The sequence below is a fragment of the Diadema setosum genome, chromosome 15, assembly GCF_964275005.1.
Source record: "Diadema setosum chromosome 15, eeDiaSeto1, whole genome shotgun sequence".
NCBI lineage: Eukaryota > Metazoa > Echinodermata > Echinoidea > Diadematoida > Diadematidae > Diadema > Diadema setosum.
The window spans coordinates 10,247,031-10,319,119 of record NC_092699.1 but is presented as its reverse complement, the minus strand read 5'-3'; the positions used below and the strand labels follow the sequence as shown (position 1 = coordinate 10,319,119).

At 37.3% G+C, this 72,089-nt stretch overlaps 1 protein-coding gene and 1 long non-coding RNA gene across 2 annotated transcripts; one reads left to right on the top strand and one right to left on the bottom strand.

The window, feature by feature from the left end:
- Positions 1 to 34,041: 34,041 nt before the first annotated feature.
- LOC140238501 (alpha-2,8-sialyltransferase 8B-like) lies at positions 34,042 to 44,894 on the top strand. The gene is made up of 3 exons (XM_072318407.1): positions 34,042 to 34,110; positions 36,372 to 36,917; positions 44,525 to 44,894. Exons 1-3 carry the CDS (start codon positions 34,106 to 34,108, stop codon positions 44,892 to 44,894), a joined length of 921 nt encoding a protein of 306 aa, XP_072174508.1. The 5' UTR covers positions 34,042 to 34,105.
- A 2,881-nt stretch (positions 44,895 to 47,775) lies between these two features.
- LOC140238902 (uncharacterized) lies at positions 47,776 to 51,829 on the bottom strand. The gene is made up of 3 exons (XR_011901931.1): positions 51,484 to 51,829; positions 49,067 to 49,291; positions 47,776 to 48,066 (listed from the first exon to the last, which is right to left on the bottom strand). It is a non-coding gene; the product is annotated as an uncharacterized lncRNA (long non-coding RNA).
- Between the last annotated feature and the right edge of the window lie 20,260 nt (positions 51,830 to 72,089).

The following is a 72,089-nucleotide window of genomic DNA, read 5'->3' as shown; positions in this document are numbered from 1 at the left end:
GAGGTCGACAAACGAATCTACACGGTTCGATTTATACCTACCTACAATGAATAATGAGAGTTTAAAGAAACAAGAACAACAACAAAAAAAAACAAACAAACAAAAACAAACTGATGTAATTAGAAGGAAATAAAAACAAGAAATAGTAAACATATCGAAAACCATTACGAGGTTTGCCGGGTATTGAATCGATGAAATCTTTATGCCGTTCTCCGAAGAAACAGTGCAGATTATGAGTTACGTAATTCCCAGGCGAACCCCCCCCCCCATCCAAATCAAATTTGTGAAGCAATCCTACGGACAATGAAATTGACCAGTTTCCACTGATGATGCGAACTATGCGTTCCTAATTAATGGCCAATAGTATCAGGGTAAACAGAAATATTCGGCCAATGGAATTGTCAGGACATGATTTATAACTTACATTGTTACGCTCTCAAAATGACACATGGGGTGTTGATTTTGTTGTTGTTGAAGGTGAATAATTGTCAGAAGAAATTCTAGAAGAGTAACATGTTTGTTGTGTGTGTGTGTGTGTGTGTGTGTGTGTGATGTAGCAGTTACAAAGATTAATAAAGGCAAAATATTTCAGGTATAGTTTAGTGATAAAAGTGAACGCTGGAATTCAGACAATGTTCATTTGAAGTGGTCGAATAAAGCAGTTATCAGGTTATTTAGGACACTTTATTCATCCCAATAATAATATACCTCTGTAGTGAGATTGGGAGGAAACATGATTTAAAATCATTCATTACAAAACATTCTGGATAGTTGGACAAAGAGAAGCTTAACAACATTTAGACGAGTAATTGTTTTAAAAAAGCTTTGCTCGTCAATCTGAAAACCTTTCAACCAACGGCGCTGAATCCATTGAAAACGATGGATTTAGCGCCTTTTGGAAGCAAGCTCTATAAGTATTGATTTGAAAGTGATAGACTCAATAGGGCCTACTGCTTACATTTTTGAAGATTTTAGAAAATTGTATTATAATGTTCAAGTTTATAAGGAAAATAAAAACAATGGGAAAAAAACTCATTACAGAGGATTTCAGTAAAGATACTGGATATAGTCAGATGGTAAAGCAACTGTCAGTTTTCGATTAAAAAGACTGGGTCGTTTTCTTAATGACTATAGAGATGTATGGAAAATAATGCGTTGTTTCTGTTTTGATTTATGGGGCTATAAATCTGTTTTAATTTTAACTGTACCATTTTTATCACTAATGATGTTGATAAAAGAAAATACCAAGTTATATAATATTTCCCAAGAATGGAAACAAATGAAAGATCAGTGAAAGATATCAACATTGGAAACAGGGGATCAACTGATATTCTAAAGCAGATTGTATGGCATAATAAACTCCTATTGTTTGATAAGCATTCGCTTTCTGTAGAGATTGATACGAGAGTGGTATACTTTATTTTGGAGAATGTCACAGTGTGTTACACGTGAACTAGCTTATTGATCTAGATGAGGCAGTTTGATCACCCGAAATGAAATACATAAAGAGATAAAGTACCGTTGAAATTATGTGTGCATTTATTAAGGCGGAATCACGCCTTCAAATCATATATCCGGTCATACAACATAGTAATCTTCTGAGCTCAGAACTTAAACAGATCACGCTGATTAAATTAATGTTATCCCATGCGTCAAATACTAACAACCTCCTAACTCCAAAACTAATGACTCTCAATATTAGTCTTTCGACTTATAAACTAACTGAGTAACCAAGTACTACAACACTTCTCACAATATTGACATAATTATGAGACGGCGTGGGCATGTGGCTTGCCACAACAAATCATATCCCTGCCCATAATGTCGGTCAACGTTCAGAGTTCAGTTCAGTGCAAACTTGTGGTTCCGGTTTATCAATTAATGGGAAATGTTAAATGTGCAAACGGATCAGGCAGCGGCTGAACAGGAGACACCTGTGGAGTCTCGACCCGGTGATTGTGTGAGCTTATGCGGACGAAGCTCCACTATACCCTTAACAGCCGTCTGGAAAACATTACAAACAACATCTCACAGGACAACTGTCTTACAACTTATATCAACTTCTATAACACCTTAAGTTCATCTTGTTACTATCACCAACTCAAAACATAATAAGAGCATTATATATTATACATTCAAACAGCCTATTTTAGCCATTTATATAACAAATACAGAATATCACAAGGGCCTCTCAAATGTACCCTGATCTCAAAATATACAGCAGACAATTAAATATACATCATCATCATTACAATTCACTACGCGGGGACATAATCCCACACATCACACTGTACTCCAGACTTCAGCTATCAAAATTACTCTTTTAAACCTACCTTACAATTATCTTCAGTCTTCCTCATATCAAACTCGAATACAGAACAAAAACCCTATCATCTTTCTTAAATTAAATAAAATTGTATTCATATCACAAGTACAATCCACAAAGAGGGGCTTCTAAACTGTTCTGGTATCAGTATTCGACAGTAATTACAGAATACGGCTTACCGCCAGAAATATAACTATACAATAACAATTACTATCTGAGCAAACTCAAGCCATTATCCATACTACGGAATTATAAATAAGACAAACTGAAACTTACAGTTGGGCCTTGGACACCCCAGTTGTGGCATCACTGCTAGACAAGGCTCTGCAGCGTCTGGTCTGTCTGGTGGCAAGACAGGGTGTGGCAGCTTCACTTCTTGTGAGCCTGCCTATACATACGCTGCCTGCTGCAAACTTAACTATGCCGGGAAACAATACCTGTCAAACACCTGCATGTGGGATGCCTCCAACCCGACTAAATTCATATGCAAATTCACTTCCTCCCAGACTGGAGGGTATTTAAATTAGATTTAAATCAACTCCTTACAGAGAATAAGTAACAAAAATGGCTTCAGGTCCTTGGAGTACGTCATGTCGGAAGTAAATTGTAAAAAGAAGAATCTGTACCGTAATTTGTCATTAGTCAATACTAAAAAAAGCAATACAATTAGTTTGGATCATGATATGATAAATGAAAATATCTCAGATAGTTACATCCGCAATGATATTGTGTATTCCAATCTTGCATGCTGTATGAATAAAAAAAAGATGATTTGTATCATGGATTTATTAAGCAGCAAGACAATGGATAATTTGAAACCTCAACAAATTGGTATTGCAAGTAAAAAAAAAAAAATCTAATCAGATGGGATTTAAGTTAAGATGACTTGTGCCCAAAATGCAACATTAGAGAAGATTTCGTTTATGGCTTGATACTTAAATGGAAGCTTAACGGTTTATAAATTAATTTGTCTTAAGGAAGTGCACAAGTAAAAAAATATTGACATTTTACAGTTGTTAAAAATAAAGTGCAAAATCAATATATTTTCATTTTGTGAGATGTGAGAGCAACCGGCCGATAAGGATTTAAGTCTGTAGTAGTTTTGTGTTATTTTTGATACCGGAATCATGATAATAAGTACAGCATTGTAATCCGCCATTCATCTAGTGGCCCATTTTGAGGCGCTGAGGAATATATGAGAATAGCATACATTGTAGAACATGGAAGAGATAGAAATATATACCCGGAAGCATTTTACCAAATATTTACCAAAACAAGATGCGAATCACAATTGACATGGTTGATGACTTTTTTTTAATTATTTATTTATTTATTTATTTATTTTTATTTATTTATTTATTTTTATTTATTTATTTTTTTTTTTTTGGGGGGGGGGGAATATCGCCACACTTAACGCATGATTGGAAAACATGTGTAAAGACACTTGCACGTTGTTGGCTACAAACTTGGAAGATTTTGTGTGTAATCCCATAGGGATCGGAGTAGCTTTATTCATCCATGGAGCTACTAGGTTAGTAGCTCCATGATTCATCTAACTTACACCTGCACACACACACACACACACACACACACACACACAGCCACCCCCCCCCCCCACACACGCACACAAGAATATAACATCATGAATATGAACTACAAGTTTGTAATTTGATTCCATAATTTTGACGTCCAAGACTTCGACCACAACAGCATTTGCTACAGGAAAATCATAGTATCAATTCTATAACAAAGTTCATTTATGGAATTCTTAAAAAGTACCTGTTTTAACCCTAAAAGGGCCGGGGGGGCGGAATCCGCCCCCCCCCCCCCCCGACGTTTCGCGCTGTAATTCTGTAACGCGAGAAGGCCTCGCGAGGCTTCTTGACTTTCTTCGTTCAAGTTTCGCGCAACTTTTGAGACCAAATTTGCAACGTCCGCGCATACTTTTGCGAAGCCACGCCCATTTTTGTAACGGAATGTCGCCCCAAAACGGGCACAATTTTGTGATTTTGTGTACATTTCCTATGGAAAACAGTGCTCTGTCATGAACGGCATAAAAACCTGATTATTTTTATAATTAATCACTTTCATTGATTAATTTTGTGCTAATTATGGTAGAAAAGTGGTCAGTGACAATTTCCAATGAAAAAACAAAGAAAAAACAAAAGTTGAAAAACAGAGAAAAAACATAAGAAATTCTGAAAACAATAAAATACATAAGAATTGAAATGAATTTTGGAAGTTTTTGTGATGTACAATTGTTGAATATGCTAAAACAGATTTACAGATCAAAAATTAGACTCTCAATGCTTTTAATTAGGCTAAAATATCACCTTGAGCTTAATTTGCATAATTAATTAATTAAAATTAGAAATTGATTGTTTCAAAAAATCTTATGACACAATCTTGTAGATTATGACGCGGGTCTCACGCATGCAAAATTTCATCGCGATCGCACCTCCGATGGCCGAGATCTCGGGGGGGGGGGGGGGCGGAATCCATCCCCCCCCCCCCCCCCGGTCTGAGCATAGCCAAAAAAGTCCGGCCCCTTTAGGGTTAAGGTCCTTGTTTACGAGCTGTAAAAGCAGGTGTTCATCCGTGGCTAGTTCACCGATTTGCTTGGCAGGTGGGGCGCTCTTTGTTTCTTTGTTTCATTTCCATCTGGAAAGATGGTTGGATAGCCCATTTTTAGCTGCACTAGCTGGTCTTCCATAATCAAGTATGGTCCAGTCGGATGTTAGGCGGGACCACTTCACCGGGTTAAACATCCTGTTCTTTGAGAAGAATAAATGAATAGGACTTTTTAAGTACATGAATTGTGACTTTCTCACACACGGAAACTTCATTCTATGTCCAGCCGACTGACAAAGTGTTTTGCCTCTTACTAGAGGGGGCGGTATGATTACACACAACATTGTTCAGTGGGACTCGGGAATCGAACCCAGGTCCATTGGACTGTTGGATCGGGAGGCACACGCGCTACAGACTGAGCTAACTTACCGCCCTTAAGCCGTTGTATCTCGCCGGTTTGTCTCGCTGACCCACTTAGGGTGCGTTTATCAACTCCTTTTCTCGGTAGAAACAGGTTATCCAAACAGCTTTCAAGGAATTTTTACGAGTTGATAAACGCAAAGCTGTTTTGAAAGCCCTTTAGGAAAGCCTTTACGAAAGGGTGCGTTTATCAACTCTCCTTTCTCGGCAGAAACAGGTTATCCAAACAGCTTTCAAGGAATTTTAACGAGTTGATAAACGCAAAGCTCTTTTGAAAGCCCTTTAGGAAAGCCTTTTCGAAAGCCCCAAATTTGTGGCGATCCAAACAGCTTTCCTAAACAGGTTTTCAGAAACCTGTTTGTAAAAGCCTTTTGGAAGTTGATAAACGCAAAGCTGTTTTGAAACGGCTTTGTAGTCTTGTACTTCAGGCACGCCTTATGACCTCTTCTCCTCTGGTCGAATTGCGCAATGCAGCTGTGCAGTGACAGGCCAGTTAAAAAAAATCGTGTTCGCGAAGAGAGTTGATAAACGCAACTATTTTGAAAGCCGTTTCTAAAGGGCTTTGGAAAGGGCTATCGAAAGCCGTTTAAACAGGGGAGAGTTGATAAACGCAGCCAAAGTTGCATGCCGCCACTGAGAAATATTTGAAGTATGTGCTAAACTGGAGCTGCATCACAGATAGGAAGACAATTGATTCATGTGGCATTGCATCATGACTCGTCACTCTCAAAGGAAGATATGTCTTTATTATGATAATTGCTTTTCGCCGTCCCTTCTTAGAAAACAAGCGGCACATTAATAGTACAGGCAGTCAGGGCTTTGGAAAGGGCTCTCGAAAGGGCTACGGAAAGGGCTTTCGAAAGGGCTATCGAAAGGGCTATCGAAAGCCGTTTAAACAGGGAAAAGTTGATAAACGCAGCCTTAGTCGGCTCCGCGCCTATGACGGGCGAAATGGGTCGTTAATAATAATATATCATAGACTTCGTAATTTGGGTCTTTTCTTTTTCTTTTTTTTTCGATTCAATTTCCATTCAAATAATTTTGTTGCTATGCACAGAAATACAGAGTAATGTACATAACAGTTACATGAGCAAAGAACTTTTTAAAGAATTTAAAATCACACAATCTTCAACAACACATTGTACAATCATAACAATATCAACTTTGTATTTCAGTAGATGAACTAATAAGCAACTACTTCTTTTTTTTTAATGGAAATGATGAATTCACAAGAGAAGCATCGCTTGTATATTTTGTGAATTACTCTAGGATATAAGGGCATCTCAAAATCCATCAAAGATTCCACGTATGAAAATCTTCTGATCATGACCTCAGGCAAAACGAACAAAACCCTCGCCTTTCTCACTTTCACATAATTTTATTCGTAATCTTTTCCTCTTTTCCTCTTGGCCTATAAGGGAACATGGGGGGGGGGGGGGAGGGAGGCCGCTGGGTGCTGGTTGTCATTCACACTCGGAGCTTGGAGTCGACTTCGGCGTAACTCCCACTGGTCGCCGTGCGGCACTCGCAGATGGGCGTTTGCTCCAGACCGCCTCGCGGTTCGCCTGGCCAAGTCGACAGAATTATCGTCGTCGCCGTCGAAGGAAAACAGGCCAGCAGGATGGCATCTCCCGGATTACTCTGCTGTTTAACACTTTAACAGTTAAGAGAATAATTGTCTTAAGGAAAGCAACTTCTCTCAATACCGTAGACGGGAGCGTTGAGAAGGCTCTAACTGGAGTCTGATTGTCTACTGACGTCACTAATGTAGTTTTACATGAGCTAACTTTCAGTCCGATACTCGTACACATGGAAATTTCCATCGGCTACAACAAGCTTAATTATATACATGCCATTAAACTCAACCTGTGTGAAGTGTATGAGTCTGCGATTCGAAACGAATACCGCAAACAGCTCAACATGGAGATTACGTTACCTGAGACACAAAAAACTACTACAGTTTTTACAAACAATCGTGATCGCACACGTGTATCGGTTAGCTCATTACACAAAGGATCATAAGACATGATCGCTCCCGGTCACAAAATTACTAATTAAAATGATTATGGGCAATTTCGTAACACCCCACCTGTAAGAGAGAAAAATTACAAGAGTAATATCTTCGTTAAATCAAGATATATTACAATTTTCAACTACATCATCCTGCAGGGTTTTCGATGAATCTCAAATATCGGCTATTAGCTGAACTGTTAACATATCATCACTAAAATATGACTACATAGAAACATTATCCATATGTGTTTCAAAACACTATCTCATCACTTTGATATAGATTCAGCATTCTGTTTGTGTTGTGACAGACCTACATTACAGATCCTTTAGTTTGTATGCACATGATTACATTTCCACATAAATGATAGTTTGAGAAGTAATCACTGTAAGCATTCCTGTCAAGAGCACCTTGATATTTCAAAAGGGGCATAATGTCTCCCTTAAAAAAAAATAATAAGTTTTGTTGGTATCATGTCTTTCCACAAAAAACAAACATTTGAACATGTGTTTTACATTCTTAAAACATTCATTTAAGTCCCTTCAGCTTAAGAATTTACATAGCCTGATGTTCCTTGTAGTTTCAAATATCCCTTCCTTTATTTTCATTCACAAAAGAAAAATGGCGGGAATGAAACTATACATTCGTCTAAGGCTTCAGACGTTACACAAAATGATCTTTCCCGGTTTACTTTTGCTTTGAAGAAAAACTACACTCTTGACAGTACATCTAGGATAATGTTAGCTAGAGGTGTGGGCTTTTTTTAGTGAGAAAGGTCGGAAAAGGAGACTCCACCGAAAGAGTGTGCTATTTCTTGCTCCTGAATTTCTCCAGAAAGGAGAATGGGTTGTAGTCTGTGTACACCTGTATATCGCCCCCGCCACTCCCCGTATACACTCTAAAGTGCGATAGGGCTAGTACAAGGCCTTTCCTTCTGCACGGTGCAGTACTTCTGTTGATGCCCCTTTGGCTTCTCAGAAAAGTAGCTCACGCGTCTGTCGACCTGATTTTCATCACTCTTATGAACAAGACGGCTTCTACACCGACATCACTAGCATCTACGGCTAACTTAAATGATTTCTGAAAGTTGGGGGCAACCACCACTGGGTCACGTGTCAAAATGCATTCTCTATTTGGGCTATGCATCTTCAAGTCTTGGCAATGGGTACAAGTCAGTTTTGGTCACCTTATTTATTTTACGGTATTCGATGCAAAATCGATAACTAACATCAAAAAATAACTTGAGTGTTCCAATTCAAATAATCGTCGATAAAAAGCTCCAAGAATTTCTTTTTAATGTAAACGACGTTTAGATGTTTGATTGAATGATATTTGTATTCGTATTCAACGTTACTTTGGTCGCTTTAACCCAATTGTAAAAAAAAAAAATATTAAATAAGTATCAAAACGTGTTTGGGGTGTTTATGTGAATAATAAAACAGTCGATTCATCGGCAAATAAAATAAAAATCAAAAGTTTGGAAAATGTGTTATGTCATTACTATAGCAAAGGAAAGGTAGGGGTCCTAATAAAGATCCTTTAAGAACACCACATGAAATATTTGAATTATTATCGTTCAGATGAACATATGGCTGTCTGCCTGACAGGTAACTTCTGAACCACTCCAGAACAGAATTTCGTGGTCAATCATGGTGAAGGCTTTGGAGAAGTCCAGAAGCACAACTACGGTATGTTCATGGTTATCTATTACAGAAGTAGTTTTTGTCAATGAAATATAACTTTACATGTGAGGTTGAATGTTTTGCGTTTTAAGAAACATATTTTATTTTTTATTAAAACTTACTGTTATTTAGTAAGATATTTTTCTCATATATTTTGGAAGATGATGTAAGTAAAGATACAGGACTATTATCTTAAAAAAATATAAATGAAAGGGTCCCTTTAAAAAATAAATCGGTATTACCTTTGGCAATTTTCATCTTTGAGGATACAATGACACTGTCTAATGACAGAATATTAAGAATATACACCAAAGAATGAATAATTTTCAGAGCAACATCTGTTAATAAATTATTCGAAATATTATCAAAGCCAAAAGTACTTTTATATCTTAATTGTTTTATTACATTTAACACTTCCTATTCATTCGTGGGGGTAAAAAGTAACGATTCATGGATGGAATCTTGCAAAAAAGTATTAAATGGCTTCATAAGGGGCGCAATTTCTCTCGCCAAATCAGGGCCTTTATCAATAAAATAATTGTGCAATTCCACAGCTGTAAACTTTTTCAATTTTCAATTCCTAAATAATCTGAGAATTCCCCCTACTAAAAACATATTATTTATCACTCTCCATGTTGTTCTACTATTAACAACTTGCTCAATAAAATATTCTCTCTTTTTAAAACGCAAAACATTCAACAAAATATTCTTATATATAACAAAAATATTTATCAAAATCACTAGGATCTTTTCATATACATATATATATATATATATATATATATATATATATATAGCGAAGCGAACCGACCGTCCGTTTGGTCGAAATATACGACTACTCTTTGAAGAGGATAAAACCTTTAGTCTTCCACCACTCCTCTTACGTCCAGACCTTGCATTTTCACATCATCTGACTCAAAAACATTCTCACTCTCATATCTAATTCATCCATCACACTGACAAGTGAATTCTCACCATCACTCCCGAAGTTGTTTCTAAAGTGCGTCGTTCTTTAACGTCATTCAGAAAGTATGTCGTTTCCCAACGTCCGCCCTTGTACTTCGTCGTTCTGCACCTTCGTTCAGGAGTACGTCATCTTCCGACGTTCGCCCCGGAAGTACGTCGTTCGTGCTTATCATTTCCAAAGTACTGTACTCCGTTCTGGAAGTACGTAGGACGTCCGTCCAGAGAACCGGTTGTCCCACGTTGCAGCAAGGCCCGCTCGAGAATGCTCGCAAAGGCTGCTGGACGAGTCGTCTTCTTGAGCAGAACCGCGGCCGAGCCCGGCCTTCATTTCACTGTAAACGCGCAAAAGGCCAAATGCGGTACCAAAATCGGCCGCGCATTTGGCCAAGCTCTGGAGGTAGTCTCCGCCGCGGCCGAACCCGGCCTTTTCTCACTGTAAACGCAAACTGGGCCTAATGCGGTACCAAATTGCTACCGGCGCCTTCCCAATGATAGTGTTTGTTTACAAGCAGAGCGCCATAATACGACAAAATATTGAAAGGTTTGAATTAAATGCCCGGGCCGAGCCCTCCACTGTAAACGGACAAAATTGCGGGGCCGAGTACCGCAATTGAGACCGGGCTCGGCCGCGGCTCGGCCCGGCCTCGGTCCAGCCCTGCACCATAAACGGGGTCCTAGTTTCATCGGCATGCCACACTCTTTCCAACCAGAACTGTATCTCATACCGAAAAAGAGTGCATCACAGCTTCATAGGAGATGTACCGGAGCACATACTCGTCTATTTACAGGAGTAGTGTGTACATCCTCACATTCGAACGTCATGCCGTGCATGAAATAGAAACGATGCTATCTCTTAAATCAGCTTCAATTTCCAATCTTTAAGCATAGAGAATGTGCGTAGATTACCGTGAATGTATTACACTACGGAACTCGAGGTCGGTGTAGCATGAGAGATAGCTGATAATAATAACTATGTGGAATTATTATACTCATGCTTATCAAATTCCTTTCAATTTCCTCTATTCTTTACTTCTTTTTTACACGGAGTAAAACAATCCCTTTAAACTCTTCAGAGTTTGATTGAAATCATTTAAATCATACATTAACACCATTTTCAACCCCATAATTTATGACATTTAATAACTGATTAAAGTTGATTGTCTAAAATGTGTCATATGGCCCACCTGTATACACACGTATACACACAACAATCAGTGCTAAATGATGGTGTTGTGGGAAAAATTGATTAAAAGGGAAATGATTTTTGGGTAAGTAATAGAGTGTGTGTTGTAGTAATGAAAGTCAGAAGGTTAACATAAAATTACAACTTCATTCACACAAACAAGTCAAAAAGCGTGCTCAATCAATCTCCCTTTTTTTAACTTCATGATCTACCTGGAGAAAGTTCACACATGAAATAATTGAAATGAGTCAAGGCATTCCCTTTTCTGTTTTTATTATTATAAAATATAAATCTGGTAATGGTTCAATTCAGCAGTATTGCACAAATCAGAAGAGTGTAATTTTTGACATCGTAAAACACTCAAAATGAAGAAATGTGAAAGTTCACACGTACGACATGCATGATGTAGAATGTAGCGCTACAGAGTACAATGCACAATGAACATAAAAAAACGAGGACATACCAACTAAATGAAAGTCAGCGTACATGAAGTCCAGATAAAGCAAGTGTATGGCGGATTAGAGTCCACAGTCCACGGTCCATTTAACTAAGCGATTTAAGCGTGCCGACTGGTTAAGGTAAGCGAATCGCTGTAGCAGAAGACCAAATTTGAAGAACTGGAACGGTGACAGAAAAAGGGGCTCGACGAACAGGATCCTGCGGAGCTGAGCGGACGCGATGCGATGAAGAGCTCGATGCGGGGATCGTTCGGAGACTTGATGCGACACTCCGTTGTACGGGGCTGAAGAGCCATCGGAAGTTGAGATGGATGTCAGCTCTCTACCAGCGCGGTAAGTCGGGCGTTGGCAGGAGGCTAAAGAAAACAGTTCGACTGGACAGTGAGTCGCCTGGAACGATGGTAGACATAGTTGATCTAGATGCTCAGCCGGACAGCGGGTCGTCCATGGCGGGAGCGATGTCTGGTGTGCGGTCACTCGACGACAATATCAATTAAACGTGTCGGAGGACGAATATAAATGAAAGTTCTGTGTCGGAGGCAACAAAACTGCGAAGCTCCATCCCCGGATCTCTGGTACAGTGCGCAGAGAGGACAGCGGCCGGGTAGAAACTTTAAAACAGCCAGCGGGCCCATAAAACACAGTTCTATCAAACGTAAAAGGTGAAGGGTGACTCTACCGCAGGTGGTGATCCGGAGGTCGTTCCTCAACGGCGGTTGAAGCGGGAGTGTTTCGATGATGCGAAGGGTCGCGTGACATCTCGCACGTGCGATAGGTGACGCGCGAATAGAGGTCGCGATTGGTCAAAAGTAGCGTTAAGGATACTAATTACGCACTTAATACGCACTAAAATCTACAGTGATTGGATTAACACTATATCATGAATAATAAATCTACGTAACGTGTGCTACGTTATTGCGACACGACATGACAGTGAACCGGTCTGGGCCCCGTTGCTAGAAACTTTGCGTTTAAACGCAACTTGCAGCTGATTGTCACTGGCCAATCAAAATCATTGTTGCATGCATGTCTTCTAATAAGGCAGACCCTGAGCCAATCAGAATGGTTGTTTCAAAATTAGCAATTATTTGCAATTGATTGCAACTTTCTTGCAACGGGGCCCTGAACTAGATTGTAAGGTCAAACAACTATGCATGGAAATTTCCACTAGCTATGTAAGGCTGGGGAAATCTTACCAACATTCAATAAACAAACAGTGACAAATTAAACTAGCCAAAACACAGGGTATAGCTACACACAAAGTCATGAGTGGCTAATCGAGCCACTACAGTGTCAAACCTCTGTAACACAACTTTGAACTAACTCTAGAAATTATCGCTGCACTTATCATCCATATTTATATCTTTATCTGAATCTTCACAAAACCCAGTAATTGACAAGTAATCATCAATACAGAAGACTGACTTAAAGGAACAGTTGAGATACTCTTAGAATGCATAGTTGTTACATATATAAATCAGCATAAAGTAACCACGACCACATTACAATAGCACAAAATTATCTTATTATTCTCTTTATTTTTCTTGACCTTTAATCGCAAATATCTCCATTTGGCAAATATGGACTTATCGGTTTTTGCAAACAAACTCTTCATATATATATGACATAACCTTTTTTTTTAATTCACACATATCAACGAAAACTTGTTTAACCATGACTGTTTTTTCATCATTCTTAATCATCATATAAAGTATAAAATAAATTCCAAGACATATTGAAAGCATTATTCACTTTATCCTCGATAACAACGTTATTCCAACCCACAGACGCTAATTAAGCTTAAAAAAAATATGCAAAATTTTGCCTTGTTCTCATTCGAACGTAAGTGTATAGTTGAAAATCGACCAAATATCAAAATATTCTAAATTTCCATGTTTCAGTCAAACAAATTACAGGACAGTGATATTCATATTTCTCCAAAAAAATACAATACATTTAAAAAAATTGAAATACACATTACATTAAAATGACATATAGAAAAAAAAAACTTCTTTGTTATTAGCGATCTTATCAGTGATTTGATTTTCTGTATTTATATACAGAACAAGAGGGCAAATTAGAAATGTCGTTTCATCAAAAGTATAATCTAAATTTTGTGTTTTCAAATTAAAAGTAACGCTCGAATCCTTCTCTATTTCTCTATCAGTCACATTATCAGCAGTATCATAAATTTGATCCGGTAAATAACCTAAACAAAGAGGTTTTTTAACAATGTTGAGAACTGAACAAGAAAAGGAGATATAAAAGAACAGTACATGGCTTAGGTGAGAAACGGTTAAGCCTAACTGTGACCGAAGAGAAGATACAGAGAGGTGCAGCTGCAGGATCTTTAAAAATAAAAAGAAATAATAAAATGCGAGACAAAGCAGTTATTACTGCTGCATAATGGAATTGCATATATTACTCTTATCAAATCGTTATCGACTCAGACGACCAGATAAAAAAACAAAAGGCAGCTATAGTTTTAGCGACGTGTGTATTCAAAGACGGAGAGTTACATAAAACGTTGAAATGATTGAAGCATACTTAGTTAATTGGGTAAAAATTGCAACAGACTTAAAAATGCACGGAGAAAGTATCATGAAAAGAGATCAGAGATTCCACATCTAACTACGGGGCGAAACACAATAATGATAATAATAACAATAATGAATAATAACAATATTGAATAAACAAATAAACAATCTTTGTTTAGGGGCCATCTTGGCTATCCAAAGTGGGAAAAAAGGTAAATTATACTGCATTCTGTATTTTCGTTAGTATATACGGTATCACCTCGACACTTTGCACACATACCAATCATGTTACAAGACTCATTTCTTGAAATTATACGCCATCTCGGGCGTGAAAATTAGGGTCAGAAGTATCACCCTGTGTCTTGAAGACATGTTGGATGCTACGCTATTTTGCACACATACGGGCCGCGATACATGGATCATTTCATTTGTTATTTTCTTTTATACCTCCGCCACGAAGTGGTGCCGGAGGCATTATGTTTTCGGGTTGTCCGTTCGTCCGTCCGTCCTTCCGTCCGTCCTTCCGTCCGTCCTTCCGTCCGTCCGTCCATCCTTCCGTCCGTTCGTCCGTAATGAATTTTGTGGCAAGCGTAACTAAAAAAACCTTTTGAGGTATCCTAATGAAACTTGGCGTGTATGTGTATTAGGGGGTGAGGTTGTGCCTTTCAACTTTTGGGTGCACATGCTCAAGGTCAAAGGTCAAAAGGTCAAGGTCAAATACGTAAAATTTCACTATTTCCTGCATATCTATGCATTGCCTGAAGATATTTTCTTGAAACTTAGTGTATACGTGTATTACCCAATTAAGATTCTCTGGTGAAAGTTCGAGGTCATGAGGTCAAAGGTCAAAAGGTCAAAGGTCAAGTAAAATATTAAAATTTCACTTTTTTCTCTGTACCTTGGAAACTGTTCAAGGTATCTTCATGGAACATAGTATATATAATGTACTGACTGGCAGTGATTATCTAGAGAATTTAGGGTTCATTGGTCAAAGGTCAAGGGCAACACTTCAAAATTTTACTATTTCCCTCATATTTATGCAATGCCAGCAGGATTATTTTTTTTTTACACTTGGTGTATTCATGTATAACCCAATAGAGATTCTCTGTTAATTTTTTTCTTTTTTTTTGCCTCAAAGGTCAAAAGGTCAAAGATCAAGTGAAAGTGCTGAACTGTTTCCTCCATATCTAAGAAATGGTTTAAGTTATCTTGAAACTTACTACATATTTATGCATGTTGTGCCTGACAGTGATTATCTTAATATGAATTTTAGGGTCAAAGGCCAGATGAAAATTACAACAATTTACTATTCAATACAGAAAGTGCACTTTTTCTCCATACCTTGAAAATTACTCAGTGCATAAGCTTATGAATGGATCAAAGTCAAGTTAAAGTTCTTAAATCTCCAAATTAATGCTCTCCTATTCATCCAATTAAACCTAGGTCAAGGAAGGTGAACATTCAACGCGTTTGTGACAAAATTGTCATTTTAAGATTTTGCCAATTTTGTGAAAATGTAATCACAAATTGTCCACATGTACTATAGACCTATTAGGAAAACCATGCATTATGGCGGAGGCATACCACTCGACAAAGCGACATTTCTAGTTGTTAATAAAATTACGACTCTTGGTCTGATGTCATCTTGTCAGGGGAAATGAGGTTCAAAGGTCAAAAGCACTTCAATCTGTGTCTTGGTGAATACGTGACGCATTGCCCACTTATTTTTGCTGAGACCTTGAATTTGCTCTGACGCCATCTTGGCTTTGCAAATTAGGGTCAAAGAGCAGAATTATCCTGTATCTCGGAGAGTACATATTGGATTGCAACAATATAATGCACGCATAAGGACCATATTACGATGATCATTACATAAAATAACGTCTTTTCGCTCACATGTTGTCAGCTCTAAGATCTGTATTATCTATTCATATGACTGACGATAAGCTAGGTTCTGCTATGAGATACACTGTAAATAATACGCTTAAACACTCCGTGAGTTTACTGAACGAAAAAAAAATGCAGCTTCTTATGATATCTATTTTTCCAACGAAAATCCAGTAACAAAAAATACATATTTACAATACTTTCCCACAAAGAAACCCTAATACAATTTCATCTATATTTACACAAAAAAATTATAAAAACGTTCAGGAGCAAGTCAATAACATAATAACATTCAGGAGCAAATCAATGAGATACTCGTAAATCCTAGACTCATGTATTAAAAATAAAACCTAGACCCGGGTATAACCAAATACCTGTGGTTCAATACTCTGTACTGTACGCACGTGTGGTTTCACTTTATACGGGAATTGGAGTGAAGTGGGTGATGAGATAGTCCGTGAAGTACTGCCGAAGTTGCCAAGATAATCGCGATGTCGAGGATGTCGTTCGGCTGGCGGGAATTATCGACGTGTCGACAGAGATGCCACCGCTTGCACCGGAGGACTACCGAGTTACGGGAATTCTGTCCAGGTAGCGGGAATTGCCCTCACGCTAACCGAGATGCCGTTGAGTGTAGTTGTGATGCCGTCGAGATAATGATGATGACGTTGAGCCCAGCTCGTCGGTGTCGATCTATATGGGAATATAATAACCACCTCTCATTTGACATTATTTATTCACCAAGTAGTATCACTCATGAACCACAGTCCAATACTTCCTTATACCTAAACAATAATGCTCCTGTATACTTCCACCATCACAACAGACCTATATATACATACTACAGAAATAAACCACCGCCATGTATTTAATCATAACTCACTTCAAATATGTACATTACCGATCATCTCGTAGTTATGAACTATCTCACAACCAAAAACAACTAAAACTATATTCTATTTACATATATCCATTTCTCATTCAAATCCTTCTGCAACCAAATTTACATTCTAACTTATCATTTACCAAAATTTTAACTTCATTCACTTTAACTATGAACAACAGAACCTGGATTATATTTTCCTGATACAACCATAGAAAACAAAATACACTGTATCCACAAATATCGCTTGTCAAACTAAATCAAGATCCTATTTTATCATTACACAACACATCCAAACTGACATACAGCATAATCTATACTCTACCATAATTACTTCACATATTATGGTGAACAACCGAACATAACATAAATCTCTATATAAAAAAATATAATAATGACAAATTCAGAATATCACAGAAACAAACTTAATACAGCTACATAACTACTTACGTCTGATTTGGTGTTCAGACCCTGAAGTAATAGTGAGGGGGAGACTTCAGCTGTTGTCAGTGCCTGCAGCATGTCTTGCGCGTGCCCTGCCCTTATGCGTGGGGCTGCTGTGCCATGACTCTCCTGCCTGAAATGCAGCCCTGCGTTGTAGGCCGATCAGCTGCCTCTCTACTCCTATCACCAGTGAGTTAGAAGAGCATGTCCTGCTCTGACAGATGTTCAGATGCAACTGTTTTTCCCTTCAAATTTACTTTCCTTGTCACCTTTAATATAACTCCACCCTCTACAGTGCTTAAACTGGTTCCAACTAGCTTTCCCCTTTTTATTACATCCCTTTCTTTCCAACTAATTCTCCCTTTTTGCTTTAAACCTATCTATCCCAACTATCTCCCCCTAACTAAATACCTATGCTTTCCTACCAACTCTCCCTTTCTACGTTAGCTATTCCACTCTGGCTCCACTGTGCCTCCCTCTTTCTTCTACACTCTCCTTTCTCCCTAACCTCTTCTCTCACCTGGCTTGCCTAATTCTGAATTTCTATGCTGTTTACTCCTGCTGTCCCCATTTCCACCTGATGGCTTCCTGGAACAATGGAGTCTCACACATTCCACCCTCACAAAATAGATTAAATAACATAATTTTTTTTTGTAGTTCATCATTACTGCGAAAGGTTTCGGTTCGGTTCAGTTCAGTTCAGTTCGATTGTATTTCCGCATTTATTTTCAAGGAAATCACACGTGACAATGACAACAGGTATATGTGGCAACAGAATTGGGAAAATAGTTTTACATTCATAGTTTGATAATCACAATTTTTCAAGTTTAAACATAACGACAATGAGATCAAAGGAACCGACGATGCACTTGTTTCAAGATAAAGAGGTAGAAAAAATGAAGGAGCCTGCCATTTCAACATTCAACATCGCTTCGCAATGTGAGATCTGATTTTGTTTTTCCAATCCTGGGCATAAATTATATAGCAGATATTGCACTGCTGTTCGAGAATGAGCCATGAAATTGTAGTCAAGTGATGTGATCAATCAAATAAAGATTAAACACGCTGTGTCAACTAAAGTCGTTACTATTTTCTTTTTAATTATCGTCACTTACACATAAAATGAACGGGAGTTTGTCGTGTCCTATTAACCAAGGATCTAGCGAGCCTTAGAGAATGAGACAAGAACAGCAGGAAAAGAGAGATTGGATGAGGCATCACAGTGATGTGATATGATTTTAAAGGAAACAAAAGAACCAAGAGAGAAATGTGGATTGAGTGAAAACAGCAATACTAGTAGAAAAAACATCAGTGAAAGTTTGAGGAAATCGGACAATCGATGCAAAAGTTAGGAATTTTTAAAGTTTTGGTGTTGGAAGCACTGGATAAGGAGACTGCTTGAGTATAATTATGACAGCATTTGTGGACAATAATATAAAGAAAATATAAAGAAAATTCAACATGGTTTCACATTTCTAGCGTAATGAAAGAGCACTTGACTAACCACTTTTAGAAAGCAGGGTGGGGGAAATTACTACCCTTAACTATTATGTCAGTACCATGTTGATGGAATGTGTAATTTTCATGAAAGATGAGTTTTTGTAGAATTCTCTTTATATTTTTTTAATATTTTGCCCACACATGACGTCATGAACTCTAGTAGTCTCCTTATCCAGTCATTACAACACCAAAACTTTGAAAATTGATACCTTTGCATCGATTGTTCGACTTTCCACAAGCTGTCACAGATGTGTTCTACTATTTAAATGTTGCTGCCTTCATGCAATCCACATTGCTCTTTGGGTTTTGGTTTCCTTTAAGGCCACAATTTGGCTGCGTTAGCCTCAGTTGCACTTTTGTCAACTCTCCTCCCCCCCCCCAAAAAAAAAAACAACAAACAAACAAACAGCAACAACAACAACAACAATAACAAATAAACACACAGTTTCCTAGAGTATACTCATCATAGTTTAGGGGGTAGTAGATAATATGTAGGTACAATAGACTGAACAAACAATTGAAATAGATTTCTTGCGTTGCTTCCAGCTGTAAACTTAAAAGTTCTTCATTCTATACACAAATACAGCTAGACTACGGATAGATTATCAAAGTCGCATCTTTTTGATTCTCCAACTGCCAAGTATTGCATTGCCATGGGTTCTTATTTTTACTGAACAGTATAGCAACCTCACAAACTCATGCTGATTTTTTTTTTTTTTTTTTTTTACTTCCGCGTCCATTTAAAAGGGCATTTTACCGGTTTTTTTATTTTTTTATATGTTGTTCTTTTAATTCTAAAAGACCCAGCGGTGCAAACAGAATCAAAATTTCATAACGATTAAGTCCGTAATTTAATGTTAAAAATGGAACTTTTTAGGTGAGTATTATGCTAATGAGCTGACGAGCCCGGATGTTATGATGTCACAGGTGCTCTCATTATTACTGATTACAAGTGCTTGCATACGCGTGCGTTAATTCGTATCGAGTAGCAGACGACGCATAGGCCTAATTTAGCTAGCAGGCGGCGCTTGTGTACTGTTCTATCCATGTAGATATCTCAAATTTCACTAAACCAAATCGCACCAAAATTACAGTATATACTTCATAGCATATTTCAAAGTATTCTCTTATATTTGAACGAAATTAGTAATTGAGAAGTATCAATATTGACGCCGACTTTCAAGTCGTCACTCAAAAAAAAAAAAAAATCACTCTTCGCGAGAGATCTTGGCGAACGCAAGATGCACAATCTAGAACTGAAGTTAGCCGACTAGTACTGTGCGAACGGGGAATTTACGCGAGAACTAAACTCAAAAGTGTAATGATTTTTGCGACTTGTGTGATATAGGAACTACATTTTTCATTCAACTTACCACAAATAATTTGTAAATTTATTTATTGCCCCCGATTACTTGAAAGATTTGTCTCATGATATTAAATGGCTAACTTCAGTCTGTGCGTGCGCAGCAGATAGACACTCTAGGTAGGGCCTGGCCGCAATCACTCATGTTAGTCGTAGAGCAGATTATTTTTAGCGACGCCGACAGGAAAGTCGACATCTACACTTACGCTTCCCGACATGTGATTTGTTTCCAATTAATGTGAGCTGTTGGATATGAATCATAAAGTACTTCCTGTGAGTTTGGTGCCATTTGGCAAGGTGAATTTTGAGATATCTACATGGATACGGAAGTACGCTAGCACTATACCTACACCAGCGCTGGGATCGCGAAGCGGCGACACTGTGTTAGAATCTACGTGGTCAGGCCACTCTTCCGAGATATGGGTCCTAGTAGGCCTACTGAAACAAACTGTTAGATCTAACATTAGTCCTTGGTGTAAAGAACACCACTATGAGATTTACTCGACTACAAAACATCGGAAATCCATAAAGCAGATACCTTACCTGAAAAATTCAGCACAGGAACAACAGTGCCTGCAGGACAAGGGTCCAGATCTAGATCTGGGGTCTGGACTAGTTCGTCTGGACTTTCTTCAAGTTCTGGCAGCAGGGTATGTATGTAACATTACGCTGTGCCTTAGCGCTGTGCACATAGGGCCTACAGCTGCAATGTCGACGGTGAGTGAGTGTAGGGCCTACTCATCAAAACTTGGACTGCCACGTAGAACGTACTCCTTGACTGCTCAGTAGTCCTAGTCCTAGTTCTAGTATTTCAGAGTCTATGTGTACTGGGTGGGTACCGTTTTCATCTCACTAAGCGTAAATCGTGCGTGCCGTTGAAGAGAGTCTATCTACATTTGGATTTTCGAGATTCACTCAGCCCCTCATCTACGTTACGCGTTAGATAGTTTGAACTGGCGAACCATCGCTCGATCATGATCATCAATGCGTAACGTTAATTACACACGGTCTTCTATGGGCAGCACGTTCGGATAACGATGCCAATTTCATTTTGCATATCTGGAATTTCCCCACAAGTTTCATCTAAATAAAAAGCTGTTGAAGAGCTTGCTTTTAAAGATTAATAGATATTGTTTAACATATTTATTATAGCTCCATATTGCAATTATACTAAATAACAGCTTTTGGAGTGCTTCGTGTGAGATTTCATCAGTAAATTGGCATTATGTAGTTCGTCTTGCTAATGTCGCGGAGTTGTGCACAAAGAGCACCTGTGACGTAGGCCAAATTGCGTGGATCGTTCCATGGCTTGCTCGTTTTCATTTTTTTCAAAAAATCATTACAGGCTTATCCTGGGTTTTACAATCCTCTCTTTCCAGTAGTAGGCATCAAAAAATGTAGATTAGAATTATCAGACAATTCGAAAATGTCAGTACAGTTTTCCTTTAAGGGCGTTCCTCAGTTGTGTTTCTGCGCATCCTAGCCGCGGAGGTTGGCAGTGACGTAACAAAGAGCTTAGAAGCGCACGCACGAGTGATGAGCTTAGCTAGCTGAGCTGAGCAGCTGCTGGTAGATCGAGCTAGAGTGTGGTACGTACGGATACCCGACAACTCCCCACCGCGGCCGCGCTGGGCGGTCTCGCTCGGCTCGCGTGCCGACTGTACGCGTTACAATCTGTACGTACTACGCAAATTTCAGCGGTCCGAGCCGCATATACATGGTCATGGTAGCACAACACTGATCGACGGAATCGGGAAGCTTGGAAGTGGAACTGAGCTGTTTCCATTTTCTACCGATTGATCTATTTTGTGACATGCAGTTCATTATCTGTTCATGAACATGGTCAAGTCGAGTGCAAAGGTACTTAGGGCCTATAGGCCCTAGTCGGGGACTAGACAAGGTGTTAACAGCAGCAGCAACAACAACAACAACAATAACAAAACAAACACATGACACACATTTTGTCTTTAGTTCTAACAACTAAAACAACCTGAGTATCTCTGTTAAAATAAATCTAAATTAGATCTAATTTTTGTCATTACTAATGCAAAATATTGTGGTTTTATTTTTAATTTTTGGTTACAAAATAAAAGGTCACGAAGGTATTACCAAACATGTATTTATCACTTTCACCATTCAGATATTATTTTTGATCACCAAATCTCCTGTAACAAAGGGAGAATCAAAGAATCTTTTTTTTTTTGGGGGGGGGGGGGGTACTCAAGGTACATCTCCATAGTTCACAACACGCACTTTACCAACCACTGCAACATTTTAACTAACACATGCAAGATACAATCAACGTCATTAATATAATGACGTTGATTGTACATTGTATAACAAATAAACAAGTATGTCAATGTGGAGTTTTCCACGCTTGCGTCCACATAATATCATTATGGCTGTGTAAGGGAAATAATAACAAAAAACGCACATGGACCTTCCTTTCTGAGTGTTTTTCCACCATATCACTGCAATTGTGACACGTTTGTTTTGTTTTGTTTTTTGAAAAAGAAAAAGAAAATGGGGTTTTGAGTGAACTGCATGAGATTCGTGCAACTAAGCAGGGTATATCCCTGCATTGGTTCCAGACCAGCTTTTGGGGTCTTTCGATGATTTCTGTCGCAAGGAGGCTCTGCTAGCACAAAAAACGAGCACATGAACCCCCCATTTTTACAATTGTTCTGCATTAAGTAGCCTTTCTACTACAAATTGAAAAAGTTTCGTAAAAATGACATGGGTTTTGAATGCACAGCATGACATTCATGAACCCCACCTAATCAGGGATCCCACGATAGGTTTATAACCACATTTTGGGGTCCTAGGATGATTTCTATCATATGGGGGTGCTGCCAGCACAAAAACTAGCACATGAACCCCCACTTTTTATTGTTGTTGTTGTTGTTGTTGTTGTTGTTGTTGTTTTTTTTTTTTTTTTTTTGCCAGGCTATCCCTGTATAGGTTCCTGACCAGATTTTAGGGACTTACGATGATATTATATGTCGCATGGAGGTGCTGCTAGCACAAAAACGAGCACATGAACCCCCATTTTTTTATTGTTTTTCTGGAATTAGTAAGCCTTCTTCTACAATTTGGTCAAGTTTCGTAAAAATGACATAGGTTTTAAATGTACAGCATAAGTTTTATGAACCCACCCTGTCAGGGCATCCGTGCATAGGTTCCTGACCAGATTGGGGGACTTACGATGATATAATGTCGCATGGGGGGCGCTGCTGGCACAAAAACGAGTTTGAATACGAAAAAGCAACATTAAAGGATAAATTGACATTACACTACGCGAAATGGGAAAACTATACTTCATTAAATACCGGGTTTAACTATTGCATCTTGATAAGATACATGTATATCTTTTGTATTTACCTCTGCGAATCTATCTAGAATGATTCGAATCTCCTGTGTTTTCAGCTTTGCCCGCTCCACTTGTTTATTTTCTCTGATCCTCATATCATTAAAACTTAATCAAATATTATTTCCTTATGAATCTCCATTTGCATAAAACCCTGCGAGATATAAGTCATTATGATGTTCATAACTGGTGAATATGATACATCTAATAATAATAATAATAATAATAATAATAATAATAATAATAATGTCTCATTTACCCAGGGTAGCCTCTTCAGTGTTGCCACTGCTCTACCAGAGGGCCCTGCTATTATTATTACCCTAGCGTTACCAGGTACCCATTTATACACCTGGGTCGAGAGGGACACAGTGGGTAAAATCATCTTGTCCAACGACGTAAACACTGGGCGGGATTCGAACTCGGGTCCTCCGATCGGGAGTCGGGAGTCTTATCCACTATGCCACAGCGCCGCCACTTAAAGATTTTGAAAGTCCATCACCTCTCACGTTTTTTGTATTTGTTTTAGATAAAATCTTTATTCAGACTGGTGACTCCTTTCCTCGAGTAGGAAGGCTGAGTGTCTCTTGGTGCGACACGGACTGTCGCCCCTACACGGATTGTCGCCCCCGGCTCGGGGCGACAATCCATGACGGAGTTGGCGGCACGGATTGTCGCCCCCGTCACGGATTGTCGTCTGGCGACAATCCGTGACGCTTGTGCAGTTCCCAGTTTTTGACCTCAAAGGCGACAATCCATGATGGCAAAAAAAAAAAAATTTGTTGCGACACGGATTGTCGCCCCGTCAAGGATTGTCGCCCCGGGCTCGGGGTGGTTCCTCCGGTGTTAAGCTTTGGTGGGATGGGTATGACTGGTAAGTTATGCGTATGTGTTTGTGTGTGTGTGTGTGTGTGTGTGTGTGCATTTGTTGTGAGCTGCATGATATGTGATGTGTATGATTTGTAGGTGCGTACAATTAGTGACTTTTGTATTGGTTTCCGTATTGTTGTGTGTGTGTGTGTGTGTGTGTTTGGAGTATAATAATACAATATGTAGATACTGTGCATGTGTGGTGGTTGTATAGTGGTAGTGGTTTGTTTGTGTGTATTCGTGTGCCTGTATGCTTACGTGTGTATGTGGTATATAGTGGCGTATGTGTATATCAAAGGGTATGTGATGGTGCGTGTTTGTGGGCGCAGTTTTGTGCCTGCATGAGTATCTCAGGGGTTTGGTGTTCGTGGGCTACGTAGGCCCTACGTATGTGTGTTGTGTGTGAGCGTTCGTGTGTCTACGTAAGGCCCCAGTCACAATGCTCTGCGTCCGGCGTTACGTCCAAATAAGTCTTTTTTTAATTTTTTTTTTTTTTCTGCGGACACCCGGGGATCTCTTGCCGTCACCAGAGTTTTACAAAACATACGGGAAAAAATATGCGGGCGATACGGAGAGATACGACCAAATGCGGATACTTGCGTCCACTTGCGGATGTTCTTACGAATTGGCACGTAATTTTGTTCTTTCAACTTGAATAAACTTCCAAATAGTCCGGAACACTTGCGGAGAGTTGCGACTATTTACGGAGAGTTGCGGATATTTTCGGATAGTTACAGATTGTTATAAATAATTATGTGCAATATGACGATCCCTGCCAAGTCAATGTATTATGACAGCAAATTTATCACATATTGGACTGTCTTACATTGTACACTGGGGAAAACTGAAATTGAATTAACGTACAAGTTGTGAAAAGTTTTCGCATTTCTTTAATTTGCTTTACAGTAATGAAAGATATATGAAATTTTGAACTTGAATTTTGAATTTTATTTGTGCAGCTCAAATATGGATAAACAACATAAATGTAAAGACTACATAACATAATTATAACACAAATAGAATACTATCTAGATCGATAAGTTAAACAGAGTAAGAAAATATTACTTACAGTCATGGAATAGACAAACTATGGTTACGCTGTCATTGTGCAGCGATATTCATGACTTTCTGGGTTATGTTAAGGAGATTGTTATAATAAAGCAAAGACTACTAGTATTACATTTCCAGAAAAAAAAAATCATTAGGACATTTGGACATCCCTCCCACACCCAAATACAATATAAAAAAATGTAATATCCATGGAGCGTAAAGTGGGTAAGACTATAGGGAAATACTAAATTCGTTCTCATTTTATATCGTTTATCGCTGTCCCACACCTTCCCGGCCAGAAAAGTGAAAAAAAATGCTGTCACCTCATCCCCAACCCAAAAATTGCTTTCAGAGTTTCGAAAAATATACATTCAAATAGTACAAGGAAAAAATGTTCAGCACCAATGGTCAAGCGATGTCATGCGTATATGGGTGCCACCTAAAATGACCATTGTGGCAGAAATTTAGTAACTTGACTTTGCGGTTCTGCCTCTCCATCGCTCCGAGTGTGTTGTAGCATTCCTTCAGGTAAACTGAATGCGCTGCAGCTTGGCAACACGAGTTGTGTGGCTTCCCACGCGTCTCTGTGCTCCCATGCGAGTGGAAAACAGAAAACGTCGAAGGACGTAATCGTGTACAGCATCCGTAACTCTCCGCAAATATCCGTAAGCGGACGAAAGTGTTGTGATACGTTAACTTGCGGTTGATTTCGAATACTTACGGTGGACGTAAACGAACGCAAACGGAAGGGAGGTAAAATGATTTGCGGATGGTCTGCGTTCAAGCTATGGAGAGTTACGTTTAGTTTTGGGTAGTTACGTTTGGTTACGGTTACCTTACGTAAGTCTGCGTCCGTGGAGTCCCTCTGCGAAATTTGAACATTTCAAAATTTCGAAGGTTTGCCGCCTTCATTTTACGTTTCTTTACAGACGAGTTACGGTCAGTTACGTCTACATACGTCCCTGCGGATGCCTGTGTCCACGCTGCGTCCCCCTGCGTCCACTCATCCGCATCTATCCGCGGCGTACGTAACCCATCGTAAAGCACTTTGTGACTGTTGCATTAGCACGCAGGAGATAATAGGAACGAAACATTCAAGCGACACAATTCCCGCAACACGCGCAGCGCTCCATCACACACACACACACACACACACACACGCACAAACGGACGCTAAATTATCATGTGCACGCACACAGACACACTTCCTTGAAACCTCACCATTTTACATGGCATGTTTGCATGGATGTAGCCATGTAAGTTATGTGTTAGTATTTCAATGACAGTGTCCAGAACGGCATTACCCAGCAAAATGTGCTTCGAGGGCGGGCGACAATCCGTGCCGCCAGCCCTCGTCACGGATTGTCGCCAGACGACAATCCGTGACTGGGGCGACAATCCGTGCCGCCAACGCCCGTCACGGATTGTCACCCCGAGCAGGAGGCGACAATCCGTGTAGGGGCGACAATCCGTGTCGCAACATCTTAGAATTATGTATATTCCATTTCTCTGTGAGGTGTTTATTGTACATTCATGAATCATGTCAAATGTGTACAATCTTTGTATGTTTTATCTATACTACTTTGCACACAACCTTTTGTTTTCCGTTAAACATTGTATTATAGTTATATTTTGTGTCATTACAATGTAACAATTTCATTTGATTTGTCTGAATAAAGGCTATAAAAAGCGTCAAAAGAAAATGAACCCCCCATTTTTTATTATTTTTCTGGAATTAGTAAGCCTTTTTCTAGAATTTGGTCAATTTTCTTTAAAATGACATGGGTTTTAAATGTACAGCATAAGTTTTATGAACCCACCCTGTTAGGGCATCCCTGCATAGGTTCCTGACCAGATTTGGGGGACTTACGACGATATATGTCGCATGGGGCCCTGCTAGCACAAAAACGAGCACATGAACCCCCACTTTTAATTGTTTTTCTGGAGTTAGTAAGCCTTTTTCTACAATTTGGTCAAGTTTCGTGAAAATGACATGGGTTTTGAGTGTACAGCGTAAGTTTTATGAACCTTGTCCTTCAGCTCATCCCTATAACAAAAAACGTCGATGAGAAGGATTTGAGAGATTTCGGTGCTTTCTACCTCGCGAGGGCGCTGCTTCCTCAAGAATGAGAGTGTAAACCCTAACTTTAAAACCTTTTCCTCGTTTTGGGTACCTTCTTCTGCAATTCTTGCAAATTTGGAGAAAATATCGTGGATTTTGAAAGAATTATGGGGATTTAAGTTTGTCATTGCAGATTTTGTTGCCAATCATCTTGATCCTGTAACGCTATCATTTTGGTACAGGACGGCAGATTCGTCATATTCTTCAAAGTCCCGTAGAAAAAAAAACAAGCACATGAACCTATGGTTTTATTTACATATTTGGGCTTCGGATGGGTCAACGTTACTGTATGGAAAGTTTGAAGAATATGACATGGACTTCCCTTTAACTGAGGAACGTCCTTAAATTACCATTAAGCAAATAGTTATGTAACGTTGTTGATTAACATGTTGGTCCTGTATTCTTTAGCGCGCAAGTGGGCGTTCCGTATCAAGGTGAGACTAAAAGCGCAAGTCGACGGACCCGCCAATGTGACGCAGAGCAACCGTTAAAAAAAAAAAGAAAAAAAAAAAGGTTGTTCAGCGGCTCTTCGATGCAAGGTTGTTCGAATGTCATCTGCTCATCAACGTCAAGTGAAACGAAACGAATGATTTAATTATTATCATTGCTTTAGTGCCTAAATTTGGCATTGATCCCAACATAACATAGCGCACTGTAGAACTATCAAACACTTTTCCTTACATCCGTGAATACATTTTCTATCAATACTAATGTAAAATAATGACTTTTTTTTAAACTCGGATTATGCTCGTATCTCTCTTGAAGAACAGAAAATTAACCATGTAATACATTTTAGTACCTAATATAATGAAAGACAATATGTTTAGTCTTGGATATGATAAACACATGTTAATCACCATAAAGTTTTCTTTAAATAATTCACCTTCATGGACATGTGGGTTTAGTAAATGCAGCAATATTAGTAGAACACATCAGTGAGAATTTGAGCAGAATCGGACAATCCGTTAAAAAGTTATGAATTTTTGAAGTTTCTGCTCAGTCACGGCTGGATGAAAAGACTACTATAGCTTGTGATGCCACATGAGTACAACGACATAAAGAAAGAATAAAGAAAATTCAACATATTTCCATTTTTCTCGCATAACAAAAGAACACTCGACTTCTCTCTTTCAGAAGGCAGGGGGAATAATATTACCCTTAACATATGTCAGTAGCAAGTCGAAAAACTGTGCACTTTATTCAAAATGTAAAGTTTTGTGAAATTCTCTTTTTATTTTCCTTATATAGTTGTACGCATGTGACATCATACACTGTAGTAGTCTTCTCTTCCAGCAGTGACTGCGCAGATACTTAAGATATTCGTAACTTTGAACGGATTGTCAAATTTTCCTCAAATTTTCACTGATGTGTTCTACTAATATTGCTGCATTCTCTCAATCCTTATGTATATGAAGGTGGACTTGTCCTTTAAAGCCGATTATTCCTTGACCCAAGTAATGTTCCAGTTGTTCAAAGTCTACGGAAATATTAAAACTATTCAAAATCTGTGCAAAACATTTTGTTTTAAGAAAAATCGACCGGAAAAGGTTCTACGTGACCGAGCTCGTCGTGCTTAAAAACCACAGATGAATATGAACTGAATCACGTTCAGGTTTCAACACTGTATCTTAAAAAAGAAAAGAGTAAAGTACACACTGGGTTAAAAGAAAAATATTGTTCAGCGGCGCTCCGATGCCATGTTCTTCGAATGTCATCTGCTTATCCACGTCAAGTGAAACGAAACGAATGATTCAATTATTACTTTAGGCCCTAAATTTGGCATTGATCCCAACATAACATCATAACATAGTGCACTGTAGAACTATCACGCACCTTTCCTTACATCTCGTGAATACATTTTCTATTAATACTAATGCAAAATAATGATTTTTTTTTTTTAACTCGGATCATGATCATTTCTCTCTAGAAGAACAGAAAAATAACCATGTAATACACTTAAGTACCTGATATAATCAAAGACAAAATATATAGTCTTGGATATGATAAACACATATTAATCACCATAAAGTTTTCTCTAAATAATTAGACCTTTTTGTCTATATTTTTGTTTTAATAGTCAAGTTCAATTTAAAATTTTGCGATACTTCAAGTCATTCCATGAAAATAAACATAACTGTATGAATAATGATTATGATAATTGTTTTTGAATTTCATTTGCTTTAGTAATCTTGACAGACACCAACCATGGAATGAATAGAATAGGAAATTTATGAGAGACATGAGAGGGATAGTACAGTGTTGGTTGATGTGAGGATTCAGCTTTTAACTTTTTTTTTCAAGATTTACAAAACACTTGTTTTGAGATGTTAAAGGGCATAGGGACAATTCTAAGAGAAATTTAAAGTTTACTTGATAATAATCTGTTTTGCGAACGGCTGAGATATCAAAAATAAAGTAAAACAGAGCGATCCTAAGAAAAGTTAGGTCCCATCTCTTATTGTGATTGCTTCGTTTTGGATATCTCAGCCGTCTGAAAACGAATTTTCATCAAATAAACCTTGAATTTATTTTAGAATTATATGAAGAGTTTGTTTTCAAAAACCGATAAGTCCATATTTGCCAAATGGAGATATTTGCGATTAAAGGTCAAGAAAAATAAAGAGAATAATAAGAAAGTATTTGCTTCTTTTGACCATAACTTCAAAAATGTACCTGTAATTATGTAGTGACCAATATATCATTTAAAAGGTATTATTTTGTACTTTATGACAGAGACCGTACTTCAAAATCTTCAAAAATGGACTTATCGGTTTTTGCAAACATACTCTTCATATGCTCTTCAATATTTCATAAGAGGTTTCTCATTGAACTAACACAACAACCACACACACACAAATGTAAACCTGAAACCCCATATGAATAGAAACTGAAGATCTCTTTAATGCGTACTTCAGGGGCGTGCGTATGCTCAGGGCCGCCGCGTCCACAGAGCCGGGTATGCAACCACTAAACCTTGTAGGAAACTTCCTGTACGGATCACTGTACGAAAAGCTTGAGCGTACTTTGTCGAATAGCCTATAGTCACAAGCATCAGAGCATTCTCTTGTTTTTCATTTCTGTGCTATTCACTTCGATCGTAAAATACGGCGGTGGTAATATTCCAGTAATGATGATGCGTCCATGGTTTGACAAGAAAAGAAAAAAAAATATGGAACTTACGTGTGCTTTTGAATCTTAAATTAACGTCTGCTGGCAGAGCATTTCAAAGGATTCCGAAATAATTTTTCCTCAAAACGGGTAACTTCCGTCAGACCAGACCGGATTTTGTGTATACGTGTGTGTATATGATTAAAGGAAACCAAAACCCAAAGAGAAATGTGGATTGAATGAAAGCAGCAACATTAGTGGAACACATCAGTGAAGGTTTGAGGAAAATCAGACAATCGATGCAAAAGTTATGAATTTTTAAAGTTTTGGTGTTGGAATGAGGATCCTGAATGAGGAGACTACTAGAGGTAATAGCATCATGTGTGGACAACAATATAAAGAAAATATACAGGGAATTCCACAAAAATTCATTTTTCATGAAAATTAAATATTCCATCAACTTGATACTGACATGTGTTAAGGGAAGCAGCTACTCCCCTTGCTTTCTGAAAGCAGTTAATCAAGTGCTCTTTCATTATGCTAGAAAAGTGAATTTTTGTGGCATTTCCTTCATATTTTCTGTATGCATCTGTATTACTGTCCACACACGATATCATACCCTCTAATAGTCTCCTCATCCAGCTGTTCCAACAACAAAACTTTGAAATTTCCTAACTTTTGCATCAATTGTCCGATTTTCCTCAAACTTTCACTGATGTGTTCTACTAATGTTACTGCTTTCACTCAATCCACATTTCTCTTTGGGTTTGGTTTCCTTTAAAAAGAGAGAATCGCGCGCGCAAGCGGCGAGTTTAACAGTGCGCGTGAAATATTCGTCAATGCAGAGATTCGGTAACGATCAGCTGGGATCGGTATATCGGAGTAGTCGTACCAGTTGGACTCCGTCGTGAGAATTTCTCTGGAGGTCTACTGAAGGCATTGGACATATACCATTACCATGGAACAACAATGGATTTTCATCTCCTTTCTTGGACTCACAAGTTTGTGTATTTTCGCATCAGTCATGGTCAAGGAGCAGAATATCATGCCTTCACCGCAATATGGCAAGTGAAAAATCTAGGAGAACCCGTTTCCCTTCGTAATAAAAAAGGTTGAAAGGAGGCGTTCCAACCAGCATTTACACTTAATACCAAATTGTAGGCCTACAGTTATAAAAATAGAATGTGCAACATTAATATTGCATTTATACTTTAAATATGAGGAAAAGAATGCATGGTTATAGCCAGGTTATTGTTACGCGCACCCACATGTAAATTTCACATATTCGCTAAAATGTTTATGTTGCATGGATAACGGCATAATTAATTCCCTAAGATTTCAATATCATGGCTTTACTAGTACAATTGTCATGTTAGTCTGATACATATATATATGATATATATATGTGTGTGTGTGTGTGTGTGTATTTGTCTCTGTGTGTGAGTGTTTGTATAATCCCTCTCATTTTCTGCGTTTTCCTCAATTCTGCACATTCAGAGAACGCTTTTGTTCTCATTATTTTTCAGTTTTTTTTTTTCGTAAACGAGCAGCAAGGTTTGCTAAAATTTGTTTCTTTTTTTTTCTGAGGAGGCTGCAATATATACAAGTTTAGCTTTTTAGCAGTCCCCTCCATTTTCAATAGCTTTTCTTTTTAATTACCATCTTATTCAATGCGGCTCCATTCAAACCTATAATAATGGTATTGTTCTGAGTTTGTGTTCTTTTCATGTAAGAATGGACCAGCTAGTTTGGACAATAACGTTGTGCTGTTAACTGTGTGTATATGTGGATATATATACATATATATATATATATATATATAGGCATATATATATATATATATATATATATTTTTTTTTTTTTTTTTAAATGGAAAAATAAAATTAAATGAATTCCCAGAATCTGCAACAGTTATATATGGGCAAATGCAATTGTACTTCTAATATTGATTTGGTCTGATACCTATATGGTCAATTGCATATAATTATGGTCTGATTATTACTTTTGGCCTAGTAAACCAGATATGTGGTAGTTGTAGACCAACTGGCGTTGATGCAGTTTCCTGTCCAAACAGAAGTTACGTTTACTAAATAGCTAAAGCAAACAGCATCTAACTTGTGGAAAATATTTTCCGACATAATAACAGATTGATATCCTTTAAATTTAAGCTACGTGAAATTATGGAAGTGTTGTCCAAAACTCCACCAAATCGAATGGTCTAGACTAAAGACGTCTCCCCCCCCCCCCCCCCTACACACGCCACCAGTAACTGATGACATAAAGATAAACTGAAAACCCGAAGTCACGGCATGTAAAATATGGGGAGGATATTAAAGCCGATTATTCCTTGACCCAAATAATGTTCCACTTGTACAAAGTCTACGGAAATATTAAGACTATTCCAAATCTGTGCAGAACATTTTTTTTTTTTTTTTTTTAAGCAAAATCGACCGGAAAGGTTCTACGTGACCGAGCTCGTCGTGCTTAAAAACCACAGATGAACATAAACTGAATCACGTTCAGGTTTCAGCACAGTATCTTTAAAAAAAAAAGTAAAGTACAGACTAGGTTAAAAAAAAATATATATATATATATATATACACGTATCGTAGGCACAAGTGAACATGAACACTAATTCAACCTATAAGGAGATCACGAGACTTACCCATAATACTGTCTCAATTTAATGATATTTAAAAAAAAAATAGCTGTTAAGAGAAATTAGAAAAGGCAGGTATATAGCATATGATCGTGTATGACTTATTATTGAAAGTGCGTAAACTTTAAAAAGTGTTGAAAATATACACATTTCCTGAAAGTAATGAAATGTAAAAAAAAAAAAAAAAAAAAAAAAAAGAAGTCCGAAGTATAGAAATTCACAAAACTGAAACTCGCTCACACTAGATTACTGGAAGGAAAAGGAAATCAGACATTGAAGTACGGCTGTAAAGATTATGAAGATATGGTGCATTACAGAAATATGCTGGTACGGTTCACAGCTTCTTTTTTCACAGCACTCTTGGCTACAATGTCGTTCTTTGTGCTGTTGTACAAAGGGTTCCTGCCGAAGCACTCTGACCCCTCTTTTTTATTCACTGATATCATGTCTATGTTCAGCAAATCCACACTTCGGTTTTGGGATTGTTTTTCCCTTTAGTAAACAAATCGTGCATTGGACAGCTAGTATCACTTACATCAATAGTTACTATTTTTGACTCGTTTCTTAACATTAATGTCATGTAATTTTCAAGAGAAAATCATTTTCTTTGCATTGTACCAGGTTTACAAGCAATAACATCAAGGCAGTTGGAGGCATCCTTTCGTCCCAGGGATTGGGGGAATGAGACAAATATAGCAAAAATGAGGTGAGTATAAAAATGCAGAAGAAACGCCCTTCCTGTCGTGTATGCGTTTACAGTACGATACCTGAGTCCAAGAAAGGCCCAAGTTCATCCGGGAGAATTTGGAGAAAATGAAAAACAGATAACATCATAATGTAATCATTTTTTTAGGAACGGAAATGTTACGTGTATATATATATATATATATATATATATATATATATATATAATGTGTGTGTGGAAATGCAAAAACGAACAATCATTTATATGAGCATTATTTTGTAAAGGTTCTCCAACATATCCAAAGATGAAATAGGCTGCGTATTTGGACTCTATCCGTTCTGTTTTTTAAACACGTACCACGACTGCTTTCGTAGACTCAAAATGGAGTATTAGATCAGCTGTAGAGGGGATTACATCCTGGTCTAAATGCCTTTCTCTTTACTTTTCCTTTGTCTTTCAGAGGAATAAGGCAAGAAAGCGCGACATAAAACCTTAAATGAATGCAAGGAATTGTGCTACACAGGGAAACGTTCTGTGCAAATCTTTGAACTCAGACTCCGTGTCTTGTATGCACAACCCATGAGAATGATTCTTGAATAGTTCTTGAAGTATTAGTACAGCTGTATCTGCAAATGAGTAAACTGATGTCATCATCCCTCAGTTTCCCATTGATCGTGGTCAAAAATATGACGAAAATCCTACTTTTCTGATTAACAGTGAATGTCATTCCTTGCTATATGCCTTCAATATAATGTTTAGTCAGATAGGTTACGAGTTAAGATTGGGGCATGATCCCCTCCCTTTAAAGAGAGAGTGTGAGAGAGAGAGAGAGAGAAAAAGGAAAATTTCACGAACCTGTATACAAACGTTACATGAAGATGTAAGGGATGGGACTTGGTCAACTCACCCATTTAGATATTCATATTGAATGTTCATGACCTATTTTCTTACTTCACAAGGTCGTAACATCCATAGCTGTTATATCAATCTTTTCACCAATGTGCTGGTAAAATTTTAGTATTGAATTTGAATGGTCTAGAATAGGTTTAATCATAGTTAAGACAAAGCCCAAAAAGAGTTACGTGAGCATGACACATTGCTCATAATAATACAATGATAATTATACTATACTACTATTATAGGTGTTACAAAAAACATTTCCCATTTTTGATTATTAATAGTTCAAAAACGATATATCAGATAAAACACTGACATTGATATGAGCAATAACTGAATAGTGTAAAATTTTGTTGGAGAAAAATTCAAAATGACAGCAGAATTCAATTTCATTAAATTAAACATTATTTTTTCAGTTAGGTTTCAGATTTTGCTCTATTTTCAACCCTCTGTACAAAACTGTAACTTTGCACAGAAGTCAATTGATGTGTATAGGAGTGTGTAGTTGACACCCAGACAATGGTCCTTGACAATGACCAGGATTTGAATGCCTCATTATTTATTTATGAGGAATTCCACTATTACAGCTAGTCTTTATTCATTCTGAAATGTAGTGTATGCAAGCACATGGAAACATGTGCTTACTTTTTTCATGTGCATGCATTTCACCCTTTGCTAGGAATTTAGACTAGCAGTGCCCAGGGCAATCCATCATGAATAATGAATAAAGCATTCATGCGCTTTGGAGCAGAGCTGTGAACAGGGGGTATCCAGGTCCATTGTTCAAGGTCATTGTAAGTACGCACTCATATACACATCATTAGTTTCTATGTGAAGTTCAGCTTTTGTACAGAGGGCTAAAATTTGACCAGAATCTGGAACCTAACTTTGAAATTAATCATGGATTCCATGAAACTGATATAGGTTTTCATATTTAAATCACCCCCATTACTCATATCATTTACAGTTTTTATCTGTATATAGTTTGCGCTATTAAGCATCAAAAGTGGGAAATTATTTTTGTAACATCTAGTGCTAGCAAAAATGATAGTGCACTCTGACTCTAGTGCTATTTCACATTTCGATACAGCAGAAAGTGTACAGGATATGATACAGGTCTCACCGTAGTAACTTCATTATAAAGCATGAGAACAAATAAATACAGAAACAAGAAATGAACGACAGATAAGGAGTGGTTATGGTTGATTAAAGTAATCATATTTATTTATCTTTTCAATTAAATAATAAATGAATTACCTCGTATCATCACTGTAATCTTTGGCATGTTTGTTCCACTTTAGGAGTTTTACTTTTCTCTTTGTGATTCAGCATGAATACAGGCTGTTGTTTATGTTGGTTAATGTTCCCTGTATTTTATTATCCAGAAAAGCGTTTTCTAAGCGTCGGACGTTGGGAGAAACCCTTCAATTATTCAAAAGCGGTATTCCACCGATGGATATGCGATTTTCAAGTAACGTCAAGAAGATAGCACGACTCAACCAGACTATCAGAATGAATGAAAAACGGACCTGTGCCATCATTGGCAACTCTGGTGTGCTAATAGACAGTAAGTGCGGCCGCCTCATCGACACCTCCGATCTTGTCATCCGAATGAATCTGGCGCTGTTTGGCGGCGAGTTCGATTCGGACGTCGGTACGAAAGTCAGTCTGATGACGCTGAATTCAGGACAATACAGGCACCTGACGTACTGTACAGACAACTACGGCAACATAACTATCGACGTGCTGCCACGCGTGTGTTGCGAACTTCTGACAAGATTAACCCGCATGAACGGCAGTACCCTCTGGTATTCCGGGAGTATGACCCACAACGATCATCTGAAAACAGCGCTGACGGTTTTACGCGATTTCTACAATCTCCACTTTAATTTCGCCTACAGCCCGGCAGAGATCAAGAGTGAAGTGACCAAGTGAGTAGACGGAATATTTCCTAGAAAGATGGTTATAAAACCGGGTGCTGTTCGTTATTCCGAAGGGTCGTTATTCCGAAGGTTCGTTATTCCGAAGGTTCGTTAATCCGAAACACGCAAATTCCTTATACCTATAGAGGTTCGTTAATCCTAAAATGAAAAAAGGGTTCGTTAAACCGAAAATTTGTGGCGTTATTCCGAAGGTTCGTTATTCCGAAAATGAAATTCGGAATAACGAAGGTTCGTTATTCCGTAGATTCGTTAATCCGAAAATGAAATTCGGAATAACGAACCTTCGGAATAACGAGCTGTAACCATAAAACCAGCCATGAACATTATCTTTTATGTGTGGTTTTTGTTTTCTGTTTTCTTTCTATTTTTGATTACATTTTGCACTGCATAAATAGATGAAGAGGGTATTTGTCAAGTGCTGGTGTGTTGGTCATTAAAGGCATTATTCACCATTTGCATATATGGAACAAAATCTCAAAAAACAACAACAACAGTGCTTCAAAATTATTCTAAACTGTGAGTTAGGGAAAGAACCAAACAATGTAAAAATGCTAATCAGTATAATCAATGTTAGGTATGTAAAATATACAAAATGTAAACAAAGTAATGATAGAATTGTTTCTAGATACCGTACTAAAGCCGTCCACAGTTATGATTTATTCAGAAAAATTGTGATATCTCCTTATATTTTAGGCTTCATTGCAACTTTGTTATATGTATTGTGTTTTATTTTACATATGACCTACACATATGCATCAAATGTGATAACGCGAATCTTTTTTTTTAAGCGCTGCTTCCAATGGTAAAAAAGTACCTTTGATATCAAAAAGTACCTATAGATCGCACTGTTTCTGTGTAATTAATTGGAAACGATTCGATGTAGGCCGACCTTCTCATTCACTCATGCACTAACAAGAAAGATGAACATGCTTATATCTTATTTTATAGTCAAAATGCTTATATTTTTAATGAAAATTACACACATATATATATATATATATACATATATATACATGTATATATATATATATATATATACATGTATATATATATATATATATATATATATATATATAGTATGTATATATATATATATAATATGTATATACTAGGTGTTACAAAAAACATTTCCCACTTTTGATCCTTAATAGTTCAAAAACTATACATCAGATAACACTGTCATTTGAAACTTATGAGTAATAGCTGAATAGTGTACAAATTAGTTGCAGGTGATTTGAATATGAGAGCATGAATCACTTTCGTTAAATCCATGATTGATTTTTAAGACAAGTTCCAGATTTTGGTCAAATTTGAACCCTCTGTACAAAATTGAACTTTACACAAGACCCAGTGATGTGTATATGTGAGTGTGTGCTTACAATGACCCTGAACAATAGACAGGAATGCCACAAATACCACCATTTCAGAGCTCTGCTGACTAGGCTTCTGGACTCTTGCTCCAGAGAACATGAATGCTTTAGTAATAATTCATGAAGTATTGCCCTGCACAGCTAGTCTTAATTCATGTTAAAGAGTAAAATGCATGCACATGAAAAAACATAAGCATGTTTTCATGTGCTTGCATACACTACATTTCAGGATAAATAAAGACTAGCTGTGATAGTGAAATTTCTCATAAATATTTAATAGAGCATTCCAATCCTGGCCATTGTTCAGAACCATTGTCAGGGTGTTAACCACACACTCCCATACACACCAGTTGACTCCTGTGCAAAATTACGATTTTGTACAGAGGGTTGAAAACAGAGCAAACTCTGAAACCTAAGAAATAAATCTTGAATTTAATCAAACTGACTTAAGCTATCATTTCTAAAGTACCGCCAGCAAAATTGTACACTTTTCAGCCATTGCTCATATCAATGTCACTGTTGTCTGATATACATTTTTGGAGATATTAAAGATCGAAAGTGGGAAATGTTTTTCTTTTAACACCTATAAATATATATATATATATATATATATATATATATATATATATATGAAGGGGTCGGTGCAATATAGTGTTAACCCACAATTTTGTGAAAAAATGAGTTACATGCATTTACACCATCCTGAATCACTGCTCTATAATCCATTAAAAAAAAAAAAGTCATCTTGAAATTTAATTAATAAGCGGGTTTTTTAATCCAGGCACCTTTTTGCCCCGAAAATCAATCACATCTTATAAGCAGGAATATGGTGCTAAGCCACACTTTTCAAGATGGCGACCACCAAGGTAGCAGACAGAAGGTTGTCTGAAAAAGATCTAAATATGAACAGTGAGGAAACTTTTTCATCTACAAAAATGAGTGATTCTGATTCATCATATAATCTGTACTCTTCGGCAGTTATGAAAGTGGAGATGAGATAAACATTAATGAAATTTGAAGCATGTAATGAATATTTTTTGTTAATTTTTATAATGTTGAGGTTAGCACTATTTTCATGCTAATCTTATTTATCATGAAATTTTTCGCCAGTATATTATTTTTGTTGAACTAACAGGAAAATACCACAAGCATTGGTTTTAGGAGTACTTTAGCATTGTGCCTTATGACTTATAAGAAAATGAATCAACGTTCAAAGTCTGTCCCAGCACCTTAAAGTTTCCTTAGTGGGTTAGCACCTTATTCATGCCGACATTTCGCTTCAAAAGGAAAGCTTCTTCAAAACCAATTGGTAGGGAAATAACTGATGAAATATCTTGATAATATAAATCTTCATTTGCTATGTGTAATTCTATGATCGAAATGGCTTATTGTAAAAAGTGTATCGTCTCTAAATGATTTTTCCCGATTCATGTGTCATCTGAAAACGTTCATATGGGTAAAAAAAAAAAAAAATACGGATAGCTGCATATTTGGACATGTGCCTTATCTGTCAGTAATTCTAACAGGGTTAGATCACTAGTGTAACAACATTTGAAATTGTCATTGATTAATTTGTAACTTCTTTTAAATAAAATGCAATTTTGCTATGCTTTCACAGCCATATTTTGGGAGATTAGCTACAGACAGTAGAAAATAGATGAAAACAAATGCATTTTTAATAGCGATTAATTTACCCCAAATTTTCAAACAATCTCAGCTGCTCTCAATAAAGAATCACTTCTTTGTAGTTTCTTACATAACAGAGACACGATACTTCCATGTTTACACATCATTTGAAAGGATATATCCTTTATGATATAACTGCAAACATTATTTTTCAAATCTGAATAAAATGTAACGCTGTCGTATGAAATTCATAGTTCCACGTTGTGGATACCCTTAAGGTTTCTCAATTTAACTCAATAAACGTTGAAAGCAATCAAAGCGGAATTCAAAGCATCAATGCTAATATTAGAGAGGGGTTTTTTTTCTAAACATAATTTAATTTGAGTCAATAGCTCCCTTTTTTTCCACTACTGAATTTACCTTTTGAACTCGGTATTTATCATGCATTTGCTGTTTCATAGTTATTTTTTTTTCACATGGTTGTTTTCAAATTAATTTACAAAAAGAAAGTTTCCTTAAAATTAATTTAGATATTTGTGATTGATGAAACTATTGAAAGCAGAGATTTTTCAGTTTTTCGTGTATGATTTTTGTCATTGTAAGAGCTTTGACATGAGAACAAATTCTTTTGTTCCTAAACGATCTTCATGATCCAAATGTGGTCTGGAAATGTGCATATGGGGTAAAATGTATGTGTATAAACACACCAACTAGATATAATACGTACATTGGCGGTTACCATCTATTTTGGTCTTATTCAGCACATTGTATTTCAGCATGTATGTTCTATCCGAATATACGAAATTCATAAGTGTTCAGACTTCCAAAGAGATTTTTTCTCACTTTTTGGAAATGTTCTCTTCATGGAATTTTTGTCATTAAGAGTTGGTCATTCATTTTGTGATAAGAACTTTCCTGTATAGTTTCACACAGCTGCATTTACGAACAAATATGGAGGAGGGGGATTCATTGAGGCATGTATATAATTCTCATACAACACTATTTTTTTTTTGTAAATTCGTCGTCATAGAAAGAAGGATTGTAGAGTACTATTGGTGATTTTGATACCCTAAACAAGAAAACCAATTTAACTAAACAAGGCCTGAATATGTCTACTTTATGGTATTTTACTCCCTTTATCAAAGGACATGATAATCTCTGGAATAATGTTGGTACCATTTTACTCAAGATTTATTTTCTCTCTGATCTAGATACTATAAATTCAGAATGCGTTATATATGCATATTGCTGAAGAAGAGACCATTTCCCTGCTTTTAGGTACACGAAAGATGTAAAGTCCTCAATGAGACATAACCCTTCCCCCCCCCCACGACAAATTATATTACTCGTATGACACTGAATGCTTTGTCTTTTAAAACTTGAATTGTTGAAATATTGTTTAATATCCATATTTCAAGATGTCTTTAAGCGTACATGATTGATTCTGTGCGCGTGTGCGCGTCTGAAATGTATACCTATATGCAAAGTTTGTCTTCATAATTCACACAGATTATACAATACAGACGGTTAAAAACAAGTATATCTTGTATCTATTTCGCGTCACAAAGGAGGGAAACTCAAATCTTACATTAATTTTCCATTTTGAGGGAAGAGATATTGATGTTTTGTGAGTTTTCACAGAATAAAGAATATTTATATACGTGATGGATTTGGCTGCAATAAAGTGCTGAGCCACAAATTCGAAATGTGACTAACAAAATCCTCTTGAATCAATGTAGCAAATTTCTCCAAGACACTATTCAATCTTGAGTATGTAAAGGTTCACATACGAAAAAATTGGCCTTCGCGAGTCATTAACCTGATTTATGGATTTTTTCAAACTTTCAAAAGCGGTAATCTCAAAATGAACATTGTGTGGGTTAGCACTTTATTGCACCGACCCCATTCATACATACAGTGGACTCCCGTTATAACGAAGTCCTCGGGACCGGCAGTTTTCTTTCGTTATAACGAAATTTCGTTATAACCGAATGAATAAACAATACAAATACATAGAGTTGATAATGTTGCGGCCCTAGATTTTATTTCGCTGTAACCGGAAATTCGTTATAACCGTGTTCGTTATAACGGGAGTGCACTGTATATATATATTATATGAAGAGTTTGTTCGCAAAAACCGATAAGTCCATTTTTGAAGATTTTGAAGTACGGTCTCTGTCATAAAGTACAAAATAATACCTTTTAAATGATATATTGGTCACTACATATAAAGGAACGTTTTTGAAGTTATGGTCAAAAGAAGCAAAAATTTTCTTATTATTCTCTTTATTTTTCTTGACCTTTAATCGCAAATATCTCCATTTGGCAAATATGGACTTATCGGTTTTCATATACACTCAACCAAAAAAAGTAAGTTCTCCCCTAGCATTTCTGGATATATCTCATAAAGATTTTTACCGATTTTCATATTTCAAACGGATATGGATAGGGAATTTTATTACTCATAACATGAATGGCATATCATTGCCACCAGATATCATCATTTGTGTGGAAAAATGCATTTTATTCAAAATGCATGGAAAAAAAGTTGCACTTTAGTGATTTGCATTGACTTTTACACAAATAATAAAACAATCACTCATGATTCTGAACTTTTAAGCATGGTTTATTGCTTATTCCTCAATCTCTTTCTTTTCATGAGCATACAGTGAAGTATTTAATATGTCATGAATATGCCTATTGGTACAAAGTGGATGTGGCCTGTTCGGCCCACGGTGGAAGACAAGATGACTCGAGGCTGGGACCATGCCGTCTGAGGAGGCGAGGGAAGAATGAAGTTTTCGTTACTTTAAGTTTGATTTCCTAGCGGTGGTGATTTGTTTTTGTGTCAGAATGTGTGACATGTTGTTTGGCCACCAGGATTTCCCTCCTTCCGTAACAAATAATTGATATGTCCACCATCCGCTTCAATGACCAGCCGGCATCTCTTCCTCACACTTGGCGCTACTCAATGTTGGCCCATACTCTCTGCAAGATGCGCTGAAATTCTTGCATTGAAGTGTCATCTTTCACCTCCTTGCTCGCTTTCCGCTTAGTGATATCCCAAAGATTCTCTACTGGATTACAGTCAAGGGATCTTGCGGGCAACTCCATACGTTCGATGCCATTTTCCTCAACAAACTGATCTCCATTTTGAGCGCATGATGCAAAATGGCCATAAGCACATTAATGTGATCAACCCAAAGTGGAATTAAAAAGCACATGGCTTCGACCAACATTTTCATATTGAAAAGGCCTATTGTTTAAAAAGTATGCATAACATCTGTTTAATAGGGAAGCACATTGTACCTGAAAAAAAAATTCCTGGAAATTACGTAACAATTTAAAAAGGTCATTTGCTAACTTGCATAGGAAATGTACACAATATGCTTCGTATAACCTTAAGTGCAACTTTTTTTCTCATGCATTTTGACATAAAATGCATTTTTTCACACCAGTAATGATATCTGGTGGCAATGATATGCCATTCATGTTATAAGTAATAAAATTCTCTATCCATTCCCATTTGAATTACGAAAATCGGTTAAATAATTTTTGAAATATATCCAAAAATGCAAGGGGAGAACTTACTTTTTTGGTTGAGTGTATATATAGTGCGAGAGATCGTTCTTGCCCAAAACGTACGCGGTGCCTCATTGTGTATAGCATAGTAGTGAAAGAAATCAGATTTGAGGCGGACGTTGCTCTCTTGTTCTCCCTTTTAATCGAGCTTTCGGCATGTCATGGCCTCCATGACAAAGCATGATTATTATATTTCAGAACTTTGATACACGAATAGAAATTTTATTTTTATTTTTTGGTATGATACACTAGTAATACTTTTATTTTGATGAGATGATGTTCAATTGTATTTTTGTGTAATGTAATGATTTGTGTAAAGGTATTATTTCAGAGGGTTGTCCTCACCTCCCTGTATTATTATGTGACATAACGCTATATGTATAACATGGCACTTATTACATCATGGCACATTATCCCATCTGGAAAATTATTGTAATGTGTGTTCTGTTGGTAGATAATGATGAAGGTCATGAAAGGCCGAAAGCTCGATTAAAAGGGAGAACAAGAGAGCAACGTCCGCCTCAAATCTGATGTCTTTCACTATATATATATATATATATATATATATATATATCACATAATGATTACAATTTATAATTGTGGTAGGCGTTTTGGATATTATTTAGGATGATCTGACGAATTCGCTCGACTGATATGTAAAAGAACAACGACAACAAAACGAATTGGTTATAGCTTTATTCTTTGGTTCAACGTCCCGAATCACAAAAGAAAACGATTTTAACCGTATAAATATAATATAACTGAGTTTCAGATTTTTGCGGCCATCTTAGATATTTCCAAACTTGTTAGGATGGAAGAGGTTTAGCACCTCCGAAAAAGGTAAGGTAATTGTATATAATGATAAAACACACACACACACACACACACACACACACACACAGTGGCCGGACAATGTTTACCCTCTGACACCCAGACTACATGTCATGTCACACTCTCTGTATAGATACATTAAAAAATCATTCCCTTTCAAATGTCGCATCATTTCTTCATTTACAGAGTCCTGAAATTGAGAGCTCCAAGTAGCGGTATGGCGGTTTACGCAGCAGCCACTCACTTCTGTTCTCGGATTCAGCTCTTCGGATTTTTCCCGTTCTACAAAGACCCGACGAATCGCACCTTGTTCACGCATTACTACGAACACGCCAAGATGAACTACACGACCAACCGCCACAAGATGCCGGATGAGTTCGGGGTCCTCCTTGAATTGGACAAAAGGGGCGCCCTCCGGATCGTTAACGACTGCAGCGGGAAATGGAATAACGACATACTGAGGGAAAGGTTAAAGCACGACGGGCACTTGAAGGGGGACGAGTTTGGTGATTTCGATATAAACTTGCCATATCAACCAAACATCGAGCCGAGATGAAGTTCAAGGGTTACAAGCATTTGAATGGGGACGAGTTGGGTGATTTAGATGTGTTTTCATATTTCGATAGGAGATTCAAAGTGTATCTGAACGTCTCGAAGATTTTTTTTTTCTGGGACTCGGGGGAAAAAGGGGTTTGTATCTATATATATTTTGCATTATATTGAATGATTTGTCCTTCAAAATTGGTTAAAAGTTGTGTTCTGCATCTATATACATCAAAACTGGAATAAACTTTTTTTTTTTTAAACTAAAATGTGATTTATTCAGTGACATGTCATTCCAAATTGTTTAAACTTTGAATTGATAAATTCCTCACCTTGTTTTATGCATTTCCTATTATTGAGGGCAAATATCATTTAATTAAATTGAATTAAAAAAAGGAAAATCAGTTGTTTGGTTTCTGTATCATTGAAAAATGGTGTGAAGGAGGACAAAGAGATAATTTCCTTTAAAGTATGGTGAACAAGAAAACAATGTCGGTATTCATAAACAAAGTGATTTATATATTTCTGCAAAGCTTAAGTCTCTAGGAATATGAATGGTTAACTTTCAGAAGGTGAAAATGTCTTTAGAATGATTGAAAGATGGTGTTTTGAGGCCCTTTTTAGACCACCTGAACCCGATCTGACGGCGAAATTTTGGTGACCAAAATTATGACGTCATGACATGGACGAAACAGCCCTGCACTCGCTGATGTGATACGCTAGCTAACTTTGCACCTAAGCTACGCTCTGTATCACGCCGCGCGCGCCGTGGTTCGCATTCAAAGCGTGAATTCCGCATGATGACCCGAGTGCACCGAGGTATCTGTACGTGTCTTGTTTACTCTATCAAGCAAAGTGAGTTATAATTTCACTTATTGAATCCATCTTCCTTCGAATTACCATGAAGTATACCTTTTTAAATTTCTACTTGCGCTTTCGCGCCTCAGTCTCTACTCTTAAACGGCTTATAGTAACCGTTTAATAGGCCTAGTTAGTACAGTAGTAGAGCCTAACGTTACGGTAGAACAAGAACTCTGACCTAGCTAACGTAAGGATCTACGTAGTGGAGTAGCCTATGTAGGGTTGGACCTACTACTCATCGACCGCCTAATGTTTATTTGCTTGATAAGAATATTTAACACTGAAATTCACGTAAAAAACTTGACCTACGTGATTGAGAAAATCCAGCTCTATCAAATGCCGTTGTTCCCTTTTCGATTCGAAGTTTCAGTGCAAAAATATCGCCGACGAACTAGCGTGGCCTCGTTTCAGCTCCCCGCAGTAAATCGCGTTATCAGGATCGACCGCTGTTTTTTGCATTGACAATGCACGCAAACCGAGTTGTATTGAACACCGTGTTGTAGAAAACGTCAACGAAGCTTTTTAGGAACTTCCATAGACATTACATTGTGCTGTCATTACGATTCGGTGAAAATATTCATTCGAAATTTTATCCTTGATTAAAACCATTAATGAACAGTGAATTATCGCGTTTTCCCACACCATCCTCATCTACATTATTATGACAGGGGAGTTAACAGAAAACAGTAGCTCTTTTTTCATATGATTATATTGTATAAGAAGTAGAAAGTACCTTGTCTCAATGGGTTCTTTAATGTTTGATTGTATAAATGATTATGGGACATTTACAAAAGTACATTTGTACATAATTTTATAGAACTACATATACTGCATGTCCCCATTCAGAAATGAGAACTTTGAGGGGCATAATTTCTGTTGCCAATCTCAACATCATAATATAACATATCTTCTTCATTCCATTTTTATTTGTGCCTTTGGGGCAAAACAGCATCTCTGAAATGCAATAAGGAAGCGATGCAAAATTGTGAGCAATAAAGATGTGATCCTCATTGAATCTAATAGTATACCTGTTTGCTTTTTCTGGTCATTTTATTTGGGATTTGAAACATTTCTTGTAAGAGTATATTTGTATAATGTATGTTCATGTGTGTGCGCCTGTGCGTCTAAGAGAGCGTGTGTGTGCGATCATGGGCGGATCCAGTATTTCCGTAAAGAGGGGGCACCTTTAGAAATCAGGCCCCCCCCCCTTTTTTTTATTTCCTCTACTTTTACACACAAAAAAGATAAAGGCGTGCCCAGTGAATTCCCCCCTATATCATATGTATATCCACCACTTGTGAGGGTGTGCGTTTTGGGAACATGATCTGCCTTCAAGGTGCAAAGTGCCGACAATGTACGAAAAGAAAGTGTTCTAATGTCTGTAGTGTGAATAAAGAAAATGGAGATTAATATCAGTGTGTACGAGCATAACGTGAATAGGAATACAGGAATAACACCATCATGCACTCAACATTCAAACAGCATCAGCAAACTCACTTGTACTTTCATCCTGATTATATATGTAATATATATTACACACACACACACACACACACACACACACATATATATATATATATATATATTATATATTATATATCATACATAAGTACATATATGGGGGCGTTTGGGTGAAATATGTTTCACAATTATTACTGCCAGCCCATGAGTATGGAGCAGTTGTAGTAAGGGTTGCGTAAACAAGTCATTTTTTTTTTCAAGTTAAATGTTATTGACCGTTGTGATTAAGCAAATGATATCAAAGGTATCATGTTGGTAGCGGCACAGTGAGAGAAAGGCTGAAATGGAGTGAAATGACTTTCAAATGTTAAGCAGAAATGTTTTACCTCTTTCCATCAAAAAGAGAATTCATGTTCTCTTAGTCAGTCTCCTGGTCTTGGTTGATTTCCCTACTAATACATGTGCAACATACGAACTTATACTTTAGAAACGTTAAAGTAAAAAGGAATCTTTTAACATTTTTCTTTCATTTCATCTAAATGTTGTGATAACCAAACAAATAAACAACAAAAAACAACGGACAGATGTCTTTGCGTTCACAATTTTTAATTCTATGTAACCGAAATGCCATTATAACAGTGTTTGTTACAACATGCAAGGGAGAGCACTTTAGACATGCTCATTCGATTTCAGGTCACTGCAGCTTTAACAGTTCCTTTTGAAGCTTTTAGCACAATCAGGGGATTCAAAATTCACAGTAGTTGTTGTCCACACACAAGCAGGCAGTTGCACCTCGATGTCCTTTTCCGTAAAGCTGTAGCACTGGGAAATTATCTGGCAGTAGGGTTATGCACCAATATCTCCTGCAATGAGAGGAACAATGTAATAAATGACAAAAGAATGTGTTAATCTGTTCTAATTTAAATTAGAATGATCATAGAAGCTAAACTGCATTGTTTGATATTCTGTCTCAGTTATTCAAAAATATACATAAAGGGATGATCGTGTTAATGCTTAGATGGGGCTTCTGGTTTCCAACATCTTTTTATGATGATTTTTTTTTAGATAATGGGATACACTGTACTTCTTATTACATTTTCAGAGGAACTTACTGTTCTTTTTATGAAAGTTGGCAACCCGAAAACATAATGCCTCCGGCAACACTTCGTGGCGGAGGCATAAAAAAAAAAATAATAAAATTTGGGACTCATCTTGTACTAGGATTGCTTTTTTTACCTTTTTTGTTTTTGTTATCTGAGCCATTACAAAACCAATTTTCATCAATTCAAATTTGAATTCATGTTAGAATTCTATGATCTTGAAAATTTCATCAAGAAGTTCTCAAATATCTCACAGAAAGTTGAAAGTGAATCATCACCTGAAACAATGCCTGTACCATCCTGGAAGACATGAGGCTCAAGTTTATCATTGATTTGATTAGTTACGTTAAGATTTGAATGTAATGAATGGGACAACACAATGTTGCAGACTTCCAAGTCCAATTTTCAGTGGGATTCCATGTTCATTTAAAAGTGAGGACTTTACAAGTGTTCACATACTCATCAAGAGAGCCAGACATGACTTTGGACATATAAATCTGTATATTATCACAACTTTTTGTAGTTAACAAGCATACATATGTGTACATTCAATAGAGCAGATAGATTTTGCACATTATGGCCAATCTGAAACAGCCCGTGGGGAATTTGATGTTACATGTATATGTTAATACAGAATAGTAGTCAGGTGATTCAGTCGTAATTGTAGTACTTGTAAATGCATTGGATATAAACAAAAGTTTCTGTATATTTGCAGATGGAGACTTGCAGCCTTATTTTGCAGATTTGATCAGTAAAAACTCACTTCTTGTTTCTTGCTCCAAAAGATCTGTGCTTGTTTCCTCAATCTGTCAGAGAAGAGTAACCACGTCCACACTGCATATTACGTAGAGAGCCATGCCCCTTGGGTGGTGCATGCGTTGTAGTTGGTATACCTTCATGCAACACTTTGCACTCTTATTGCTGTAGATGCAATCCCCATGGCTGAATGATCGGAGAGTCCACAGTGATTTCCACACTGGCCTCAATGCTGAAATTATATTTCAAACAAATAAATGAGTTATTCTACTGTGATGTGTTTGCAAGTTTCACATACACTGTATTTGTTTTCCACTTCGCAGTACACTGCTAATATGCATCTTCACTCCAGTAATATATGTTGTACATGGTTACATGGTGCTGGGAAGCACATGTACTGTTATAATGGGAACAATGTTTGTAACAACAGGTCCCTTCCCGTTTTTTTTTTTCGTTTGTTTGTTTTTGTTGGTTTGTTTGTTGTTGTTTTGTAATGACCCTTAAAACAATTTTGTCTGTAAAAATGTCCCTCCAGCCATTGTCTCTCCAGAAGAAGCATTCATGCCTGGAACTACAACATTAACACTATTTTTCATATTATCATACATTCAAACTTCTGTGTGGTATCTTCTAAGGAGAATTGGAGACGCAAAGACAAACCTTCGTCTTCAGGTCAGCAGCTCACCCAGCGTTGCTGTTTTTTTTTTTGTTTTTTTTTTTGTTTTTTTTGTTTTTTTTTTTTAATGTGGACATAACAAAGTCAACATACCGGTAAGCAGAATGCAATGCAATCACAGGAAATCCTATCAATTCACAGGGTACTTCCAACCACTCATGTAACTTTGAATTAAATGGGTTAAAAAAAACAAAAAAACAAAAAAACAAAACAAGCGAATGTCACGCCGCGCTCTAAGTTTGCACTAGTGAGTGACTGCAGGGTACGCTGTACGCTGTCTACACAATACCACAATGTTCAACTGAAGTATAGCTAATACATGTAGTGCTCTAAATGACTGGGATTAAGCCCAATACTAATACATGTGTTGTTTATTGTAAGATAATAGCACGTTGAATGAAGTCAGTTGAAAAATGCAGTTCCTACAGTGCACAAGAACCCAAACAAAGATCTGTACTTATTATTATACAGACATAGGCACAAATATAAACAAAAACAATTCGCAACGTAGGCGTACCTATACTTAGAACAGTCGTTACCACAGGTTGGCCTACTTAGAGTTACTGTAATGGTATGCACACAAGGAAATCAACTTTGCCTGATCATTGTACAGCAATTTTTTTTATTTTATTATTATTATTATTTTTGTTTATTTTTTTTCTCCATGTTTACACTAATGATGCCGAAATTCAATGTTACGTATGCCAATGTTGGCATTATCGTAAAAGAGCTTGTCCACCACTCCATTCACTGCCAAAACGCTTTCCACCTCCATAGACTTTGTTGATTACTGAAGATGCACTCTTGCAGACACCGATATCACGATGTAGGGAATTTAGCCCCTATGTTTCATAATTATGGGAAGGATAACTTCCGTACTACTTTGTATCAAACTGTGTACAGATGATTGATGAATGATATCCACAGCATTGGCACAGTAATACATAGTTACGGTACCGGTTTTCGACACTTTAGCACATTTCTTGTTTACCATCAATACTGCACCGTTTTACCTCGGAATTTTGATATGAAGTTCAGCTACAGGTACCAGTGACCAGCACTGCAGCAGTCTCAAGACCTGAATTTCGTTCCGTACGATACGGTGACTAGCATAAATTTACTGTACTGAGGACAGTAGCCTATTAAATAACACCGTGAAGATGGAGTGTTTTCCTACACTACCACTCACCAATACCAGTACTAGTGTAAATTAGGCCTAGTCTAGTAATAATATGGTTTGCATAAACACTAACGTTACTGCTAGGGTCTAACGTTAGAACTGTACCACACCAGTGAAACTGTTACACCTACCAGCATGCAGCAGTACCACTACCAGTAACGTTATAGTAACTTTCCAGGCCCTTCTATGGGATACTGTAAAATTTTAGTAGTAGAATATCTAGTTCACAGGCATATACAGGCAGAGTACGGTAATGTAGGCCCCCTAACTGTCATGTTAGGCCTTATCCGCTATAGTTTATAGAAATATAAGGACGCTAACACTAACAGTAACACTCAAACAGCACTGTCTACGCCACGGTACAGCTAGACCCTACATAGCCCCGGAGACCGCGCCGCTGCGCTGCACGTTGGGGCTGGTCGCAGTTAGACCCTACAGTAACTTTGTCAATAGGCCTACTCAATCAATAGAAGGACACACACAAAAAAAATGTAACGTGTTAGGCCTCCTTGTAAAGTGAGGTTATCAATTTTGAGTAATTCAATCGAGCATACGAAACTGTACTCACCAGTTCCCTGTTGTAGGTTGTATTCACCGATAAAGTGATGGTATGCTAAAATCGTCTCTTTTTTGTTCTGTTTTCGCAATCCATCCACACACAGGAGGCTCCGTCGCCTCTCCCTCGCTTCTTCTCAAGCATCCAGACTTTGCCACTGTCATTATCTTCCCTTTCTTCTTCTTCTAATTAAGTCTGCCTCCTTCAATTCACTCTCGATGTCAGACTCAAAGTCTTTCCATACAATATAAGGTAAAAATTAGACATTGTAATGTTTCTGCCGATAAAGCAGATGCGACTAAAGACAGGCAAGGTACAGTATTGTATTGCATCCGCTCACAAAGAACTACGTGCTTTATGAATGGCGGACTCGATGTAGAGCTAGAGCTAGCTAGCGCTGCACACTCGGTACTCGATCGTAAAGGGGTACGTTCGTCCATGTCATGACGTCATATTTTAGGGCCCCGAAAAAGACGGCAGTTCTGGAGCGAAAATCGGTGAAGTAAATCAGTCAGTTTTAACTCGCGATTTTTCAGTGGTACGAATATATTTTAAAAAGTCACATAAAAAATCTGTTTTAACAGACATTTCCCTCTGCTTTGAGACGTTCTTTTGTATGATTTTCTTGATTTTAATGTCTCGTTCACCATCCTTTAAAACTCGAACGGTTAATATTTGATATCTCCATTCATGATGCAGAATACGGGTGATGTCCTTTATTCCAACGGTTCATTATTAAAAAACACACAAATTCTCTAACTTGCATGTTGTTGCATGTTTTATATTAGTATCTGTATACATCTAAACTGGAATATCTTTTTAACTCCGTCTCAGGAAGTGAACTTAAATGTGTTCTATTTAATGATATGACATTTCAAATTGTTTACAAATTGAAATGATAAATTTATCACCTTGTTTTATGCATTTGCTTGTATTGATGGAACATATCAATGAAATGAATTGAATTTAAAAAAAAACAACAACAGTGTTTTGGTTTCGGTATTATCGAAAATGATGTGAAGAAGGACAAAGAGATGTTAACCTTTAAAACTCGAAAGGTGATCGGTTAAGTGTTGATAGCTCCATTCATAATGCAAAATACGGATGAAGTCTGTTTTTCCACAGGTTCATTATTCCTAAACACACAAAATTTTCTACTTATGCTTACATTTTAGCCTATCCGAAAAAGAAGTCGGATTCCTTATATCCAAATATTTCTGATGTTATTCCGAATGTTCAGTTTCCGAAGGTTCTTTCATGCAAAAATCAAATAAGGTCCGTTTAAATATCAAAGTTATTCCGAAGGTTCGTAAATCCGAAAATTAAATAGGGTTTTCAAAATGAAATCGGAGTTGTTATTCCAAAAAATAAAAGGAAGGAAATTGCTTACACTCGGAGCTTTGGAATATCGAACTTTAATGTTCGTGTTCAGATTAACGAACTCTTGAAATAGGCCTAACGAGCCCTCGCATTTACAAAATTTATTCGCCGAATACTAGGTTGAATGAATACCGAAAAGTAAGAATCCTATACCTTCTGCTTGATGAATTTACTTTTCAATATTGACGCTCATATGCAATCAGTCTCATTGTACGTCTCAGGCAGCTGCTTTCTCTGTTCAATTAAGTCTGTAGCAGCCGATAAAGAAAACAACGAAACAAAGAATATAACAATGTAACTTTGCAACAGTTTTTTTTTCCCACACATTTTTTTTTAATTGATTGCGTAATATGTCCCTACATGCAATCTCAAAGAGGTATCTGTACGATTCTATAGATTTATAATATGTATACAGCATCCATGTTTATATCTGTAATATTTTGTTTTGACAATGCCGAGTTTAGGCCTATGTCTTTCTTCTCGTTTGCAACAATTACAACGTAACTTGCATGCTGCTGAAAGTAATTTTCAATGTAGACCTACTTACATGTATTTTATGATTACAATCTTAGCATTTTCTCAATGTGATTGAATTATTATGTTTCCAAATTCTAAAATATGATAACATTTCTACCCTTTGTTCATACTGACATCTTGATGGTATGCTTGTAAAGTTACATTTTGTAACAAATAATTCTGAAAAAAGTGCATTCCCTGAAAACAAAAATCATTCAATCATACAATATTTCATGCAACTGTTTTATTAGTGATGTTATCTCATGTTGAAGCAGCGTTTTCTAGGCTTATTTCGGCGTCTATTTTACATCTACATTTGAATCCATCCATCCATCCATTTGAAATCCATTGCATCCATATTTGTTCCTAAGTAAATTAATTTTTCTTTTGTGTATGGTACCGAAAACATTTTTTTTTCAGAATTTGAAATTCTCGCATTTAATCCCGCATTTACTATACATGCCAAGTGGGCACGTCTGCTGTTATAAAGAAGAGCCATATGTTCGCAATTCCTTGGTGAAAGTAGCAAAGTATAATTATTCCTTGGTATTTGAACCTAAATGAGTACGCATAAGTGTATTCTCATTACGATATCTGTCTACGGAAATTGTTTCACGCCTTCTCCTCCCGACAATGACCGAGCTTCACATTCTATTTGTGTTTACAGTACTTCATATTCTCCGAAAATGTATCAATCGGTGCTAGAGCATCACTTCTGCGTTTTAGCATAAACATAATTGTTATTCCAACGTCTGCAACAACTGCTCATAATGTTCTTAATCTCTAGGGTATAGATTATAAAATTATATGTTTTCAAAGAGAAACATAATTACGTATATTCTCCCAAATTTGTATTCAACTTATTGATAGCCTGTTTTCTCTAGTACAGCTGTGTATATGCCTTTAACTGTCAACGAAAACAGTTTTCAAAACTGAATGATTTGCTTCGAGTATTTACCATGACTGATATGAATGATATAATGTCATAGGTGTTCAACCCCTTGAAGCTATAGTTAAGTAATGCACGTCACGAGACCAACCCCCACGAGTCACACAGCCCACAAGTCATACAGCCCGCATATTACAGCGCACGAGTTTGACACTGATTAAGTAAAGCCCACGGGAGAGATGGAGAAGGAGAGTTTATTGGGGAATTACCCGTCAATTGCCCTCCCTCACCCCCTGAACTGTTCAAGATCTTTAATTGTGTTTGCATGTGTGAGTGTTTGGGAAAAATAAACAAAATTCAGTAAAAGTGCACGAGATTTTTCAACATTAATTTTGAAAATGCCAAAACAACCTCCTTTCTCTTTCCGAGGGCACATACCGATATACACCTGCTTAGAAAAAAAAAAATAAATGATGTGGACATTCAGATCAACCAACTAGAAAAATTAATGCTCAGCTGTAAAGTTTACAAGAAAACATTTCACAAAATTGTCACTGTTGCAGTGCATACCTGCTTTACATGATATGGAGGGGGAGTAGTCATCTGCAAAGTTGTTGATTTAGAATAAATTCGCAGAAAGTAATGTAATCGTCTATTAACCCTAAAAGGGCCGGGGGCGGAATCCGCCCCCCCCCCCCTCGACGTTTCGCACTATAATTCTGTAACACGAGAAGGCCTCGTCGCGAGGCTTCTTGACTTTGTTTGTTCAAGTCTCGCGCAACTTTTGAGACCAAATTTGCAACGTCCGCGCGTACTTTTGCGAAGCCACGCCCATTTTTGTAACGGAATGTCGCCCCAAAACGGGCACGTCTTTGTGATTTTGTGTACATTTCCTATGGAAAAGTGCTCTGTCATAAAAGTCATAAAAACCTGATTATTTCTACAATTAATCACTTTCATTGATTAATTTTGTGCTAATTATGGTAGAAAAGTCGTCAGTGACAATTTCCAATGAAAAAACAAAGGAAAAACAAAAGTTGAAAAACAAGGAAATACATAAGAAATTCTGAAAACAAAATACATAAGAATTGAAATGAGTTTTGGAAGTTTTTGTGATGTACAATTGTTGAATATGCTAAAACAGATTTACAGATCAAAAATTAGACTCTCAATGCCTCTCAAAGGCCGAGTTCTCGGGGGGGGGGGCGGAATCCATTCCCCCCCCCCCCCCCGGTCTGAGCATAGCCAAAAAAGCCCGGCCCTTTTACGGCTAAAGGGGATGGCTAGTAACTGATCAGTGGGAATCAGTGGGAATGCTGACGGATGATTGTTCCAATCCTTGTGGGATTGATTTAAGAGTACATTATATATCTATTCTTGTGTGAAAATTATTTGCTTCAGAATGGTCTCATATTCAAGTAATGTGCAGTTTAATGCTTCCAGGTAAGCGTCCCTGGTCAGTGACGGGGCATTAATCTGCACATTACTTGAATACGAGACCGTTCTGAAGCAAATAATTTTCACACAACAGTAGATATATAATGTACTCTTAAATGAATCCCACAAGGATTGGAACAATCAGTGGCGTACCGTGGGTCAAGACATTGGGGGGGGCACCTCATGGCAGCAACATCAGAATTGCATAACGTAATAATTAAATGCGAGCGAGCGGAGCGAGCGAGCTTGAAAATTTTGACATTTTACAGTCCCCAAACTGCCGTTTGTAGCTATATATAATAATATATGTATGTATATATATACATATATAATATATATATATATATATTTGCTTTGGAAACTAAGGGGGTTGCACCGGGCGCAACTGCTGGCAGTTGCTGGCAGTAACATCACGAGAATGGCATAACGATTAAATGCGAGCGAGCGAAGCGAGCGAGCTTGAAAATTTTGACATTTTACAGTCCCCGAACTGCCGTTTGTAGCTATATTTTTCCGCTTTGGAAATTCAGGGGGGGGGGGCGCACCGGGTGCAATTGCTGGCAATTACTGGCAGTAATATCAGGAGAATGGCATATAACGGTTAAATGCGAGCGAGCGAAGCGAGCGAGCTTGAAAATTTTGAAATTTTATGTTCCCAAAATTGCCGTTTTTAGGTATATTTTTTCGCTTTGGAAATTACGGGGAGGGGGTGCATCGGGCGCAACTGCTGGCAATTACTGACAGCAACATCAGGAGAATTGCATAGCGATTAAATGCGAGCGAGCGAAGCGAGCGAGCTTGAAAATTTTGACATTTTACAGTCCCAAAACTGCCGTTTGTAGCTATATTTTTTCGATTTGGAAATTAAGGAGAGGGGGCGCACCGGGCGCAACTGCTGGCAATTACTGACAACAACATCAGGAGAACTGCATAACGATTAAATGCGAGCGAGCGAAACGAGCGAGCTTGAAAATTTTGACACTTTACAGTCCTAAAACTGCCGTTTATAGCTATATTTTTTCGCTTTGGAAATTAAGGAGAGGGCCTGGGCGCACCGGGCACAACTGCTGGCAAATACTGACAGCAACATCAGGAGAGTTGCATAACGATTAAATTCGAGCGAGCGAAGCGCGCAAGCTTCAAAATTTTGACATTTTACAGTCCCAAAACTGCCGTTTGTAGCTATATTTTTTTCGCTTTGGAAATTAAGGGGAGGGGGCGCACCGGGCGCAACTGCTGGCAATTACTTACAGCAACATCAGGAGAATTGCATAACGATTAAATGCGAGCGAGCGAGCTTGAAAATTTTGACATTTTACAGTCCCCAAACTGCCGTTTGTAGCCATATTTTTTCGCTTTGGAAATTAAGGGGAGGGGACGTACCGGGCGCAACTACTGGCAATTACTGACAGCAGCATCAGAAGAATTGCATAACGATTAAATGCGAGCGAGCGAAGCGAGCGAGCTTGAAAATTTTGACATTTTACAGTCCAAATTGTAGCTACATATATATTTTTTTCTCTTTGGAGGGAGGGGGCGCCCGGTGCGCCCCCTGGATCCGCCACTGGTAGTCAAGGGTGTCGGTTTATGTTTATGATTGGGGGAGGTATGACCAGCGAGGGAGCGTCGAAGTGACCAAGCGGGAGAAGGATGTCCAAAATCTGCACTTTATATAGAGCATCTGGTGTTTGTGAGTGTGTGTTTCATATAGATGGAAAAGTTAGGAAATAGCCAAGGTCAAGTCTTATTATTGGCAATGCAAGGCATTTTAATATAGACTAGTATGTAAAGCAACACTGCAAAATCAATGATCAAGCTTAATGTGTACAACCTATCAAACATCATTGCGCAACATTGCAGCGACTCTTTTTACCATTCCGATGTTCTGAGTACACTGCGCACATCCATGCTTGTATTCAAAATGCCAACCAGGAATCACACTGAATCACAATCTTTTGTCGTCTCCGGGCTTTTTGAACAATGTTTCACTATAATACCTCTTTGATTTTAAGGTTAAAAGAAATCTTAGAAAAATATTTTTTTTCTTGAGCATCCTTTCATGTCGATTTCAAAAGCAGTTTACTTAACCCTTGAATTACCATTTTGGTAGGGTTTTTTTTTTCTTTTTTCCTTCTTTTTTTTTTTTTTTTTTTTTTACCAGCGGATTGGGGGGGCACGTGCCCCCCCCCCCCATGCCCCCCCGTAGTTACGCCACTGGGAACAATGTATCATCCCTCAGCATTCCCACTGATTCCCACTGATCGGTTACTAGCCATCCCCTTTAATAATTCGGAAAAAGAAGACGCATCCATGAAAACGGCTATTCTATTTCATGGAAAATGTACCGTATTGAGGAGAATAATTTTACAAACACAAGCAACAAATCGAGGTGAATTGCTGCGATATAAAACATCTTTATCCGTTGAATGTCATACATTGTAGTTACAATTATTACAAATTGAACTTTAAGCAGGCGGATAGGATATCTAAAAAGGCCTACTTAACTAGTGAAGGGAGGAAGAAAAGGGCGAAAAAAAAAATAACTTACATTCCGTCCACCGTCTAGCTACAAATCGGAAAGCCAATTAAAAATAGTATGATGGCATCTAAAATCAAACCATACGACGTTACTGTCCTCTATCATTTTTTCATACATATCTAACATATATATATATATATATATATATATATATATATATATTATTTTGGGGGGCGAGGGGGTCGGGTCCCATGAAGAGGGCAATTTTATTCACAAAAAAAAGGAGAAATTGTAACAATGTTATGGTAGTGTAACAGAACTGCTCCCGAAAAGCCACACGTGTAGAAATACATACTTGATGTCGTTGATATGTAGATGGTGTTGTTCAATAATTAGTCACAATCTCTCGCTCGATATCGTGACGAAATTGCAGCCGCCAGTATGTAATTTTCCCCTTCATGTAACACCCTGTACAGGTACTCCCATGTTGGTTAGAATACCTCTCTGAACCACATGTTCCGCAGCGGCCTGGTAAAGAGGTGTCGGCTGGGTTGATGACCGACTTTTGAAAGCCGTGGTTTCGGGCGCCATGCCCATGATGTCATCACCCATAGCTTCTACACCCGGTAGCATGTTGCTGTTGTCCGGCGGCGTAGTGGCTGGGTTTACCGGGCTCTAGCAGGGCTTGCTGGACTCGCGGACCGAGCATTCAAATTTGGCGGGCTGTTCCGTGCTGTAGCTGCGTTGGGCTTTTCGAGCAGGTTGAAATGGTACGTAATTTTTCGGCCTCGTAGCAACTAGTCGTTGATGTCTTTTGCTCTGTTGTCGATCCATTCTCGATCTACAATGAGTAATGCGTAAGGTACAGCAGAGATTGTTTGAAGAAAAATGACCTTTGAGTCCCAAATCTGGAAAATTGTACCCACTTTTGAGACGAGCAACAAAACGCATGTTCACTATTCCATAGCGCCCTCTAGAACCTCATTCTATGAGCCCACACTTTCTAAATTTTAATCTTTATGGTATAGGTATTCCCGCCCAATTTCATCAGATTTGCATTCAATTTAATGATGCGGGCATTCAAGTTCCAGCGAATTCGAATGATCACCGTGATCGACATGCGAAAAGGTACCTAGTTCATTCAATTTAATTTCATCAGCATGCAATTTCATGAGTTTCTCACAAGGGTGTAAAAAGGGCATTGAAATTAAGCATGACCTTGACAACCAGCAAAACTGGAGATAACCCTTTGGTGAAATAGGTCTATCTACAGCAGCTGATCCGATTGGGGCAACTTATGATATGGACACGAGGAACTAAGGAATGGAATCAAAATGGATCAATATGGATTTGGACGTATAGGACCCCTAACTTATTCTGGGATATGCTATTTCCTAAATGTTACATTCATACTGATAATGGTGTATAATTTGAAAATAAAATCAAGGTCGACAGGAAAGAAATACATTCAATACAATTAAGATGATTAAATGAGACTTTGGAATGAAAATGGAAATTCTATCATCCAAGAAATCACAGAAAAAAAAAGAAGGTATGTTGAAGTTGTGTATTATAATTGAATTCAAACGTTAAATGTGCGAAGTTGTGTTCCTATAAATGAAATTGAAACTGGTATTTGGCGCGAATTTGAACGTCTATCCAGCTGGAGCGAAATTGAATGCCAACTTTGAGCCGTTAAATTGAATGAATTTCTCTCTAAACTGAATGAAATAGAATCTAAAAGGAATGACATGAAATGAAATTGAATACTCAAAGAGTTAAAAAGAACCTTGAGTAGAGCAGTGACAAAAATCGCTTGAATTTGAACGCCTTGTCAATAATTCGAATTCAAATCTGATGAAATTGGGCGGGAAAAAGTATATCATCGCCACTAAGATAGGACTATGCAAATCCTATGATGTATGAGGCCCTCACCTACATTATACGCCCAGAGGCATAAATAGGGCATAAGCGATCGGTTACAGCTCGTTATTCCGAAGGTTCATTATTCCGAAGGCTCTTTAGTCCGAATATTCGCTATTCCGATGGTTCGTTATTCCGAATTTCATTTTCGGATTAACGAATCTCCGGAATAACGAATCCGAACAAATGTTCGGATTAATGAACCCTTTTTCATTTTCGGATTAACGAACCTCTAGATATAGGGAATTTGCGTGTTTCGGATTAACGAACCTTCGGAATAACGAACCTTCGGAATAGCGAACCTTCGAATAACGAACAGCACCAAAGCGATCATTAACACCTATGCGTACACAATGTAGGTGTACAATGCCTACTCGTGCGATACGTTCTCATTGGTCTCCAGTATATGCACGTCTCAAATTACACCGTTTCACCTAATGCCCACTCTGCACATAAATTAGCCTCTCACGTTGCTTTTCAAATACTTATCAACTATTATGTGCAATCCAGTACATGCACATGCACACATTAAAGAAACCGTATATCGTATACACAATCATGACAGTGAGAGTGCAAGAATTGCGTGGGAGGTGAATTTGCGATATTGTGAGCGCTATATAGGCCCTCGGATTGCTGACGATCCAACTCTTATCATGTATGTCTGCACAAGCAAACCTCATCAACACTCTAAACAAATGTAATTTTGCGATCAATCTGATAAGTTATCTTTAGATGTATACTTGTTTCATTAATCTTGTCTTGTTCGATCCATTCCGCGCCTAGCCTTTGGCCAATGCGGTCTGGGCTTATAACCCCTGTGTGTCTGAATCGAGACTAATTGCGATACAGTAACGAAGAGCCCGTTTGCGTCTTTTTTCTTCCGTACCACAGCGAGGCAGGAAACCAATGGGCTCATTAATATTCATGAAAAAGTATTGCTTGAAAGTAGATGCGCATGCGTACAAGCGACTTACGTACGCAAATTAGGCTAGTTGACGCGAAGCTGAATTTCTCGCAGCCAAGATGGACTTTGGCGACTGCACTGAACGTGAAATTCCCGTAAATTTACAGCTATGTATGCAAGCGCCATTCAATTCAATGACGGGTTTATTATTTTGCAACGTTGTCAAATAAGTCTAATGTAAGCAAGTTCTTGGTATGGATAATCTATTTTATGATGTATCATAATCTATCTATGCTTAGATAACCTAATTCAAATTTGCAGAGACATAGAAAAAGATTTGTTTTACAATCGTGATACGTTAAACTACTCATTTATCCTGTGCTGAAATCCGCATGTCTGCTCCGCACGTGTTATCGCTATCGCCCAAACTTCGATCGCGATGGCGTGTGTGTATGTGGGGAAACATGGAGCTGAAAGACCACGCAACATGAGGCATGGTACAAACGAATCGGACGTAAGAAGTCGTACATTCAAGAGCTAAAACAAACAAATAGCGAAATCAAAATCCACTGAAAAGGTCTTGACACTGTAACGTATGTTCCAAAATCATGTTTGGCTTAGTTTTGAGAGAAAATTCTACACTTTGAAGGTTTTCCTCGCACGAGATCAGGAATGAGATCGGTGAACTAGCTACTCATACAACAGTGTGTGTACTGTATATACGAGCACGCATGCACTACTAAGTGGATATGAGAGTGTGGCAAGAACGATAGGAATGCACCAAATACGGTGTGGGCTGCAGATTCTTGGGGCGAAGTTAGCTTTTATTATACAGCCGTCTGGTATTTATATTTGTGTATTAATTCTAATTCTTCGTAAAATCGCAATTAAAAATACTTTATATATTATTCATTATATATTTTGGACGCGTAATATAAGATATTTTGGGTTTTTTTTTTTAGTCCAAGGAATCATTTTATTTTGAATAAAAAAGAAATAATAATAATAATAATAATAATAATAATAATAATAATAATAATAACAATATAGTTCTTGTCTCAAGTGTAAATTCTATGCGCCTTGTTGCAGTTACCCCGCAGTTGCCCATGGATACGATGCATAAGTAATCAGCTGTTACGGAGTCGTACTACCCTACTGCTCCTGTTAGATTGTAATTCAGAGCGACTGTGATTTTATCGGTGGGGTTTATGGTTGTATAACCCTACCCAATAAAAAAAAGACAGAGTCAAACATCATAATCAGTTCATGATAAAAGAAGAGTTATAACAATGGAGACATATGACTAAACAAATGTTTATATGTTTACATTAAATTGCAGATTGAACCTGCATAGCAGATGTTGCACGGTATCTTTATTGGTTTGTGTGGTTATGTCATCAGTGGTATCAGGGGTGATATATGCCACACTTAGGCTTTTATATCTAAAACACATTTCCACTCTCCGTCTTAATTCGTTTGAGATCAGTTATCATTTTAATGATTTTTGAAATTGGTGAGAATAATATTTTTTTTTTTCACTTTGTTGAACCATAAGATCTTTAAGATTATCATTAGAGATGTTTAATTTAAAGAGGTTGGTAGTTTGTACTGTTACAAAAGCAGTTATCTCAACAAAAAGTAACACAGGCATATTTCACAGAATAATTATTTTAAAGTAACAAATATTTTTTTTTCTCATATAAACATTGGATTGATTTATTTGCCGGTCTTATATCAACACTAAATGACCGCCAAATTACAATTTGCATGGCCATGAAGGTTAAAGGGATCGTATTGTTTTGGTTGAGACCTAATTTCAGGTTTCTAACTTTTTTTGGTGAGATATTGAGAAACCTCTTATGAAATATGAAAGAGCATGTAATTTCGTGAGGAATTCAACGTTTATTTGATGAAAATTGGTTTTGAAATGGCTGAGATATCCAAAACAGAGCGAGTCTAGTAAAGTGTGGGACCCACACTTTATTACAATCGCTTTGTTTTACTTTGTTTTTGGATGTTTTATTCATTTCAAACCCGATTTTCATCAAATAACCTTTGAATTCCTCTTAAAATGGTATGCTCTGTACTATTTTGTAAGTATTTTCTTGGTATCTCGCAAAAAGTTAAAAGCCCAATTCTCATCTCGACCAATACTGTACTGTCCCTTTAAAGTATTGACATTGGTCCAGCAAATTTAATTTCCTTGTTATTGCTGTTGAAATGATGTTGCTATTGTAGTTCCATATTGTTCAGCAAGTTGGAGAATATGTCACACTGAAAAATTTAAGAAAAAAAAAAGGAATTTCAGTATTCATCCATTGATATAATATTTTCCTTCACTTGTCTTCTATTCTGTATTGAAAGTGATATGTGACATGTGATATGATTATAATATTCTTTCCACAATTTTTCTTTCTTACATTCTTTCTTTCTTTTTTTTACTCTCTAAAATAGACTTGTTAATGTATTTCAATTCATGCATGTTTCTCTCCAGAATCCTTAGTTACCAACTATTTAGTGCACATGCTATGCATTCTTCGTCATCACGTAACATCGTCACTTCTACCACCACGACCATCATTGAAGGATACCAAAACCCAAAAAGAAATGTGGATTGAGTGAAAGCAGCAACATAAATGTGTCGGTATCAATTAAGTTGATGGAATGTGTAATTTTCGTGAAAAATTATCTCTTTTTTTTTGTGGAATTCTCTTCATATTTTCTTTACATTGTTGTTCTCCACTAAAGATGTCATGGACTCTAGTAGTCTCCTTTTCCAGTAATTACAACACCAAAACTACGAAAATGAATAACTTTTGCATCGATTGTCCGATTTTTTCCTCAAAAGAGCAGGACGGCAAGATATTAGACCTGGAGAACAAAGTTCGTGATCAGGCTGCAGAAATCCAAAGCCTCAAGAGCCGGGTCAAGAAGTCTGAGGAAGCCTTGGTTGGAGTCACGAATGCTATGTCTCATCTTGAGCAGTACAGCCGTCGTAACAGTGTTCGTGTTTATGGCATCAAGGAATCGTCACATGAGGTAACTGATATCATCTGTAAGTTTGCAAAGGAAAAGCTTGGCGTAGATCTTGCTCCAGATGAAATTGATCGATCACACAGAGTATCTCCCCCTCCACTGAGCAATCCAGATGCAGATCCTGCACGCAAGAAGGGCCCTCGTCCCATCATCGTGAAATTTGTTTCTTATCGAGCCAGAGCGATGTTCATTGCTGCCCGCCGTAAGCTGAAGGGGTCGGAGTTCTTTATTAACGAGGATCTCACTAAGAAAAATCAAGCCCTCTTCACTGCTGTCCGAAAAAATCCAAAGGTCATCCGAGCGTGGACCATCGATGGCAGAATCTTTGCGGGTATCGAGAACTCTGAGAATGGTTTGAGTCGCAAACTGATCACATGTGAGGCTGACATTGGAAAATTGTAAAAGATGTAGTGATGAATTATTCCAGCACTTCATTTACCTAGTAGTAGTACGGTATTATTATAATTACATGTACCACACTCAGTACTTCACATTTCATCTTCAATACTATTGCCACTCCTACAATGTACATGTATTTACTAATGGGTTTGTTCATTTATTAGTTGTAGGTCCTACAGTGAACTCTCATTATAGATTGCTGTTGTTGTTGAAATATCCAAATAACAAAGTAATTTTCTTGACCATGGGCTTGGAATGAATATTTTAACGTATTTTATTGTTTCTACAACCAAAAGATTTTGATATGGCAAAGAAATGCCATTGGACATATGGTGTTTATTCATAGTGAGGGTCCACTGTATTGCTTTATATGGCATGTATAAACATGTACAACATTTTTGTTGAATTTTACGTAGTACTGTATTATTGGTACTTCACATTTCAATACTATTTGCCACTCCTACATGTATGTACAAGGACCTTGTACTAATGGGTCTTGTTCATTTATTAGTTACAGTAAGTAGGGTGGATACATGTACATATATACAAGTAGTAAGTATAGTAAGTATACACAATGTAGGGTGGATACATGTACATGTAAGTATTCAATTTCTCCTGGCAGAAAGCCCCCAGGTTTTTATTCATTGCCTTTTTTACCTTTAATGTGTTTGTTCATTGAAGTTTTTGCAAATATCTTCTGTTATTGTGTGTGTGTATGTGTGTATGTTCTTGTGTGTGTATGTGTACCTATGAACCTTTTTAATGCAAGCGTTTTTATACTGTCTACCTTTCTTGCAGCATTGTGCTGTTTTCAAGAGCCTACATGCAGATTGTCATGTTTAGATTTTGAAATAACATGAAAAATGTTGCCCAATGACTTTGAACTGGGTGTTGACCTTGACGATGACTTAAATTCCACAGTAAGGGAATGTAATTATGTAAGTTGTGATGACTTTCAGGAAAAGCTTGCATGCAGCGAACCACATGAGAATTTTACTATGCTTCATATAAATGCTAGGAGCCTTGTTAAAAATCATGATAATTTGCAAGTGTTGCTTGAGTGTTTACACCATGATTTTTCTTTCATTGGTGTCTCTGAAACTTGGTTTAAGACATCAACTGATGCTAATTTATTCAAGTTGCAAGGTTACTCCCTAATCAACATCTGTAGACCTGATAGCATTGGTGGTGGTGTTGCCTTATATATTAAAGACTCCATCGATTATAAGCTACGGTGTGATTTGTCTGGTAGTAAACCTGGTTATGAGTCAATTTTTATTGAAGTTGATGATAAGGAAAAGCATATTGTAGTTGGGTGTATTTATAGGGCTCCAAGAAGTGATATTGAATCATTTTGTGATAATATTGAAGAGCATATGCAAACGTTATCTAGGGAGAACAAGTTTGTTTATGTTATGGGTGACTTCAATATCAATCTGCTAAATTCTGATTATGATGATAGTGTGAAGGGGTTCTTGGATCTTATGTATTCACATAATATGTTCCCTCTCATCACTAAACCTACTCGCATTACTGACACATCTGCTACCCTGATTGATAATTTTTTCACAAATTGTATTCAAAATAATGTTGAGAGTGGTCTTATATTTTCAGACCTATCTGATCATTTGCCTATTTATTGTATAGACAAAGGAAAAGTAAGCATATCAAATGGTGAAAGAAGTATAAAAACTAAGCACGCAGTCAATGCTGAGAACATATCTATTTTCAAACAGAAGCTTTTAGAAGTTGACTGGCATGACCTATATAGCTTAACTAGTGCAAATGATTCATACGATTATTTTATTAATGTATTTGGTGATGTGTATGACAAATGCTTTCCTGTTGTTGAATCATGTGCCAAGAAGGGATGTAAGAAACCCTGGATCACACATAGTTTGCTTAGGTCCATTAGGAAGAAGCATAAGCTCTATAAATTATTCATTAAACATCCAACCTGGATAAATAAGAAGAATTATGTTGATTACAAGAATGAATTGACAAATGTTGTGCGCTTTTCAAAGCAAAAATATTTTAGAAATCTATTCCATGATATAAAAGGGGATATCAAAAAAACATGGTTCCATATAAACAAATTGATCGGAAAGGGGAAATGTCACAACCTTCCCTCAGAAATGTATAATGGTGATATTTCATTAAGTACAAATACGCAAAAGGCTGAACATTTCAATCAGTATTTTGCAGGAATTGCTGCTAAGATAAGTGAAAAGATCCCAAGTACATCCAATACTTTTCAGGATTATTTGAAACCTACAAAAAACAGCAAATCCTTATTTTTGAAGCCCACTACTGCATCTGAAATAATAATGCTAGCTTTATCACTGAAATCCTCTAAGTCATCAGGTTCTGATAATATAGCTCCTAGGGTTGTCAAAGAGTGTATCCATAGCATTGCTGTCCCATTGTGTGACATATTTAATAAATCTCTGTCGCAAGGAATAGTTCCAGACAAGATGAAAATTGCCAAAGTAGTTCCTGTGTATAAGAAAAGTGATAACAGAAACATTGAAAACTACAGACCCATTGCCTTGCTGCCTGTATTTTCTAAATTGTTAGAAAAGATTGTATGCTCAAGAGTAAATAATTATTTAGCTGTAGAAGGCATTTTGATCCCCGAGCAATTTGGTTTTCGCAAATATTCTTCTACCAGTATGGGTGTATTGCATTTAACTAACATTATTGCTCATGCACTTGATGAAGGGAAATTTTGTCTAGGCATTTTCTTTGATTTGTCCAAGGCGTTTGACACCATTGACCACCACATTCTTATAAGCAAACTTAAATCTTATGGTATTCGTGGAGTTCCTTTAGACTGGTTCAAAAGCTATCTGCAAAACCGAATGCAGTTTGTGGTTGTCAATGGGACCAAATCGCTTTCCACCCACATTGATTGTGGAGTGCCTCAAGGCTCAGTGTTAGGCCCACTATTATTTCTTATCTATATAAATGATATCATCAGTGCTACATCATTGTTTACTTACTCACTGTTTGCTGATGATACAAGTCTTCTGTCCTCCCACAAGGATGCGTACAGTTTAATATCTTCAGCAAATGAAGAACTTAACAAACTTTATCGTTGGTTTTGTTGTAATAAATTGTCACTTAATCTTTAGAAGACACAATGTGTTATTTTCAGAACAAGAAATAAGAGGATACCTGTAAACACCCCTTCTCTCATTATTGGTGGACATCAGGTAGCTACAAGCGAAAATGTATTATTCCTTGGTATTACTATCAATGAATTTCTGTCATGGAAGCAACACATACTAAATGTATGTTCCAAAGCTTCTCGGGGTGTTGGTGTGATGCATAAGCTAAAATTTATTGTTCCTAAAAGTGTCTTGACTACACTGTATAATAGCATCATAATGCCTCACTTGATGTATTGTAATGTTGCCTGGGGTAATACTTATAACAGCCATCTTCATAAATTGTTTATTGTACAAAAGAGAGCTATCAGGCTAATAACAAGCTCACACTTTACTAGGCCAAGTGCCCCCCAGTTCTTACAGCTGTGTTGTTTACCTCTAAACGAGTTAGTGTGTTTTAACTCATTGGCATTCATGTACAAGCTTCACATGTCCAGTTCTCCCTCCTTATTTCTAGATTTGTTCGTCAAAAACTCAGTTGTTCATTCCCATAATACACGACAGAAAAACCTTCTGCATCTACCTCGTGTAGCTACCAGTATTGCCCTAAATTCTTTTTATGTGTCTTGCATAAAAGAATGGAACATGTTGCCCTCAGATGTTAAAGATAGTACCACTTTTTCCAGATTTAAAGTGTTGGCTCGGAAGTATTTGCTTCATCGATATTCTCAGTCTCATTGATGCTGCTCCTTTTAAATTCTACATACATGACTTCATCTCATCGCTTTCCATTTGAGTAACATAGTCTAATGCCAATTATGTTTTGCTTTAAAATTCCATAGGTAGTGTGTGTGTGTGTGTGTGTGAGGGATTGAGGAATTCCACTAGAATTATTCTATGGCTTTAATGTTTGTATATAGTAGTGAGTTGTTATATTACATGTCTTAACTTGCCTTTCCAGGGGTTCTTATTATACAAGCTTGCTTTTCTAAGACCCCTCCACTTTACATCTTTATGCATCTACATGCATTGTCAATTTATATTCAATTCTGCAAATTGTTTTAATCACATATTCCACAATGTATTCCTTGTTACATATTATTGTTCTTATGTAATTTTTGTATTGTGGAAACTTTTAATAAACTTGAAACTTGAAACTTGAAAAAAAAAAATTCACTGATGTGTTATACAATGTTGCTGCGTTCACTCAATCCATATTGCTCTTCGGGCTTTGGTTTCTTTTAATATCAACCAATCATCACTACCATCATTGCTTTTATTAGATTACCATGCACGACTATAAACATCAGTGCTATCATTTCACAACTCAATATCATCTGATCATCATCACCACGAATATCACTCGTATATACCATCCTATACATATCCCCACAAGCAATCTATCCTCTACCACTATCAATATATTTTTTTGAATAATAATGATAATGATAATAATAATAATGATAATAATAATAATTGATTTGATTTATATAGCGCCAAATCCATTCTGTAGAGTGTTCTAAAATAGGCGCGGAAGGAAGAGAAAGTGAAGGAGGTAAAAAACATATACAAAATTTAAAATAATGAGTAATCAAAAGTAGGCCTTAAACAGGTGAGTTTTTAGCCTGCTTTTAAAAGAATCTGATGAAGAACATTTTTTTTTTTAATGGCTGAAGGCAAGTTATTCCATAAGGTGGAATCAATCACCAATCCATCCACAACAACTTCACGAAATCTCTGTCATAGTTTTCAGCATCATCATCATTATCACTGCAGTCTAAATAAGCATTGCGACTGGCAATATATTCCTACTCAATCCCTCGCTCCAATGATCACATGGCCTATCACCCTGTAAATGATGAAGAGAAACGATTGAATATTAAAGCACTGATTTTGCTTGTTTGATTGTTGGTTTGTTTGTTTGTTTGTAAGAACACTAGCCGCATTCACACGTACAAAATTGCTGGTTACCGAGCGCGCTCCAAACTGGAGTTCTTGTTATACTCGTAACTTTTTATGAAACTTCATGATCTTCGGAATAACGACCCTTTTTCATTTTTGAATAAACGAGCATTCGGAATAGCGAACCTTATTTCATTTTCGGATTAACGAACCTTCAGAATAACGAACCTTTGGAATAACGCCACAAATGTTCGGATTAACGAACCCTTCTTGATTTTCGGGTTAACGAACCTGTAGGGATAGGGAATATGTATGTTTCGGATTAATGAACCTTCGGAATATCGAACCTTTGGAATAACGAACAGCACCCTACATATCTAACCTATCCTACTCCTGCAAATGTCCTAAGTCTTATAATTACGTCTACCACATATATTCCTATAGTTGCTATAGCACTGTTGTATCACGTTTTTATACAAGGGCAAAAAATTGTAATGCTTTATGGCATGGTTACTATAAACCGAAGTTTCGTTAATCCGAAAATCAAAAAGGGTTCGTTAATCCGAACATTGTGGCGTTATTCCGAAGGTTCGTTATTCCGAAGGTTCATTTATCCGAAAATAAAATAGGGTTCGCTATTCCGAATGCTCGTTTATTCGAAAATAAACTAGGGGTCGTTATTCCGAAGGTTCGTTGATCGGAACGCTTGTGGCGTTATTCCGAAGGTTCATTTATCCGAAAATAATATAAGGTCCGCTTTTCCGAAGGCTCGTTTATTCGAAAATGAAATAGAGTTCGTTATTCCGAAGATCGGAATCCGAAATGAAATAGGGTTCGTTATTCCGAAGGTTCGTTGATCCGACAATGAAATAGGGTCCGTAATAACGAACCTTCGGAATAACGAGCTTTGTTTCATTTTCGGATTAACGAACCTTCGGAATAACGATCCGAGCCTTATTTCATTTTCGGATTAACAAACCTTCGGAATAGCGAATCCTATTTTATTTTCGGATTAACGAACATTGGGAATAACGCATCTTCGGAATAACGAACCTTCTGAATAACGAACCGTAACCCAGCCTGGTAAACGCATAACGTTTTCAGAACGCTTCATAAACGGTTTGCTATGTTTTTTTTTTGTTTTGTTTTTTAGGTTCTGTACGTTTTTCGTAAAAAAAGGGCATTTTTAAAACGTACATACAACGTCAAAGTTGGGAATTATCATTTACCGCAAAGCACAGGATTTTTTGCGGAAACGTTCTAATAACGTTAATGGACGTTACAAAACGTTTTTATTATGTCTGCTACGTCTTCGTCCTTTATAAACGCCCACAAAACGTTTTTGTTAGTCCACTTCGTCTTTAATGAACGTTTAAAAACACGTTTTCATTTGGTCCGCTACGTGTTTGTCATTGGTTTCATTATTATGAATATTCATGCCTATTTATGAACATTCAAATAAGAAAGTATTAAAATGATTTGAAAACTAGTGGAAATAGATAAAAGACATTGAAATCTAAAGATTTCTGCTGCGTCCGAACTTTCTGTGTTCATAAAAATAAACTTACCTAAGTTATTCTTCAGTTACTCACAATTTCAAATTGTGTTATGAAGAGTTATTTTCATATGTTAATAAACCTAATTAAGGTGTGTGTGATCTAATCTTCGTAATCATGTCTTCATGCATGTCATCATTTTGCTGGTATATAAAAAAATGTGATACAGATTCATCAATTTGGAATAGGATGTAGTATAGGTATAGGTTGTAGGACATTAGGAACAGGTTAGGATAGGATTATATACGTAGGATTAGGATTAGGGTACATTATTCCCACATACGTGCCAACATTTTTTTAATACCCAATAATAAAATAAACATTAGACGTTCTCAAAAGGTTTTTTGGTCGTTCTAGAGGGACATGGAAGGTTCTCTAAACGTTCTGGAACAAACCATTAGACTTTTTAGACGTTCTTAAAACGTTTTTTGAACGTTCTAGACAGTTTTCAAAAGTTCTCTAGACGTCCGCAGAACGTCCACAAAACGTTTTGAATGTTCTTAAAAGGTTTTACTGACGTCTATAATGTCCAAAAGGTTTTCTGCAGGTCTCTAAAAATTCCGAAAGGTTTTTTTGTTTTTTTTAACGTCTAAAAAACGTCCATTTGAAACGTTTTCAATACGTTGAAATCCTTCCAAAAAAGACGTTCTGAAAACGTTTTGAAAAAACGTCCAAATAACAAACTTGGAACGTTTCAAGAACGTTGAGAAAACTTCCATATGTTAGCTGGGAACCAGATTTGTATCATGGTTGTACCTTGAGGTGCTCACAGGCGCTTTATTAGATCTTAAAATGAAATACTGATAAGCCAACCGGCCACGACCTTAAAAATGACGTCAAAATCACGTCCATTTTCCTTGTTTAGTTTTCGTGAAAAAGGCGTCTTTCAGAGGTCTTTCTTGTTTTCTTTACCAATATACGTGAAAAAGTCATGAATTGACGTGTAAACGGCGTGCTCATGACGTTATTCTCACGTGCATCTTGTCTTTAGAATTGTGATTTACACGTCGTTAAGACGACTCTTTGGGCACCAATAACTTCTTTGGGACAAGTTCCATCGATCAAAAATACGACATATTGACGTCAG

Coding starts and splice junctions, on each gene's coding strand:
- LOC140238501 (XM_072318407.1), top strand. Junction 36,918..44,524: donor ATCAAGAGTGAAGTGACCAA/GTGAGTAGACGG, acceptor CTTCATTTACAG/AGTCCTGAAATTGAGAGCTC.